Source organism: Phytophthora cinnamomi (genome assembly GCF_018691715.1).
Source record: "Phytophthora cinnamomi strain GKB4 chromosome Unknown Contig10, whole genome shotgun sequence".
Taxonomy (NCBI): Eukaryota; Oomycota; class Peronosporomycetes; order Peronosporales; family Peronosporaceae; genus Phytophthora; species Phytophthora cinnamomi.
The window spans coordinates 817,241-884,437 of NW_027150943.1; the positions used below are offsets into that span (position 1 = coordinate 817,241).

The 67,197-nt window shown below is 57.0% G+C and overlaps 18 protein-coding genes across 19 annotated transcripts; 6 read left to right on the forward strand and 12 right to left on the reverse strand.

The window, feature by feature from the left end:
- Positions 1-4,018: 4,018 nt before the first annotated feature.
- Positions 4,019-4,573, reverse strand: IUM83_05732 (uncharacterized protein; the record flags this gene model as incomplete). Its single annotated transcript, XM_067929887.1, has 1 exon — positions 4,019-4,573. One exon carries the CDS (start codon positions 4,571-4,573, stop codon positions 4,019-4,021), a length of 555 nt encoding a protein of 184 aa, XP_067798120.1.
- A 1,699-nt stretch (positions 4,574-6,272) lies between these two features.
- IUM83_05733 (putative plasma membrane protein) lies at positions 6,273-6,761 on the forward strand (the record flags this gene model as incomplete). The annotated part of the gene is made up of 1 exon (XM_067929888.1): positions 6,273-6,761. The coding sequence occupies one exon, from the start codon at positions 6,273-6,275 to the stop codon at positions 6,759-6,761; it is 489 nt and encodes a 162-aa protein (XP_067798169.1).
- Positions 6,762-7,210: 449 nt separating this feature from the next.
- On the reverse strand, positions 7,211-7,747 carry IUM83_05734 (uncharacterized protein; the record flags this gene model as incomplete). Its single annotated transcript, XM_067929889.1, has 1 exon — positions 7,211-7,747. One exon carries the CDS (start codon positions 7,745-7,747, stop codon positions 7,211-7,213), a length of 537 nt encoding a protein of 178 aa, XP_067798168.1.
- Positions 7,748-10,388: 2,641 nt separating this feature from the next.
- IUM83_05735 (uncharacterized protein) lies at positions 10,389-11,006 on the reverse strand (the record flags this gene model as incomplete). The annotated part of the gene is made up of 1 exon (XM_067929890.1): positions 10,389-11,006. The coding sequence occupies one exon, from the start codon at positions 11,004-11,006 to the stop codon at positions 10,389-10,391; it is 618 nt and encodes a 205-aa protein (XP_067798119.1).
- Positions 11,007-11,764: 758 nt separating this feature from the next.
- IUM83_05736 (uncharacterized protein) lies at positions 11,765-12,505 on the reverse strand (the record flags this gene model as incomplete). The annotated part of the gene is made up of 1 exon (XM_067929891.1): positions 11,765-12,505. One exon carries the CDS (start codon positions 12,503-12,505, stop codon positions 11,765-11,767), a length of 741 nt encoding a protein of 246 aa, XP_067798137.1.
- Positions 12,506-13,554: 1,049 nt separating this feature from the next.
- Positions 13,555-14,127, reverse strand: IUM83_05737 (uncharacterized protein; the record flags this gene model as incomplete). Its single annotated transcript, XM_067929892.1, has 1 exon — positions 13,555-14,127. One exon carries the CDS (start codon positions 14,125-14,127, stop codon positions 13,555-13,557), a length of 573 nt encoding a protein of 190 aa, XP_067798136.1.
- A 1,680-nt stretch (positions 14,128-15,807) lies between these two features.
- On the forward strand, positions 15,808-17,022 carry IUM83_05738 (Sarcosine oxidase; the record flags this gene model as incomplete). Its single annotated transcript, XM_067929893.1, has 1 exon — positions 15,808-17,022. One exon carries the CDS (start codon positions 15,808-15,810, stop codon positions 17,020-17,022), a length of 1,215 nt encoding a protein of 404 aa, XP_067798170.1.
- Positions 17,023-17,838: 816 nt separating this feature from the next.
- On the reverse strand, positions 17,839-18,429 carry IUM83_05739 (uncharacterized protein; the record flags this gene model as incomplete). The annotated part of the gene is made up of 1 exon (XM_067929894.1): positions 17,839-18,429. The coding sequence occupies one exon, from the start codon at positions 18,427-18,429 to the stop codon at positions 17,839-17,841; it is 591 nt and encodes a 196-aa protein (XP_067798122.1).
- Positions 18,430-20,851: 2,422 nt separating this feature from the next.
- On the reverse strand, positions 20,852-21,442 carry IUM83_05740 (uncharacterized protein; the record flags this gene model as incomplete). Its single annotated transcript, XM_067929895.1, has 1 exon — positions 20,852-21,442. One exon carries the CDS (start codon positions 21,440-21,442, stop codon positions 20,852-20,854), a length of 591 nt encoding a protein of 196 aa, XP_067798338.1.
- Positions 21,443-23,035: 1,593 nt separating this feature from the next.
- Positions 23,036-23,626, forward strand: IUM83_05741 (uncharacterized protein; the record flags this gene model as incomplete). Of its 2 annotated transcripts, none has more annotated exons than XM_067929896.1 (1): positions 23,036-23,626. In XM_067929896.1, the coding sequence occupies one exon, from the start codon at positions 23,036-23,038 to the stop codon at positions 23,624-23,626; it is 591 nt and encodes a 196-aa protein (XP_067798340.1). The 2 variants fall into 2 exon arrangements, with proteins under 2 accessions (XP_067798340.1, XP_067798339.1); XM_067929897.1 differs by having other exon boundaries at positions 23,408-23,626.
- Positions 23,627-25,988: 2,362 nt separating this feature from the next.
- IUM83_05742 (uncharacterized protein) lies at positions 25,989-26,567 on the reverse strand (the record flags this gene model as incomplete). The annotated part of the gene is made up of 1 exon (XM_067929898.1): positions 25,989-26,567. The coding sequence occupies one exon, from the start codon at positions 26,565-26,567 to the stop codon at positions 25,989-25,991; it is 579 nt and encodes a 192-aa protein (XP_067798286.1).
- A 2,000-nt stretch (positions 26,568-28,567) lies between these two features.
- On the forward strand, positions 28,568-32,240 carry IUM83_05743 (putative exocyst complex component; the record flags this gene model as incomplete). Its single annotated transcript, XM_067929899.1, has 15 exons — positions 28,568-28,727; positions 28,814-28,941; positions 29,014-29,154; positions 29,232-29,333; positions 29,412-29,528; positions 29,603-29,989; positions 30,065-30,456; positions 30,527-30,596; positions 30,665-30,757; positions 30,838-30,899; positions 30,968-31,088; positions 31,165-31,413; positions 31,495-31,892; positions 31,963-32,115; positions 32,234-32,240. 15 exons carry the CDS (start codon positions 28,568-28,570, stop codon positions 32,238-32,240), a joined length of 2,580 nt encoding a protein of 859 aa, XP_067798288.1.
- Positions 32,241-34,869: 2,629 nt separating this feature from the next.
- IUM83_05744 (STE/STE20/MST protein Kinase) lies at positions 34,870-35,915 on the reverse strand (the record flags this gene model as incomplete). The annotated part of the gene is made up of 2 exons (XM_067929900.1): positions 34,870-34,874; positions 35,102-35,915. The coding sequence occupies 2 exons, from the start codon at positions 35,913-35,915 to the stop codon at positions 34,870-34,872; spliced, it is 819 nt and encodes a 272-aa protein (XP_067798341.1).
- A 307-nt stretch (positions 35,916-36,222) lies between these two features.
- On the forward strand, positions 36,223-38,199 carry IUM83_05745 (hsp70-like protein; the record flags this gene model as incomplete). Its single annotated transcript, XM_067929901.1, has 1 exon — positions 36,223-38,199. One exon carries the CDS (start codon positions 36,223-36,225, stop codon positions 38,197-38,199), a length of 1,977 nt encoding a protein of 658 aa, XP_067798205.1.
- Positions 38,200-38,874: 675 nt separating this feature from the next.
- On the forward strand, positions 38,875-39,765 carry IUM83_05746 (hsp70-like protein; the record flags this gene model as incomplete). The annotated part of the gene is made up of 1 exon (XM_067929902.1): positions 38,875-39,765. One exon carries the CDS (start codon positions 38,875-38,877, stop codon positions 39,763-39,765), a length of 891 nt encoding a protein of 296 aa, XP_067798200.1.
- A 287-nt stretch (positions 39,766-40,052) lies between these two features.
- On the reverse strand, positions 40,053-41,446 carry IUM83_05747 (Syntaxin 6; the record flags this gene model as incomplete). Its single annotated transcript, XM_067929903.1, has 9 exons — positions 40,053-40,129; positions 40,203-40,294; positions 40,379-40,485; positions 40,571-40,666; positions 40,760-40,831; positions 40,917-40,961; positions 41,040-41,143; positions 41,210-41,319; positions 41,385-41,446. 9 exons carry the CDS (start codon positions 41,444-41,446, stop codon positions 40,053-40,055), a joined length of 765 nt encoding a protein of 254 aa, XP_067798201.1.
- A 663-nt stretch (positions 41,447-42,109) lies between these two features.
- IUM83_05748 (heat shock 70 kDa protein) lies at positions 42,110-44,062 on the reverse strand (the record flags this gene model as incomplete). The annotated part of the gene is made up of 1 exon (XM_067929904.1): positions 42,110-44,062. One exon carries the CDS (start codon positions 44,060-44,062, stop codon positions 42,110-42,112), a length of 1,953 nt encoding a protein of 650 aa, XP_067798342.1.
- A 6,063-nt stretch (positions 44,063-50,125) lies between these two features.
- Positions 50,126-52,078, reverse strand: IUM83_05749 (heat shock 70 kDa protein; the record flags this gene model as incomplete). Its single annotated transcript, XM_067929905.1, has 1 exon — positions 50,126-52,078. One exon carries the CDS (start codon positions 52,076-52,078, stop codon positions 50,126-50,128), a length of 1,953 nt encoding a protein of 650 aa, XP_067798343.1.
- Positions 52,079-67,197: the final 15,119 nt, after the last annotated feature.

Genomic DNA, 67,197 nt, shown 5'->3' on the forward strand with positions numbered 1-67,197 from the left:
TCGAGACAAGGTTTCCGCTCGACGAAACTGGGACAGTAGCTATCAATGAGACCGCTACGCTAACCCCAGATACATGACGCCGAAAGTGGAACGCTTGCCGTAGTCTGTGCAGACACATCATCACGGTAGCTGACTCACCGAGGGCTAGGACGGCATCTTCCGGGAGGAGAACGGGCATGTGACTCGTGGCGTTATCGATCGTATCCGGATTGTGAGCTATCAGCCATGCGGTCATTGATTGTCTTCACCTTGGACAGATAAGTGCGCTTGGTACTTGTCTTCGTACGTTTAGCCTGGAGCGATCACGCTACAGCTGTGTGGTATCGGGAAATGAAGCCGAAACCAAAACCCAAAGGCGGGACGAGGGGCGAAGAACACTCGAGGCGCCGGCGCCAACTGGCAAGTCACAACCCATCGCCAGTCATTGGACCAAACTCCCCGATCGCTGATTGGCCTAAATAGGCCAGCGAAGATGACTCGTCGACGGTCCCAAGCGCGGGCGGTTGCAGCTCGCTAAGTACGGTGCAAACCTACTGGCAAGATCCGAACTTATGAGTCGTCGGCGCCGGTTCCCAGTCGTCGGTGGCGTTTCAGTGGCAGTTTGAGTCGTCGGTGACGCCGCCACGTCGCAGAGAAAGCGCCGAAGAGTCGTGAGTTACAACTGGCGGTCCAAAAACAGACGCGTTTATACTTGATATTTGTATTGATCGATAGGAAACTTAAGAGAAGACAAGATAAGCCTTCGGGCACCAATAACAGAACAGCTTTTCCTCCCAACCACACAAGGGCGACACCGGTGCCTGCAGTGAACGACCTGCAGCTCAAGGTTAACCTGGTAGGTAGGATTATGACTGTCGGTGGGCACACCTACTAGTGTAGCGTGTGTTCATCCCTGGCAGGGCCAAGAGCTAGTGGCCGGTGTATTGGTAGCGACGAGTCGTCAGGAACTGGAGGAGCGAGAGCGCACTCCATTTATTTCTTCCCGTCGGAGTATAGCTCCGGCACCCTCGTATCACGCCGTAAAAGGCCGGGACCCTTCCTTCTGAGGGCCTGCGAGGTATATTTTGTGTGTGAGAGCGTGCTAGCCTTTGCTCGTGGCTAGTGACGCTGAGTCTTCCGTCGGTCGACTAGCGGAAGCTCGGTACACAGGGGAAACACCAACCCGGTGCAAGGGAAAGTTCCTGGGCCTTCAGGTTCTAACCCTAACAAGCCCATTGAGTCTTCGGTGACTTGGTGGGTGTTGTTGGTAGGGAAAGTGTGCCAATATATAATTTAGCGCGTGTTCCTACACGACAGCTGCCAGACCCTCCGCATTTCTCTTTTCTCCTGCCGGCATGTTTTGCTTTGGCCGTCGTGAAAGGTCACCCATAAAATGTAATTCCCTCTGTATCACAAACGTGCCGCATCGAGATATTCACTCTCTGTAGACGCATTCGAATGCAGTAGACGCACCATGGCTTCTAAGTTTTGTTTCGAGCATGGTGGCGTTTTTTTTCGTCACTTATCTCCTCTCGGTTGCTGCAATTCTGACCCAGACCAGATAGAATTTTTTGGAGCTGAGATTTGACTAACGCCCCCTGCAACGGGTATTTATCTACTAGCCAATTCTTCAACGTTTCCATAGTACACTAGCCAAGTATCGGTCACCCTTACCTTATCGGCTGATGTAGCTAACGAGTATGCATACTTGTCGAGTATCACACGCAAAACCTTACCTGTCTTATCCCCATCAATGAGTTGTTGGGCGGCGTCAGGTGTCATGCTCTCCACAGATAGGAACGTCGTGAACGAGTTCACCGCCGTTGTCTTGGCCTTCTTGGTGATAGTAGATGCGTGCAATGCAGTCGACATGCCTGGTTGCTTGCTCTTGTCGCTTTTACGACAAAACTGTACGGCCCCTTGGGTTGGAAACTGAAGAATAATTTTGAGACATGTATTTATACAGGCGCGTGTATGATATTAAAAAGTATTCTGTCAAAATTCCAGCCAAATACGGTTGGAATGGAGTGGTTGAAACCAAGTGGATATTTTACTCCATATATAATTTTATTCGAGTCACCACTGAGACGTGGGAACACTTGCTCTTTGTATTGGAGTATTCACAAGGGTCTTTTAGCAGAGGCTGAAGTTGAGGGAAACGGGACTCTGAACACCGGAATAGCTTCGGCAGAATGCCTAGGCAGGGACTTGGAGGCTAGAGGAGGTGACCTGCGTAGCAGGTGGTAATTGCTGGCATGAACGCAGTCCTTCTCCACTCCTTAACCCAGTGTATTAGCTTTAGCTATGTGTGTGTGCCTCGCACGGACGGTTCCTGGAGAGCGATCACGGGCTCCAACCGGACCGCTTCCAGTGTCTTAGCACGCAACACTGCCGCACAGGGCATGTGCAGACATGAATACGAATAATGGTTCCAGCTGAACCCTTCATCGAAAAAATAAGTACAATCCAAGAGCACCTACAGGACACACCTCGCAATTGCGATGCCTAATACAAGATCCTAACTTTCGGTGCTCATATTGATTTGTTTTTCCCTGCTCCATGATCATGACAAGCGCTCGGCATTCATAATAGCCCACACGATCGAGAACTACGCTGAACAGGTTGGGCAGCTCCAAGTTGCGCACCAATTCTCCTCGCAGCAAGCAAGGTAGTGCAGGAAATGACTTATCCGGTTCCGTAAGTTACTGTCAGAGTTTAAATTAACGTCGTATCACGAGATTGGAACAAGGTCATGTGTTGTGCAATATCCGTCTAGCAAGGAGCCGACTCCACGATCTACATAGTTTCGCTTACTCTTTTCACGTTTCTTGCATTGTAGAGTTGCCAGTAGTGCCTTGATAAGATTATTGCGTGAGTGAGAGTGTGCATTGGCACCCCTACTTTGTCGATCGCTGTATCAATCTGATACTGCATTAATATCTCCACAGTCGCGAAACTTACCTTACATGTCGAATTTTTAACTCGAACTTCTTGATCAACCACCTCTTCTTGAATAAACAGATGCATTTTGGTCGCAGTGATCTGGAAGCGTGCAGCTTCATGGAAAGACTTATGATCACACCATGCTTTGAACTCGCGTTGTTTTGGAGCGTATGCGTGGGTCGTATTAGCTGGTCGTGCCTCTCGGCCCCGGCCCAGTGTTGCATGAGCACTCTCTTCTAGCTCTACTTGTAGCCGCGGTAGCTCCAATGCACTCCTCCAGCACAAACAGTGAGTTTTGAATTTATAGCTGCGCCACAGCGTTTTTCTATCTCTGACGATTTGCCGACAGGAAGGGACACCTTCCCTCAACATTAGTACCAATAATAGTAACCCCTACCCCTACGGAGATAACTTCTCACTAGAGAACTTTAGTTTCTGGAGTTGGAGCAACATAAAATCCGGATAATCTAAAGTAATCCCGAAATAAATTACGGATAAAACATGGCAGATACCGATTATCCAATACTAACTCCAGTGGAGCCTATCGGGTGCCCATGTGACTCCAACGACTTTGTTCTGCCACACAGCCAAAATAGCGCCAAAACCGAAATAGCACCGGAAACTACAGTTCTCAGAACCCTGTAACTCCAAGGAGTTTATTTGTATAAATATTGGACTATCTGCCAGTATTTTATCCATAACATATTTCCGGATTTTTATATTATCTGGATTTTATGTAGCTCCAGCTCGAGAACTCATCGTGCAACACTTGGCACGGCAAGGGCAATGTTGCCTAGTTGCATGTACTGTAGCTGAGCGTAAGGGTTGCCCAGAAGAAACCAGGCCCTGGTGATGGCGAACTCAACTGGGAAACCACAGGGTCTTACGAACTGCGAACTGCGATTCTGTGGTCTTCAAAATCAGAGCTTCTTCGACTTCGTACATGGTGTCAAAAGTGTGCCTGCATTTACAAAGTGCGCCGCGCAATGGGAAGTTGCGAGCGTACATCTGAGTTTTGGTATTTATATTTCATATCAAACACAAGCTCATTTCTATCGGCAGCACGTGCAATACGAACGATGCTAGCCGAAGTAGTTTATGCAGCCTCAGTTTCTTCCGGGTCACGGCCGAATAGGAAGCTGTACAGCAGCTGTGGCACGTGGGCCTGTCCCGAGCACACTCCACGGCCATCCACCGACGAGTTGCGCACGGTTAGTGTGAGCAGGTCGTTCAGAAGCTTGGTCAGCTTGCGCAGCGCTCGCTCCTCGCCCAGCAGCCGCAGCGTCAGCGCCTCCGGGTTCGCGCTGCCCAGCACGTAGAGCTCAACAAACTCGGCGCAAAACTGACAGTGTGCATCATTGTGAGCTGACCAGGCTGTGTCGTAGATGTTGCCCCGCAGCAAGCCGAACTCGGCCAGAGTCTTCTCCGTCTTCAGCGCCGCCTTCAGCGGCCTACCGCCGTTAGCCACCGGATCCACGGAGTTCCGGAACACCTCGATTGTATAGCGAGCACTGCAGCGACCTGTCACACGGATGTCCACGATGGTCTTGAGCTCCAGCAGCGCCTGCCGCCGCGCCGACACCCACGCGGGCTCGATGGGCACGGGGATCAGCAGCTGCAGCTTGACTTTATTGGACAGATTCGGCAGCATCGTCCAGGTGTATCGGAGACTTGACAAACAACCGGGCGTGTCACCGCTCGGTTGACGGAGAACTGAAGGTGATCGTGAGTGCTAGGCACATTCGAAAGTGGGCCTATCGCAGGCGCAGGCACACGCGTAGACACGTCTAAACAGGAAAGCTGAAGCGCAAAGAGTCGGACGCTCCGAATACCTGGCCATGTGCATGTACCGGTTTGCACGTCAGGGGTCGTTCAACTCGCGCAAATGCATTGAAGTCAAAGGTTTCCTTCGGTTGCGGGTCGTTTAATAGCGCGGACAGAGGACATTACGATATACTAGTAACTTGGTGGGTCTTGCACTCTAGGTGGCTTCGCTCGATGGGGTGAACAGGAATGCGTGCACGATCTGGGGGACCGAGTTCTGCCCGATGCAGGAGCCGCGGGAGTTGGTGCTCGTGTGCTGCGTGGTCACCTTTAGCAAGGCGTTTGCAAACACCGTCAACGTTTTGGCCATCCGCTTGCTGCCGAGCAAGCCAACCCAAAAACCGTCCGGGTCCGCCCCGAATACGATCAAGTCCAAAATCCCCGCGCAGAATTCGCAGGGCTCGCCGCGGTGAGCAGAGTGTGCGATCTCGTACACTCGGTTGCGGAGGTAAACAAACTCGTTCTGTGCCCTTGTGATTCGGGTAGTTGGTCTCCGTAGGCGCGCGTCGTCCGACCTGGTGGGATCCTCGCTTGCTGAGGCTGCTGTTGCTGCCGACGAGTCTGCAAACACCTCGACGACGAACCGGTCTTTCATTCCTGCGCTGCTAACCTGGACTGCGTCCACCTTCTTCAGTTCCAGTAGCGCGTTTCGCCGAGTCGACACGAGTGATGGCGCGATCGCGACGGGCACCAGGAGCTGAAGCTTCGAGCCCAAGTTGTCGGACAGAGGAGGCAGCATATCGTGAGTGCGAGGTGCGCTTCTAGGGCTCGGCGGGCTGCGATCGGTGTGGCGCTATTGGAAATGGGCAACCAGCAGCGCACGTCCGTTGGTTGGCATGGCACTGCGTCCGCAAAGCCTTCAACTTGCGCCACGCTCATCAAACACTGCTGTTTAGAGTTTGTAGCCGCGCATCCAAACCTAAAGATTAGAGTAGCGTTCCGGTGCATAGCAGTACTCACCGGTATATCGGTACAGTACCGCGTCGACTACACCACGGGATGCGCCGCGCTCGTCTACAGCGCCAGCTGAAGTTTGCAGTTTGCAGGTGCAACGGAGACCGCCACGTTTTTTTTTTATCAAGCAGCAGTTGCGGCCACTGTCCGCGTGAGCTCCACGGTGGACTCCACCGACTTGGCCCCCGCAGGGTCTGCTGCTCGGATTCAAGTCTACATGTATGAGACAGAGGTCCGGCGTCCAACCGCCGCGGCGCGGGGCCGCCCGTCACGGTCGAGCCGCCTATCGAGTCGATACATAGTATCGACCGCGCCTGTGATCAAATTACATGTACGGTACAGTGCAGGGCGCAAATCGCGCAGAAAATGTGACGCGGCCAGCGGTTCTGAAGTTCCCGCGGCCAATCGTGGCGGCTTCGCACGCACGCTGTGCCAGGTGCAAGATTCAGTGCACGGAAACGAATCTGCAGGCTCGCCGTCGTTTCTTGTGGCTTGCAGTTGGTGGCCCCGCCGACATACGGCGAGCGAGCGCCCCATTCTTGAAATCGAGCTCTTGCCAAGAAGCCGCCATCATGCTGCAGTCGCTCTCGATCCGGCCGCTGGTGCCCGTCATGGGCGGCGACCCGTGCAACCACTCGCGCCCCGAGCCCGTCGCCGACATCGTCACCTCGCCCGATAGCCACAAGGGCATCAACGCCACCGTGCACGTGTACCTCCGCCAATCGACCGATCAAGCCCAGCCGCTGCAGGAGCGCACCCCGGACTACTCGTTCCGGTGCACGTTTGCGGAGCTGAAGAAGCTGCGCTCGCAGATGCAGTCCAGCGTGGGTCGCGGCGGCCACTGCGCGCACTGCAAGCGCGTGGCAACCTATATGGCCTACTGCTGGGAGCGTCCGCGTCTGCTGGCGCCGTCGTGGCAGGGCGGCATGACCCTGCAGATGGAGCCGCTGACGTCCTTCCTGAACCAGCTCCTCTGCTTCGCCGCCCAGTTGGGCGCCGAGGACCACCCGGAGTTCGCCGCTATCGTGGCTCGCTTCATGCAGCCGCGCGAGGACGTATAAGTCTCGCCTCGACCTGATATTGGATGACCGATGCACGCCCGGCATTTAGCTGACGCGCCATGTCCACCCAGGCCCAACCGACCGGGGAGCAACGAGTTTGCTCGACCTGAACTGGACCGAGCGTACCCGCCTGCCAAAGCTACAGAGCTTTGAGTAAGGAAATAGGGACGCGGGGCCGATGCTCACTTGCGAGGGTACCCGCCCAGCAGCAAATTTGCTACCCAACGTGGGGTAACAAACTTGCTGCTGGTGAGATTGGGACCTCACGCTGCTTCACGCAGCTCACTTGGGCATTTCCAAAGGACAAAGAGTCCGCGTTGTGCTCATAGTTTGACCAACTCGCTCACGCATGCCCTCGCTCCACGTAACAACACGAGCATGCAGTGATCATTTCATTAGGAATACAGTAAGGTAAGACAAATACACAGAAAAAGAAAATCGTGACGCGCTCAACTATCTGGTGCGCGAGACAGCAGGAATTGGCGCATGACTTGGTGGCTTTGACCTTGTCCCGAGCACCACGGCGTGCTCTCGATGGAAGCAAAGTGCGTCAGCATGGCCAAGACATCGTCCATGAACTGTTGTAGCGACCGCTTGATCTTGTCTCGTCCGCCAAGAACTCGGAACACGCTGCTCCCGAAGCGCTTGTCTCCTCTGTCAATGTAGAGAATCATCTCCTTGCAGAACTCGCAGGACGCGTACGTGTGCGCCAAGTAGGACGCAGTGTACAGCGCTCGGCGAAGGTTGTCAAAGTCCGCGAGATTCTTTTCGACCTGGTAGGTTGGTACTCGAACACCTTCCGAATCACCGTACAGTTTTGAGCGTGCAGCGTCGATATATCTTGGACTGGGAGTAGAAGTGTACACTTCAAGTATGTAGTGTGTTGTGCCTTGGCGACGCGTGGTTGCACCGGACACGAGCACCCGGTCGATTTCGTGAAGCGTGAGCTGGCGGCGTTGGGCGGTTTGGCCGTTCGGCGATGTCATCGAGTGGGTGTGCAGGCAATTCTGAAGTGAGAGCGACCAGGTTAAGAAGAGTCATCAATCAGGAATCCCCGACGCCCGGCCCCGGCTCTCTGGACTCGCCCTCGGTGATTTCTAAACGTTATTTTCATATCCTAGAGAATGGAGTGCTACGACGGCGATCCTACATGGTGGCGCCTTGTAATCTCACTGATTAGATGAGCGTCCGCCGAGAAGCTACGAACACTGGCGCCGAGGCTCGGAGTCCGAGTCTCGGCGCCAGTGTCAGAGGAATCTGTCCTTGCGCGTCCTGCAGGTTTGCCCAAATTCGACGAGTTGAAGTGCTTTCCGGGTCGGATGAGCCTCGTGGTCTGCTTCAAGTACATCCACGAAGCCGCGGCTTGCCGACGCGTGCACAGACCGAGCACCAAGAACACAACGACAACATGCAGGCTCGCTGCATCTTAGTCACCCGATGAAACACTGTATTTTGGCTTGACCCAAGTTGAAGATAATGTACTTTGTCATGGCTACACTCGCTTACCGACAGAACCTTTTTGAGCTCGAGCTCGAACTCGAACTCGAACTCGAACTCGAACTCGAGTTTTCACTCTGCACGTGTGCGCGGGAAGAGGAACTGATCTAGAAGATGCCAGCACTGCATTTTCCCGTAGCAAACGCGCTCGTCTGTCGACGTACGCAGGGGTACAGCCAGACTGAAGATGCCTCTCGTGAACGCGTCCAGAAGCGGTTGGATCTTGTTGTGATCGTGGGGGGCCTCGGCAGCGGTGCTCAACTCCTTCTCGTGTAAGATGCAATGTGCTTTTACCGCTTTGCAGAACGCGCAACTCGACAGTAAATGTGTCACTTGCACCGCACGTCGAAGAGCGGTGCAGAGCGCAGTGAACTCCGTATGCAGCTTCTCAGCCCGATACGCAGGCTCACGTGCTACACTCGTCGAAGTGGTTGGCCGCCCACGTGTTCTCTTCGTGCAAATGGTGACTTCGAAGCACGACGAGTTTTCGCTGCTCGACGACACAGATATTGACTCGACCTTGTGCAAGCCCATCGCCGATGAAGAATGGCGTCTTGAGCTGTCCTTCGCGCTAGCGTGCACTGTCATCGATGTTACACTGAGATCCCGCAGTTTGCCGCTGCCAGAATCGAATTCGTTGTGTGACGATGCCGACCTAGAAGCCGCATGCGTGCTTGCACTCGAACACATGGCGATGAAGAGAGAGGGAGAGGCTGCGCTGGGTTGTGAGCGACCGGAGAGATCCAAAACTGCTCTAATGCCGCCATCAACTCCCAGGACTGTCATCTCTCCTTCCAATCCACTCGATTGCTGGAGGGCTCATATCCAGCATCCAGCGACCTACACTCAACGCCTCCCGCACGTAGTCTACATGGTCTTTCATCGGTTCGCTGACTCATAGGGTGATGCACATGCACCAGGCAGCAGTCATGAGTCATGACCAGCGCGGCGTTGCCGCCGACGGGCAAAGCACCGGTATCAAGTGATAGTTAGCAGCCACAGCAACCGACCACACGCATAATCTGTGCCGCATCAAGAGCGGCACGCATCAAGATACTTTTACTCAAGATTTGAGGGAGGGAGAGTTCGGACGAAGCTCCATCATATTGGTAGAGCCCCGTGCGAAGTCCTTGCCCCAACACTACCGCAGTGGCTGCTCCAACGAGAGTCTTCAGCTCAAAAAGGAACTTGAGGAGCTTCTTCTGGCACGGGAAGGCGTCCGAGTCGATGACGGGGCATGACACTGCAACGTGCAGCAGGGATTCGGACGCGCTGCACCGCTTTCGTTCGCTGTTGCTGCGGCAGCATCCGCGACAGCACCGTGCACGGTAGTATGGCTCCAAGGAGCACGTATCGGGCCACGTCGTACGGCAGGACTCGTAGAGATCGTCGCGGAGTTTGGCGAATTCGGCGAACTGCTTCTTGGTGTGTGCGTCGGGATGGCTGAACAGTAGTTGCGCCTTAGCCAGCCCCGAATCGACGGCCTTGAGACTGGTCGGGATGCGCGCAGAGGTAAACACGTCGATTACATAGCTGTTCTTGCTGCCCGGCACGCGCGCTACTTGCACCCGGGGGATCTACTTGAGCTTGGTGATGATGAGCGTGAATATCTCGGCCATGAGGTTCACACCGGCGAAGCGCGCGAGGCCTCCAGCCACAACGACGGTGTCCTCTAGAGATGGCATTGAAATATCCTTGACGCAGCCCTGTGCAATTTTAACGCCGCTGAATGTGAATGCACAAGTGACACTGCGCAGGATATCAACGCTTGGTGCGAGCTTGCTTGCTCGTGTCGCCCTTATGGGACGAACACGCCAAGGATTTAAAAAAAAATTGTGGTGGTGAATCGGCAAGGCTAACACAAGTGCAGCGCTGTGCGTCCACGTTCAAGTGAGACGGGCACTGCTTTCCAAACTACTAGCGAAACGAAGACCGAACTTGGGATGGAGCCAGGGCAAATTATCTTTGCTTTCTGCAGGCAAAGCTTTACTCGAATAGCTAGCGTCAAGCTCACTACTACGCCAGCGGAGGGGAATTCCGAGTCGCCAGCACTTGCTAGCGCCCGATGGCTTCAATACGAATAGGAGTTTGTGTATTTACTTGCTAATTTCTACTGATAAAACTACGCCCTCATTCGCCGTAGTGCCGCAACTGGAGGAACTGCTCGACGAGAACTGGAATTGACTGGAAGCCGAGGCACCACACATCCTGTGGGCGCGTGTTCACGTCCGACTTGGGGTGCCCCACTGCGTACTCGATGAGGCGGTTGATGAACTGCGAGAGCAGCTGCTTGCGGGTCTCCGGGCCCGTGCACAGCTTGACGAAAGCCGTTGGTCTGCGGTAGCACGCGAACATGAAGACGCGGATGGAGTCACAGTACGGGCACGTGGCCATGAGCTGCTGCTGCGAGGCGGTCGTCACGCGCCCGCGCAGGGCCTCGAACTCGCTGAAGCGGCGCAGTACGCGGAAGTCGGGCGTCTTGTGCTCCGCCGCCTGCGGGGACTGCGGCTGCTCCAGGTTGTTGGTCGGGATGCGGCTCCGCTGGTGGTGCACATACACGTCCAGCACGTAGAACACGACGCCGTCCACCGTTCTGGTGCCGCTGATGTCGACGTGGTCGATGTTCTTGAGGAATGTGAGCGGCTCCGAGTAACACTTGGGCCACACGCGCTTGGGCTGCAGCGCCGGCGCCGACACCTTCAGGAGGAACGGGTCGTCCTCAAAGTGCGCTCCGTTCGCAGCGAGCATGCTTGACTTTTGCTTTCTTCGACCCAGCAAGTTGAATAATGGCGTGTATCGCCCGGGCCGTGGTGCAGGCGGGAACGCCGCGGTACATGTGCATGTAGCGCATTTGCGTCATGCAACGCGAGGTGGTGAACAAGCTGACCAGCCTGTAGATAAGGACGACAGGTCAGTAACTAAGCGCTACAATAAACCGTGTGGGGTCATAAGCGTCCTCGGTTTAGTCACTTTGTGCACTTTGGGGCATTGATGGGTATCGAGGTCCCGTCTCAGAGATGGGTACTGCGATAATGGGGACTCCATTCGTCTCATCAGCCTCTGTCTCTGCAACTCGCATGGTTGTTTAGTTATCGGCGATATCATCGCTGTCTCCACACGAGTTGGTGCATTTGCCACGCCGTGCGCTAAATAATTCGTGACAGGTGACGACCCTGTCGGGTCTGGGGAACACAGCACAGAGCTAGCTTCTTCATGTGCGCCAGTCTTGCCTCGCCTCGCCCAGCAATACCACGGGACTGGATGCCTCCAGCTGCAAAGACCGACTTCAAGATGCCAAGTTGAAGCAGCCCGAGCGCGTCAATGCACCGGCATACTGCCATAGGCCAAACTCCCTGAATCGAATGGGCTAACATTGTGCTTCATAGGGCACTAAACCAATAAATATATGTATATATCTGACCATGGCACACTGCAGGAGGGCTTCGCCCTCCGCTCTCTCTGCAGGCCACCTCCTCTCTGGGAAAAAATAGTCTTTGAATGACGCCTCACTGCAGGTGGTTGACCTCGCCGGCCTTCTTGAGGAAGCGCACGAGGCGGTACGGGATGTGGTCGAACCCGTGGCAGTGCGGGCTGCGCTGGCCGTCGCCTCCCCGGCCGATGGCGAGCGCCACCATGCGGTTCAGGTAGGCCTCCATCATATCCATGCGATGGGCCTTGGTGGCCCAGATCTTCTCCACGAGGCCGGCGGGGCGCTTGCTCGAGTCGCCCACGAACGCCGTGATGTCGTCGCAGTAGATGCAGCCGCGAGCGGGGCGCGGCTGCTGCGCGTGCACCCAAATGTTGTAGCGCAGCTTGACGAACTCGGAGAACTCGCGCTCCACCTGGTAGCCGGCGTCCTGCTGCTGCTGCTGCTGCTGCTGCGACGAAATTGAGGGCAGCTCCGTGACGCTGTGGCGCCTCTGCGGAGAGCCGTCGGCCGCGGCCGAGGAGCGGCGATTGGCCGAGTTGCGCGACGTGGGGATGCGGATCTCCGGGTTCTTGAGGAACACCTGCACCACGTAGCAGAGCCTGCCCTGGCGCTTGACCGTGGCGTTCACCTCGACGTGGTCGACGGCCTTGAGGAAGCCCAGCGCGTCCGCCGCCTTGGCGTAGTGGCACGGCCACATGCGCAGCGGCTGCAGGTCCGGCACGAGCAGCATGCTGTTGGCGCCGGCCTTGCCGGGCGGCGTCGCGGGCCGCGTCTCCTCGTCCGTGGGGCTGCGCGAGCGATACATCATGCGCATCATGGGGCTTTGGGCTGGGGCTGTTGGAGCTGTTGTTGTTGTGCTGAAGTCGGCAGAACTCGTAATGGCTGGGCGGGGCTTGCGGCCGCCCGGAAGGCCTCGGCCTAATCATGAGCTGCCGGGTGCGGCGCTTTTCTATGGATTTATGAATGAGGACGTGCGGGGGAGTCCCACCGAGGAACGACCGTGACGCAGTAAATCAGTACATGGTGTGGTAAAATAGGAGGGTGATACCGAATACTTTACTGGATCACGGTAATTAGTCGGTAGTACCACCATAGAGGGCCAACTGCAAGCGGGACAAAGACGCGGCGAGAGAAAGTTGGCGGGTGATGCGGCGGCGAGCAAGCGAGGCGCGCCGGCCCGGCGCGCTGGCCCGAAGCACTCCATGGCTCGCGCTGCGGGCGCGGCCGATATGCACGTTGGGCATATGGACGAAGCGCTTGTTAAACCGCTGCGGATCTCCGGTGCCCAAAGTGCATGTACGTTTTCGAGTCAGCCTCGGGCCCAAAAGCGTGCGCCAAACGTGGCTATGCGCTGCCGACGTCTTTTCTTCCCACATGGCTTCACTTGGTGTGGCGCACACTACCGCCCCGCCAACTTCAACGCTCGCCGCTCGATCTGCAATTTGCAGCGCAAACGGGGTTCGCTGCAAATGCAGCTTGCAGCTTGCAAGCCAAACGTGCTACGCTGGTCTCGCTGGACCCGCAAGCCAAACGTGCTGCAAGCCAAGCGTGCTACACTGATCTCGCTGGACTTTAACCTGGCATCCTTACCTCTGTGGTAACCACACCAACGCCTGTGCGGTGCCATCCTTGCTAAGACACAATTGGCTGCAACCCACTCAACGATGCTCTTTACAACGTTAAATACTTGGCGTACTTACAATATCATATTCTACAGATAACACCAAGCGAAGTTACCAGCGTCGGGGCTCGCGGGTCTACGGAGGCGTCGGCTGTCTACAGTAGTCCTCGAGGGATATTTTCGCTGTTGCACCAGAGCAGAATCGTATGGTGGGGTCGTGCAGCAGCTCCCTCCACAACCGCCGCTTATGCGTCGTCGCGCAGGAACCGCTCGACTAGGGCAGGGATCGTCATGTAGCCGTCGCACGTGTAGTAGCGCTGACGCTGTTCCTGCTTCCCGCCAATGGCTAGCTCGATGTACTTGTTGATACCTTTTGCCAGCAGCCGACTGCGGATCTTCTTGCCCTTGACGAACAGTTTGATGAACAACCTCGGCTGCGAGAAGCTCGTCACGAGGAAGTCCATGTTCTTGCTGCAGTAGTTGCACGCCGCGCCACCGTCGTGCTGCCGCTGCGCGTAGCTCCACACCTGGTAGCGTAGGTTGGCGAAGTCGTTGAAGCGCTTCTGGATGGTGTAGTCGGGTTCGTCTCGCCGCGCCGCCTCCAGCCGCTTGTTGGTCGGAATCCGGTTCGTGTGGTGCTTCAAATAGACGTCCAAGTAGTAGTAGACTACGCCGCCGATTTCAGCGAAGTTGGTGATTTCGACGTGGTCAATCTTCTCCAGCACGCCGATGGGCTCCACTGCGCTGGACGAGTGATGCGGGGTCAGACACACCGGGGTTAGCGGCGGCGCCCACGCGCGTTCCCAGAAGTGCACCATTATGTGAGACTAATTTGTAGTGGGGGCGACTGCGTTGCGGCAGCGACGTACGCGCCTGGGGATGGCGAATTGAGAACTGAAGCGCGGCTCCGCCCCACGAATGACGGAAGGAAGCGCGGCATGTGGCCTGCCAGGTATTTATGCCCAGCGCTTAATTTTCACGCGTGTGTAGCAGGCACCCCGACCACCCGAGCGCCGCATGTGCAAAGCGGCTGGGTGTCATTGTCGCGTTCTCTGCACGCGGCACCCGGCATCACTACGGGCGAGAATATTCGGGATAGGCGCCTTGAGCTCGGGTCCGGCCATTTCCGCCCAGTTCCCTCGTGTCTCCAAGCGTGGTCGATGGGAATGGCACAGCACCGGCATGATCCGCAGCGGTCGCAATACGCTACTGCAACTCGAGCTGCCTCGAACCTGGACGCACCATACTGCAGGTCAAGCCGCCTAGGCCAGCCGTTTCTTGACGTTACCATCGTTGGCACAACACGACCTAAGACGAGGCGGGCTGGCGCTGCGCCGCACCGCAGCGTCAGCGACACGTTGGCCATTTTGGCCAAGGTATCCGCTAAGCAGGTCACCGGCTGCTGCTGTCAGCATTGCAACAGCCGCGAGACTGAATCCGCGACAATGCGGCAAGATCGCTAGGAGCTTCTTGCCTCGACGCACACAGGCCGAGACAGCCTTCGTCTCCAAAGCCCTTTGCTTTTCCAGGGCCGCGCATTCGTCTTGTCGGCAAACAGTTTTCCTTGGCTGACTCCAAATTTATAAGGCGAGCAACATTTTAGGTGGTCTGCCATGCCATGCTTTTCTCGTTTTTTCGATGTGCTACATTATGTTTTTTTTTTGTCAAATGACAAAAAATCTTTCTAAAAATTTAGAGATGCGACGTCAACCTAAAAGCTATCATTCGGCATAGGTTTTAACAAGGGTTGAAAATTGAACTGTAGTTATGAAGTAGTTCCAGTGCCACTTTTGACATTTAAAAGCACTAGACACGAGTGGTCAGCACACTTTTACTTTAGCCATCTCAAAACTGCAGATTTCGCATAAAACTTATTATATAGAATACGCAAAATGACAGGTAAAAGCTACGTTTGGTTAAAGTCCTCATCCTTAACCTGAATGTAGCCATTTTGCAGGAGCTCCCGCGGGGACTTTGATCGCTATTTCCCCGGTCCGGAAAAGAATTAACAGTTCTTTAATCTGGCGGTAACTTCCGTTTCATTGCTCCAACAGTTGTAGTTGGCATCTAATTCACCGACAACCTCTAACAGCGAGCACATCAATCGAAGCCTAGATGTACTTGCCTGTCTCCACCGCAGTATAACGCACGGAGATCTTCTGGCTGTGTCTCGTAACGCAGGCATTGATGATGTTTTGAATTGGTACCTTCCAGGGAGGTCCTTCCTATAGCTGTACCACAACCAGAAACCAACGAGGTCTGACCTCGGACTCCGAGTCGGAGGTCATCCCATCAGTATTTTCGCGTCAACTGTGCCTGTGTAACTGGTACAGGTCATCCCATCCGGTTTTCCGCGTCAACCTTGCCTGGTTGAAGCATCCGTTCGCCAACTTCAATGCATACATTTCGATAGTGAAGACAACATTACCCCTTTTACCCAGCGCGGGCACGAGCAAGAAGAGGGCGTGCGATTCCTCCATTCTCCATTATTCATCCTGATGGCGACTCCAGTGTACGACGTCGTGGTGGTCGGTGCCGGCCTCATGGGCAGCGCGGCTGCCTACTACGCCGCGAAAGAAGGCAAACGCGTTCTCCTGCTTGAACAATTCGAGCTGCTTCATGGCAACGGCTCGAGCCACGGAACCAGCCGCATCTTCCGAGTGGCCTACCCGAGCGATACCTACACGGAACTCTGCCTGACGTCGCTGGAGTTGTGGCGCGATATCGAGAAAGAGGCCGGCGTGGAGCTCATTCGAATGACCGGCGAGCTGGACTTCGCATTCGAGCGGCTTGACGACCTCGTCCTCCTCGAAAAGACTCTGAAGAAATACAAGGTGCCATTCGAAACGCTGACCGGGGCTCAGGTGAACCAGCGCTTCCCGGGCTTCTCGTTGCCTGACAACAGTCATGCAATGTATAACCCGACGGCGGGGGTGCTGAACCCTACCTTGGCGATGGCCACGATGCAGAAGTTGGCCAAAGGACTGGGGGCAGAAATTAGTGAGCGCAGTCCAGTGAACGGCATCGTCAGCGAGCAGCAGACTGGCGGAGATATACTGGCGATTATCACCTTGGCTGATGGAACAGAAGTCCGCGGCCACCAGTGCATTGTCACGGCTGGCGCGTGGACGAACAAGGTACTGAAGCGCTCCGAAGCAGACAACGTTAAACTGCAGCCGATCGCGACGTTCGGGACGTACTGGAGGTGCAAGCAGGAGCTGTACGCCCCGGACAAGTTCCCCGTGTTTATCAAGTACGGCTACCCCGAGATCTACGGCTTGCCGATGATGAATCCCGAGGAAGGAGTGAAGATATGCCGCCACGACGGCCCTAATGTCAACCCGGACGCCCGTCAGGGCGTGGTTCAGCCTGCAGCCGAGAAAGAGCACCTGCAGAATTTCGTCGCTGAAAATTTTTCGCAGGTTGACTCGAGCGCGCCCAACCAAGTTGACGACTGCATGTACACCATGACGGAGGACGCCAACTTCCTCATTGACTTCCTACCGATCCCGTCGAGTGAAGGACCCACTTTTGCGGTGAAGGAAGTTGTCGTGGGCGCTGGCTTCAGCGGCCACGGGGCCAAGATGACGCCGGTGATCGGGCAAATGCTGGCGGATCTGGCGCTAAAGGGGGTGACGCGTCAGCACCCCAAGGGGTTCCACCTCTCGCGGAAGGTTTCGCCCCTGGAGAACCACTCGTTCCCGAAATTGTAGTGGCCAACATTAGTACGCTGCCCGTGCCGTGCCCACCACGCATTGCTCGGCAACGCGATGTAGCTGCGAAAGTGTCCACAAATTGAGTCGCTTGATGTCATTTGAGTAATGTTTCACCTTACGTGAGACGCGTAAAATCAACATGGAGAAGGTCAACACTCGACAAGATCGATCGGCATGTAAGCTTAGGGCATCTCCACCGCTAGGTCTACATAAGCTTACTAGAGGCTACAGCGACAATTTGACTCGTCGTCTCCACACCGCTGCGAGGATTAAAAGCCGATATGGTCGAGTACATCCTTCAGTATTATGGCATGCCGAAAGGCAAACCTCCTATCGGATAGTAGTGCAGCTGAAAGGCCCTACTCGTTGTACAAACCGCACTGTGAAAGCGCGAATATCTGCCATTCAACAACGCTCCCTCTCTTGCCCGATTAAGCCCTGGACAAATTTGCTCAGGCCTTATTCCAGTAGGGGTTAAAAGGCTTGAGTAGTCCGCGCGGTGCGGAGAACTTCTGAGTAAATATGCTGTTTGACCCTCCGCGGTGGGGATGACAACCCAAAAGGTGGGTATCAAGCAGCACGCTTCACTACAACATCGCTGATCAACCAAAATGAACACGACACATTACCAATCTGAAGTTTGCTTCATTGATATACCGGTGGACTGCTGCTACTTGGCAGACGCCGTACGGATAATTAGATAGCTAAGGTACATGTTCTTGCGCTACTGCTTGAACCCCTAGAAGATAAATACGAGTATGACACGGCGACGAGCTGCCCAATTTTGGCGACAGGGAATCCACCCGAAGCCACCTACGCCTCCTCCTTCCGAAAGAAGCGCTGCACCAGATATGGGATGGCCAGGAAGCCGTCGCACTCGAAGTTGCGCGGCCGCGGCTCCGACTTGCCGGCCAGCGTGAGCCCGATGAACTCGTTGCAGAACGTCGCCATGAGCTTCTTGCGCGCGTCCACGCCGGTGGCGATCTTGACGAGCAAGCGCGGCTGCGACATCGAGTGCACGATGTAGCTCATGAAGGCGTCGCAGTACTTGCACGTGCAGCCTTCCTCGTGCTTGCGCTGCGCGTAGCTCCACACCTGGTGGCGCAGGTCGGCGAAGTCGTTGAAGCGTTTGTGGATGGAGTAGTCGGGCCGGCCGCTCGCCGAGGCCTTGGCCGTCTTGAGCGTCGGGATGCGCGACGTGCTGTGCTCGAGGAACACGTCCAGCACGTAGTACACGACGCCGTCTTGCTCCGTGGTGCGATTGATCTCGACGCGGTCGATCTTGGCCAGGAACGCCAGCGGCTCCGAGGCCTTGGACGAGCGCGTGGGCGTGAGCGTCACGGGCGACAGCGGCTGCAGGTGCGGCACCATGGCGGGCGCGGCGGTGATCGTGGCGGAGGACATTGTCGTGGGCCGAGTACGGGTGTGGTGAAGTGTGGATGTTATGTGGCGCGGCCGACTCACAGTCAGGCACAGGCGAGTGAGTGGCTCGAAGACGGCAAGTTGACAAGTGAGGTTCGCTGTGCGTTGCGCGCGGCTGTCGGTGGTGCGGGTGTCCTCCGCATTCCTGCGACCGAGCAGCCCAGCCCCGTCTCGCGCGCGCCGACTCGGCGAGGGCGGACAACCGTGAGGTTACCCATCACCGGCAGCCAATCCGCTTCAACTTCGCGCGCTCATTGGCGGAGGCCGAGCCCAAGCACCAGAGCACCGCAATCTCGCGCCGCCGGTACCTCCGCGAGATAATCACGACGGGACTGCGCGGCCGGCCAATGGACCTGGGCCGCTGCGCGACGCGCCGAGGGGATTGGCGCCGCGAGCTGTCGGCCGTGACGCCGCGGCCGTGGCAGGTCTCGTTCTGCTTGGCGTCGCGGAGCGGCCCCATCCCTCGCTGTCAACTCGAGGTGTCTCGCTGATCTGAGCCACTGCTCCATCTCAGCGAGAAGGCCAGTCGCTGCTGCTGTTTGTATGTACGCAGAGACTCGGTGGCCAGCGCTCTCAGACGGCCGATGCGATGTGAGGGCGGCGTCAGGATGTCCCATCCAGCGAGGCCCAGCGGGGGCACCCGCAGTCCAGACCAGGCTTGCGCTGCCAAGGATGCGAGGCTGCTTCGTCGACAGTCGAGTTGAGGTGGTGTCACGCGCGCACCACCAGGCTGGTGGCCCATCTCTCAAGTAACATGAGTTCATGTGCGTGCAGTACCAGCTACGTCCGAGTACAGGGTGCTGCTAGGATGGTTCTCTTGGCTGATGCTGCAGTTTTGGGTCGGTAGCCATCGTCGCCTGCACTGCATGCCGCCGCGTTTCGGCGATCCTTCTCGCGCTGGCCGTGTCAGCTCTGCAGGCAGGCAAGCCAGTTAACGCATCCATCGCCCGCGCCTCTTATTTCGCGGGCAGTGGACTCGCGCACTTGCGAGTGCTCCTGATACATGCGCGCTGTGTCAGCCCCGGAGTAGAGACGCTCGTCGACCACCCTCCACAGTGGTGGGATTTGCTCCACTTCGCTCCGACCGCGCTTGTGCAAACGGCGTCACGACCACCGTCTTCTGCTGCAGCAAGATCGACTAGCCCACCAGGCTCACCTGACTCGCAGGCAGCACTGCTGTGTCTGCCGCCCGCGTAGTACTGATACATACAGCGGGTTCGCTCCGTCGTCGAGACGCCGCCACCTATCACGGAGCGGGAGCGCCCCGCTCAGAAGCCGGTGATCTTGGAGGGACTCGAGCTTTTGTATAAACGCGCGCCCGCCTGCGACGCGGCACCATACGGAAACTGAAGATCGCCGACACACCAGGATGTAAGGCTGAACTTCAGCTTTACACCAAATAGTGTTTCGCACGCTATATAGCTGGTAGAGCTGTATCGTTGCCCAACTGGTCTTGTTAAAAGTTTCAGCGAGGACTTGACTTGCAGATGGAACTAGTGTAATCCAGTTTCGCGTAGTTGTGGTAAGGCTTGGTGACGCCGTTCGAGGTCGATCAACAAATAGGAATGCCTCATTCCTTCGTCTTATCGTTCATTATATGCAGTTTATTAAACTTATACTTGTGGGTGAGGCACAAGTCGGCCTCGCATCCACTCCATTTTACTTGTTGGCAACACAAGGTGCGGCTACCTTTTACAGTGCAATCAACGAGCGCTACGTACTCAAGCTTCAATGTGCACGCGAGCGTGGTTCAATAAAACACTCAGATTTTAGATCGTGGTCACATTGTACTTGAGTCTGAATTAGCCACCCACCCCCACAAATAATGGTACCGGTAGGGGTTGTTAATCGTAGCAATCCGGGTCAATTCTTGGCAAATTGCGGTGTCAGTACAGTTTCGTTAGCGTCACCCTCTGGCTTAAAAGACAACGCGACACCAGCACCAACACGTGAGTCTCCACAGTTGTGAAGTGACGGCACTCGACGCGTTAGATCCTATTCCGGAAAATTGCGATGTAATGACCAAGCAACCCTGCCTGCAGCGTTGAAGCGAACTTGGTGACACGAAACCGATTACATGAGTAAATGTACTGTAGGATCGGCCAAAAAACTCATCAGCAGCACAGGATTATCGACGGGCACACCAACCAAACGGTGAATACTCAAAACCACGGATCACTACAATATCACTGATCAACCAAAATGAACACGACACATTACCAATCTGAAGTTTGCTTCATTGATATACCGGTGGACTACTGCTACTTGGCAGACGCCGTACGGATAATTAGATAGCTAAGGTACATGTTCTTGCGCTACTGTTTGAACCCCTAGAAAATAAATACGAGTATGGCACGGCGACGAGCTGCCCAATTTTGGCGACAGGGAATCCACCCGAAGCCACCTACGCCTCCTCCTTCCGAAAGAAGCGCTGCACCAGATATGGGATGGCCAGGAAGCCGTCGCACTCGAAGTTGCGCGGCCGCAGCTCCGACTTGCCGGCCAGCGTGAGCCCGATGAACTCGTTGCAGAACGTCGCCATGAGCTTCTTGCGCGCGTCCACGCCGGTGGCGATCTTGACGAGCAAGCGCGGCTGCGACATCGAGTGCACGATGTAGCTCATGAAGGCGTCGCAGTACTTGCACGTGCAGCCTTCCTCGTGCTTGCGCTGCGCGTAGCTCCACACCTGGTGGCGCAGGTCGGCGAAGTCGTTGAAGCGTTTGTGGATGGAGTAGTCGGGCCGGCCGCTCGCCGAGGCCTTGGCCGTCTTGAGCGTCGGGATGCGCGACGTGCTGTGCTCGAGGAACACGTCCAGCACGTAGTACACGACGCCGTCTTGCTCCGTGGTGCGATTGATCTCGACGCGGTCGATCTTGGCCAGGAACGCCAGCGGCTCCGAGGCCTTGGACGAGCGCGTGGGCGTGAGCGTCACGGGCGACAGCGGCTGCAGGTGCGGCACCATGGCGGGCGCGGCGGTGATCGTGGCGGAGGACATTGTCGTGGGCCGAGTACGGGTGTGGTGAAGTGTGGATGTTATGTGGCGCGGCCGACTCACAGTCAGGCACAGGCGAGTGAGTGGCTCGAAGACGGCAAGTTGACAAGTGAGCTACTATTTTTGTACATATTCATCAGGTGGCAGCGTCCTACTCTGCGTGGCGTGCGAAACACTATTTGGTGTAAAGCTGAAGTTCAGCCTTACATCCTGGTGTGTCGGCGATCTTCAGTTTCCGTATGGTGCCGCGTCGCAGGCGGGCGCGCGTTTATACAAAAGCTCGAGTCCCTCCAAGATCACCGGCTTCTGAGCGGGGCGCTCCCGCTCCGTGATAGGTGGCGGCGTCTCGACGACGGAGCGAACCCGCTGTATGTATCAGTACTACGCGGGCGGCAGACACAGCAGTGCTGCCTGCGAGTCAGGTGAGCCTGGTGGGCTAGTCGATCTTGCTGCAGCAGAAGACGGTGGTCGTGACGCCGTTTGCACAAGCGCGGTCGGAGCGAAGTGGAGCAAATCCCACCACTGTGGAGGGTGGTCGACGAGCGTCTCTACTCCGGGGCTGACACAGCGCGCATGTATCAGGAGCACTCGCAAGTGCGCGAGTCCACTGCCCGCGAAATAAGAGGCGCGGGCGATGGATGCGTTAACTGGCTTGCCTGCCTGCAGAGCTGACACGGCCAGCGCGAGAAGGATCGCCGAAACGCGGCGGCATGCAGTGCAGGCGACGATGGCTACCGACCCAAAACTGCAGCATCAGCCAAGAGAACCATCCTAGCAGCACCCTGTACTCGGACGTAGCTGGTACTGCACGCACATGAACTCATGTTACTTGAGAGATGGGCCACCAGCCTGGTGGTGCGCGCGTGGCACCACCTCAACTCGACTGTCGACGAAGCAGCCTCGCATCCTTGGCAGCGCAAGCCTGGTCTGGACTGCGGGTGCCCCCGCTGGGCCTCGCTGGATGGGACATCCTGAAGCCGCCCTCACATCGCATCGGCCGTCTGAGAGCGCTGGCCACCGAGTCTCTGCGTACATACAAACAGCAGCAGCGGCTGGCCTTCTCGCTGAGATGGAGCAGTGGCTCAGATCAGCGAGACACCTCGAGTTGACAGCGAGGGACGGGGCCGCTCCGCGACGCCAAGCAGAACGAGACCTGCCACGGCCGCGGCGTCACGGCCGACAGCTCGCGGCGCCAATCCCCTCGGCGCGTCGCGCAGCGGCCCAGGTCCATTGGCCGGCCGCGTAGTCCGGTCGTGATTATCTCGCGGAGGTACCGGCGGCGCGAGATTGCGGTGCTCTGGTGCTTGGGCTCGGCCTCCGCCAATGAGCGCGCGAAGTTGAAGCGGATTGGCTGCCGGTGATGGGTAACCTCACGGTTGTCCGCCCTCGCCGAGTCGGCGCGCGCGAGACGGGGCTGGGCTGCTCGGTCGCAGGAATGCGGAGGACACCCGCACCACCGACAGCCGCGCGCAACGCACAGCGAACCTCACTTGTCAACTTGCCGTCTTCGAGCCACTCACTCGCCTGTGCCTGACTGTGAGTCGGCCGCGCCACATAACATCCACACTTCACCACACCCGTACTCGGCCCACGACAATGTCCTCCGCCACGATCACCGCCGCGCCCGCCATGGTGCCGCACCTGCAGCCGCTGTCGCCCGTGACGCTCACGCCCACGCGCTCGTCCAAGGCCTCGGAGCCGCTGGCGTTCCTGGCCAAGATCGACCGCGTCGAGATCAATCGCACCACGGAGCAAGACGGCGTCGTGTACTACGTGCTGGACGTGTTCCTCGAGCACAGCACGTCGCGCATCCCGACGCTCAAGACGGCCAAGGCCTCGGCGAGCGGCCGGCCCGACTACTCCATCCACAAACGCTTCAACGACTTCGCCGACCTGCGCCACCAGGTGTGGAGCTACGCGCAGCGCAAGCACGAGGAAGGCTGCACGTGCAAGTACTGCGACGCCTTCATGAGCTACATCGTGCACTCGATGTCGCAGCCGCGCTTGCTCGTCAAGATCGCCACCGGCGTGGACGCGCGCAAGAAGCTCATGGCGACGTTCTGCAACGAGTTCATCGGGCTCACGCTGGCCGGCAAGTCGGAGCCGCGGCCGCGCAACTTCGAGTGCGACGGCTTCCTGGCCATCCCATATCTGGTGCAGCGCTTCTTTCGGAAGGAGGAGGCGTAGGTGGCTTCGGGTGGATTCCCTGTCGCCAAAATTGGGCAGCTCGTCGCCGTGCCATACTCGTATTTATTTTCTAGGGGTTCAAACAGTAGCGCAAGAACATGTACCTTAGCTATCTAATTATCCGTACGGCGTCTGCCAAGTAGCAGTAGTCCACCGGTATATCAATGAAGCAAACTTCAGATTGGTAATGTGTCGTGTTCATTTTGGTTGATCAGCGATGTTGTAGTGAAGCGTGGTGCTTGATACCCACCTTTTGATTGGTATGATCGTCAATAGAACATGTTAGTTATCGATTTTTGATGTTGTTGATTTTTAGTCGATCCTACTGTTCGAATCGTATCCGAGTGAACACGTTAGTTTCAACCCGTCTGTAGAGTCTGCACTGTAGACTGGGTTTGTTTATCCATTGCATGGACTACGATCCAGCGTGTCGAGTACCATAGTTTGTAAACAGCAGGGAGGGGTGCGCGTTGACTCATTCAAACTGTCGCTGACGAAGGTGTGATTTATACCGTCGGTTCCCTATAGCATAGAAGAGCAAATACAATGTATAACTACAAATATACTACTGTACTGTACAAGGTCTTGCAGCTGGTGCTAAGACGGTTCGTGGCATGAAAGTCCGTGTCGTGGTTACGCTTGTTCACGTATATATTTGGTTACGAGTGATGCTGTATTTTAAAGGTGCAAGGCTCTGAAATGATCGCTAATACAGAAGATCAATTCGATCTGATCGAAGTACATTATTATTTACGGATGCTGGTGCTATCTGCTCGATGCGATGCACTTAAGTAGCAGTGGGGCTGACTAAAGATCCCAACTATCGGTACCAGGCCAACGGAATATTGGATCCTAAAATTGCGAGACGTCACATTCTTCTGCCAAGTCTTCCTGCGACAGAAGCCAGTTTGGTTCGCGATTCTTAGCAGGACAACCTCGTCTTGCCTGGATAAGCCATTTGAGGCTGTTGAAAAGCCTGTAAAAGGCGGCTGGCATTTGCGTGAGATAGTGTCGCAGTGAAGGTACAGTAGGTCATCTAGGGAGTTGGTCGGCACCTCGGCAAATATCGCATCTTTGGTGATAAAGTATAGATCCTCCCGAGACCATGCCAAATCGCATGGGGTACCTATAAACCTGCAAAAGACTAGGTAATTCGGTATAACTTAACCTATGGTTTTTCGTGTGCAAATCACTCGCTCAAGCGAGGCAATGCAATTATTCGAATATCAAGCTTTTCACGAATTCCTGCATTTGTGCGCTCCCACGACAACTATGACGCGCTTACGCTCGCTACCCTTCGATCTTATCCAAGTACATCGACTCGAGCATGCACTTGTTCGATCGGGAGTGAGATCAATACGTAGAGGCGCGGGTTCTGAGCTACGTATGAGGGGGCTTACTGCTATGCTCGGTGTGGTAATGCACTGACACGGTATTGAGTGGTTCGAAGCATGTAAATATGAACTGCTAGCATGCAAGAACACGTCTCGGCATCTGTCCAGTCATCAGCGTAGCGGTCGAGATCATTAACTGTGGTTCGTCAGGCTGCAGACAGCCCTGGATAAACTTACACTGGTAATTTGACTTTGTCTTGTATGTGTGCATGGAAAAGTCTACGTAAGTCGGCATAACACACAGCTACACGCTGAAAAAGCCGTTATTTGCTGGGAGATCGATTTAATCACGATATGCTTGCTGTCTCGAGAAAGATGTGCCTCCTCAGAGAACCAACACTTATTCCCGCAGTTAGGGATATTTCACCATCTATCGGGTATCCCGGTGGGTTTATACCCGGTCCCAGTAAAAGACCCAGTCTTTGACCAGAAAATGCCGAACATGGAAAGTGTTCTAGTAGCCGCTTATCATTTGCAGGGCCCAAATAAGGGTCACTTCAATCCACAGGGCCAAACAAAACATATGGAGAACGCTAGCAGCGACAAAGTACTCTCCGCCCTATGGGAACCGAATGAAAAACGTCTCAGCCGCACGAACTAAAGGACGGTGTCTCCTTCGCAAGTCGCGATGTCATTGCCTTCAAGAACGCGCTCGCATTCTGGACTCGTGTGAGGTGGCGTCGCCTGGCATCGTCGACGTGTATATTTGAGGATAGATAATAACACGTATCACCATCAGTGTTACGACCAGTGAAGCCCTATCATGTCGTGAAAACGTGTGGTAGCTGTATTGAGTCTACTACGTTAAACTACTAAGCCACGAGTTTGCCGTCGAACTCATGTACTCTTCGATGCGTGCTTGTGGTTGCTCGTCCAGAAAATAAATATGAATAGATATGTGGCACGGTCTGCTCCTTCACCGCGTGCCAAACACGTAGCGCAACCTTCGATCGATTGCAGGACAGAGCTTACGCCTCTTCCTTCCGGAAAAAGCGCTCCATCACGTACGGGATGGCCTGGAAGCCGTCACAGCCGATGTTGCGCGGCCGGGACTCCGTCTTGCCGCCGACGGCCATACTGAGGAACTCGTTGCAAAACGTCGCCATGAGCTTCTTGCGCGCGTCCACGCCGGTGGCGATCTTGACGAACAAGCGCGGCTGCGACATCGAGTGCACGATGTAACCCATGAAGGCGTCGCAGTACTTGCAGGCATACCCATCTTGGTGCTTGCGCTGCGCGTACGCCCACACCTGGTAGCGCAGGTTGGCAAAGTCATTGAAACGGCGCTCCAACTGGTAGTCAGGCCGGCCGCTCGCCGAGGCCTTGGCCGTCTTGTTGGTCGGGATGCGCGATGTGCTGTGCTCGAGGAAGACGTCCAGCACGTAGTACACTACACCGCCGCGCACGGTGGTGCGGTTGATCTCAACGTGGTCGATCTTTTCCAAGACCGAGAGCGGCGCAGACGCCCTGGAGGCCCGAATCGGCGTGAGCGTCACGGGCGACAAGGACTGCAGGTGCGGCAACGTGGTGGTGGAACCGGTCGACATGGTCAGTGGAGTGAGGGCTGGCGAGGTGGGCTTGATTTGAACGTTCGGGAGGAGTTGGTTGACTTGAGTGCTTGGGCTCCGACTGAGACTGGTGCGAGTCGAAGGCGGAAAGTTGACAAGTGAGCCAACTGGACGACGAGTTTCATCTCGCCAGCGGCTGTCGGCGGTGAGGGTCAGCAAGGGTGGACGAACACACCCTGTCCTCCCTGCATAACCGCGATGATCACGGTGATCGGACGGGGTGTGGAGAGAGTGGCGCTGCCCTTTCCCCCGCGCGGGCCCCGCATGCGACGCCCCAAGCAGAAGTGCGGGGCGCAACGTCGTGGTAGTCGCCACCATCTTGGCGTGGGTTTCTTATGCGGTTCTGGTGAGCGATGCGACGAACAACTCGCTTGGCCCGAAGGCTGCATACATGCTGTACCACGATGCACGCTGAGGCTCGAGTATCGTTTCACCTTTCGCTGCCGACTTCGATGTTAGGCAGCAGTTTATTTCGCGGACCCATTAGCGAGGGACCTACCTTTTCGCATGATTCGAATTGTCGCTGGTTCTGCAAAATTGTCAGTTATCATGGCTTTCGACCCACACTCGCGGGCTTTTCCTCACTGCTTTTCGGGGATCTGCACTGCAGATTCTGCAGAAGTACATGTAGAGCGTGCTCGTCGACGAGGATCCTACCATGCCCGGCTCAGAGGCCTCCGCGTTGCGCGGGCGAGACCTTTGCAGTTCGCCACCCACGTGGGCGAATAGCAGGAGTTTGCGCCAGTCTAACCGATGATCCAAAAACAAATAGGTTTACGTGCATGCTATTTCACACTGAGAGAAATGGGCGTGCCAGAACTAGGCTGCTGAGCCCTGCTTCTTGTGGGTCACACAGCTTTTATCGACGCGCCTGCAGCCTGATAAATCTTACGAGGAATCATCGCCACAAATTTGTTCGTCGCCACAAATTTGTTCTTCACGCGGACTCATACGAGGAAGTTCACCTAGGCCACGACGACAGGCCTGTTTCTCGTTTTGGCACTTGCGAGTTGAGTGCGAGAACGAAGATGGAAAGCCGCGCAGATTTGCGCTAGGTGGCCGCCGAGTGGTTATAATTCGGCAGATCTCACCGCACGCGCACTTGATGTTGTAGTTGAACTGCTCGAACACAAAACTAGCCAGAATGGCGCCAATGTTGCTGTATTTTCCACCGCTCCGCCCGCGAGGAGCACGCAAGCTTGCCGCTGGGTTTCAGGTTGGAATCACGGCCCCCGCAAACGTGATCGAGCTCGCCCATTCCTTGGCGGATGAAATTCAAGCGCTTTGCCTTTCTTCTAGCGCAAACTCTCTTCATATGGCGGAGGCCGTCACCTTCGCATATTGCACAGCGAGCAAAAGTTTTCAGCGAAGGTGTACTCACGCCTCGCAGCCTCCAAGTCTGCCGTTACCACATCCGGTGACTGCCAGTCTCGTTCGAGCAAGCGAGGCGAAACGAGAGGAACTGAACACCATCATAAGCCACTTCGCGGTGTCGTGCCTGTCAGGGCCGAAGCTCCGAGGAGATTCCAACTCGGCGGTCTCTGCTGTGCCGAGCGCAGCTCGCAAGCAAGATCAAGACAGGATCCCCCGCTTTGAGCAACTTATGGCGCTCTTGGAGCGAGTCTGAAGCTCAAGGGGGCCTGCTACACAGACAAGCAGGTGACCCCTCGCCGCCACACTCGGGCGCTTGAAGATAAGAGACCATGCCGCACTCGCTGCAAAACGACAGCGCTTGCTCACAACAATGCAGCTGCTATTATACTAGGCTGGGCCAGCCTCTCGTGCTGGTACGCACTCAGCATCCGCACGCCAGGCCGCAGTGCAGACTGCAACTCAGCAAGAATGATACATACATACGGTCGCACACGTTTCGGAGGTCGTCACGTCGTGTGCGTAAATGATAGCGACGTTTGGTGTTTCGCACACTAGGATCTTGAACAGGCACATCATTCATATCTGTGCGACCACTTCGCCGAGTAATGGAGACCGCCGCCAAGCCTGCGGCCGGCGCGCCGTCCCGCGGGTGGCAGAGCAAGAACGAGTGGGTCGTGCTCGTGGAGAACATCGCGCAGTCCCGCGCACGGCTGGCGTCCGGCATCCAGCTCGCGATCGAGAAGCAATGGGGCAACAACTTCGCCGGTGCGGGAAATAGTAATTTTCATATGAATCTGTGTATTATAGTAGTATTATAGTATCGCTTTACTAATATAGTACCATATGAACAGCGAGCCTGCAGGAGTATGCGGCGGCGAAGGAGAACGAGATCCGCAACGTGTGCAGCTCCAACTACCAGGAGTTCGTGGACTCGATCGAGGAGATCGTCCGCATGAAGGCGGACGTCTCCAAGCTGCAGGTGATGGACCCATATTACTAATTTCGTAAAATAGTAGTACGATTTTGAATTAGCATTAATTCTCTGGTGCAGCACGATATTAATCGCTTCCAGAGCGAGCTCGCTGGTGCCACATCGGGAGTTCTGTCGATCCACGACTCGGTGGCGGCGTGCTACACCATTCAAAAACACATTGACGAGTCTATCGAGAAGTTGCAGCAGTGCCAACGCATTGTTAGCTGTCATTCTTCACTTATTGTTGTGTTAGGAAGTTATCGTGGATTCTGAACAATTTCACTCGTACTGGGTAGGTGGCGCTCGCAGCAGCCATCGAAGCCTACATCCAGCAAGGCAAGCTATTCCACGCACTCAAGATGCTGGAAGAGCTTCGAGTCGAAATCGCTGCATTCCGGGTATAAAAGTTCCTTGTAACTGATATCTTCCGCGTTGGTTCCCTTTCATACTGAAATCGACATGCGAGTGTGTTTTAGGGTCGGCTGTTTCCGCAGCGCATGAGTGACTGGATGCATGTTGCCATGAGGACGATCAAGGACGAGGCCAAGCGAAGCGCGTCTGTGTGGCTAGAAGATATTCGAGCGGCGTCCTCGGTTCGTGTGGTTTCATGGATCAGCGCTGAAAAATGGCTAAGATAATTATGATACCTATTGTCCTGATACAACAGTCTATCGGTGAAGCGGCTATTCATCGTTTGGAGAATCAAATAAGCGAGCAGTACTACGAACAAGATATCCTAGAAAAGTGTGGGCATGTTCCTCCAGTCGCTGTTCCCGGTAGGTCATCTAGCAGCGGAAATGCCCCAATTAGTCCTCGAGCGTCGCTGAGCCCCTCAAGCTCTGGGAGGTCGCTAGTAGGCGAAGATGCTTTCAAGTTACCATCGATCAGGGTATTCAACTCGGACGCTGATACACTGCGTGAGAGAAGCAATATCCACGCCAATTACATGAAGGAAGCGCTAGCCCAGCTGTCCCCAATGCTGAGGATCTTGCACGTGTTTCGCGTGATGAGTCAAGTCCCTGAGCTTGCTGCGTTCTACAACGCGAATCGCTTGGTACAATTCTGGCAATAAGGGAGGGATCCCGTCATGGTGGCGATTTGGCTAACGTATTTTTTTGTATTCATGTAGCCGCAACTCCAGCTGACGTCGTTTCTGAGGGGCGCAGTGACTACGATCACACCGGAAAAGTTTGTTGCGCAGCATGAAGAGCTTTTCAAGAAGTTCACGGGAACATTTTGTCTGGAGCATTTGCTTTGGCGCTACTCTGATGCAGCCTTGCTGTCAAAGAAGGAAATTAACGGGATATTCCATCTTGTAGTACAGAGTTTGTGTGGCATCGTGTCCACCTCTGTATTGAGTATCAACGTACCGGCTACGATTCTCGATATTAAGCTCAGGGCGATTGTATGTGCTCGAACATTGAGTGATGAAGTTCACGAGTACAACTCCACGCTTATGTTCGACACGTTTCGCCGCTTGGGTACGCACTTTCGAAGTACGATCATGGAAAGCACAAAGAAGTACGTACACAATCCCATATTTTGCTAAAAAGATTTAGACGAACAAACTGATATTTGTTTACTGGAACAGACAGCTCCGCGAGTTCATGGCGAATGATACGTTCGAGCGTGTCCAAGTTTCTCCCGAAAAGCTGCGGACGGTATGCGCTACTGTCGGTGTATTTCTCTGCGCTAGACCTGGCTGAAAGGCGTGATCTCTGTGTTACAGACACTTCAATGTTGTGGCTTGGAAAACGAGGAAGGTCGCATGCTGAAGAATGTGGATCTGGCGGCGGATCGTGTGGTGCTGCCGTTCACAGATGTACGTTAGCGGAAGTCAAAAGCTCGGCAATCTCATTCAACACTTATTCAGCTGGTCTCTGTTATTGGTTGAGTGACCAGGTCGTTGTAAAGAGCTGTACATGCATCGATGCATTGGTGCAGATGATGTTTGACTACGAACGGTATGAAGGCATTTTTTTTCGAATGGGAAATGCCTTGTAAATAAATAACCGCATCGATGCGATTTCAGGTATTTGAACATCGATGACTGGGGCGAATGGGTCCGAAATGATACCATCGAGGCTCTTGGTTTTCTCAACGATACATTAAACGAAGTCATCGATCAACATACAGACCTCCAAGTGTCGACGGTAATGTTGAGAAGGATCCAGTGCCTTCAATTGGAACTATTGGCGAACTGTCGCTAATTTATTTCGTCGATTACAGGCAGTTATGATGGGCACGAACGCGTCGTTTCTGGCTTGCGCATGTGACCGCTTCGAAGAGCTTGTCAAGGTTCAAACTGAAGCCTGGGAAGCGCGGACATATGGATACAGTGTAAGCAATACACTTCGAGGAGCCAATATGCAGCTGGTGAAGCCTTGCTCCAGCCGACTGCTACTGAGCAAGGCTGCTGCAAAGAAGAAATTTGACAGTACGACAACAAGAGCCCAAGATATGGTTTGTGAGCTGATGGTACGAATGTGTCTAGTATACTTTTCGCTTTGGTTGTGCAGCGTGCTGAACGTGACTACCCGACTTCATGCCATTTCGCAGTTGAAAAAAATTGACGAGCTCCTCTCGAGTTTCTACTACCTTAACTGGACCCCGAGCACCGTTCTGACGCAGCCAGACCCGTCCATGTGGGACCTCATCAACTACCTCAAAGTTACGTTCGCGCAGTTGGAGCAGCTGCCTCCAGCCGTCCAAGAAGCAGTACACTTTGCATCCTGCAGCTACCTCGCCAAGTCTCTGGAGCAGATACTAAGTGGCCCCACGGTGAAAAAGCTGAATATGGAGGGCATCGCCAACTTTAAGCGCAACCTGGACGTATTGTTGGATTTTATCGAGTCGGTTCCAATTGCTCAACTGAAGGACTGCTTTGTTCCAGTTACGCACCTAGTTGATCTCTTCGTTTCGGGGGCAGTTGAAGTTTTCCTGGACCCGCATCAACGGTACGTCTCTGAATTGCAAACGTGTTTGTATTGTAACCCATGCTGACTTGAGCGTCCTCCATGTGCTCAGAGAAACCCGGGGCAAGTATTCCCACTTATCCTCCGACACAGTGTCAGCTGTGCTGGCCAAAATGAAGGATGGTAAGAGTTCATCAAAGGCGTGGGGTGCCACATTTGTTCACGCGCCCAGGAAGAGCATATTTGGCGCCAAAACTGCTCGAAAGTAAGCCCGCGACGGCCTACTTGTGAAGAACTGCAGCTGATGGGAGATAAGCGGATAATGAGAGCAATAATGCATGGTTGTAGATAACGTGCTACTATTTGTGGTTGTTAACGTGCAGTAGGTAAGGGTGTCGACTCCGTTACTTGCTCGAGCCAGCCTAGATCGAATGCTCCTGGTTGCGGTGGGGTCTGGCTTCGATCACCAAGAAGAGCCAGGATATTGCCAATAGCTGGCTGCCGTTCCCCAAGTTTTGCAATGTTGCGGTGGATCTTTGCAGATGCAAGATCGTCACCTGTGCGTTGACTGCTGCTGGCTAAGCGCACAGCACCTTGGAGCAGATTCATGTCGGCCATTGTAGCGCCGGTGTCCTCGCTTTGGTTAGATCGATCCGACTCGGCCTCGTTCTGCCGTTGATGAATACAATCAAGTCGGTTGAACACGTTTCGGGTAAATCCGCAGTTTGATGAACCTTGATTCCCTGTGTCATCGCCTCGGCTGCCACTGGTGCCTCCAAATCGAGCCTTCAGCCGTTCCAATTTGTCTTGAGTAGTTTGTTCACGATCGAGAAGTCGGCAAAAGTCCTCAAACGTCAGCGCAGCACTCACCCAACTCCTCATTTTCTCCAAAGATGCTGGCATCGTCATCTCCGGTTTCTTGTCGTGTTTCACTTCGTTGAGACGGTCATTTGCCCACATGCACTCATCGGTTCTTTTGGAATGGCGTGCGATTAGCTGCAGCATAGACTGCTGGAACTCGCCAAACACACGACGTAGCGCATTCTCCTGTCGCTGCGTCTCAACGGTTGTGACTTCGCTGTTCTCCAAATCGGACCAAAGTCGGTCAACACGCCTGCGAAGTGCCGTCTTTAACGAGACATTCCCACCGTCGGACTCCGGCCCAAATCCTGAACTCTTGTCGATCTTGGTCAGTGACTGACGCACTCGCTCCTGCAGCGCAGTTACGTTACGCTTGGAAGCTGGTTCCTCATTTCTGGCTGAGAACGCTGCTGCTACATTTTTCTCCTCCAGCTCGAGTAAATACGTAGGCGCGGTTGGGGAACTACCCAAACTTGCTCGTCGCCACGACAGCAACACGCAGAGAAAAGTTACGAGTTGGCGCATTAAGTTTCCGGCATTTTCTTGTGATGTTCGTGCCATGCCTGTGCATGAGAAGAGATTCGGCGCCATCACAGTTGCAAGAGCTTGGAGGGTCATCTGGTTGAGTGATCGATACGTGTTCACCTCCAGTATGTGCTCGAGAAGCCAGTGGAAGACAGCATTCTCTCGTGGACCCAGCTTTCGCAATGTCCGAGTGATCTGAGCGTCCACGAGATCAATATTATCTGGTGTTACAATCTGTTGTCCGTCGTCGTCCTCCTCGTTACGAGCTGCATTCGCCAATTTCGTGACGGCTAACAAATCCTGTACGTCCAATGCATCCAGAAGGAGGACTGGTAACTCACGAAACCAGAGTTTAAGAAGACTTGCGTAAACGTGCGGGTCGCCAATTTGTGAAGGCTCAAAGGAGCCACGGTTAATGGCAGCTTTGGAGCGCTGCACCTCCTCCTGAACCGGTGAGACTCGATAGATAAACTTGGACCGCAGTCCACCATGCCGAATGAGTTCTCGTCGTAGCATACGCAGAAGAGCCGGTACTTGGTCTTCTACTTGCGTACTTTGCGGCGTTGTCGACCGACACCGCATGTGTGATAACGCGATTCCAAATTGTTGGTGCAGCGCGGCCCACTCGGCAGACATTGGCACTCCCTCGTATTGAGCTTGAATGGAATTGTATTTGACACACAAATCATGAGACGCTCGGAATGGGTCACCAACAAAGATTTTACCGCTGGAGCGGGTAAAACCCTTGTCATTGCGGGATGGAGTGGTCACTGCCGAATTAGCTGAAGGGAGCGCTGCCTCTACGGATCGCCAGTCGAAACTTTGGCGTGTTGCAGTGCGGATCGACGTATCTACTGCTTGTTGATCGCTGTACGTGTGCATTGCAGCCACAAGACTTCGTGACGATGAAGATGAAAACGACGAGAGGAGTCGGTTCACACGAGCACTTGTGACGGTATCAATGCTTGCAAGAGGATCATCCTGGCGTGACGAGACCGATAGCCACGACGACGAAACGGACGGTGACGGAGGTGGTGACAACGACGCCTTTGGACGAAGCAGTATCACTGGTGAGGACGGCTTTGGAGCCTTGATACTGTGCGCGCTGGATGCAGCAGGTTGCGAGTTTAAAGCTCCACCACTGGATGTCCTTGATGTATCGTTCATCTTGACAAAACGGGTTGATGAATCACGATTCGCGTTTCCGCGTACGACAGGAGACTTTGCCGATGATGGTAACAGTTTGAACTCAGTCGGTGGTTGGCGAAAGCTTGTCGTATTCGTCGTGTTTTGCACTTGCTGGGGTGTGCCTTGTATATGGGGTCCTGTTTCGATCCCTCGCGGTGTGTTGTCCTCCTGGCGGGTCGGGAGGCAAATTTTATCAGGCACTACAGCATCAGCGGATAAATTCAATAGGTCATCAGCACCGGTAGAGGCATTGAGCTGTGATTTCTGAGCTCTGTCATTGGTAGATGTTGATAATGAACCACCCGACTTTCGAAATTCAAAAGTTTCACCCAGCAGACCAGTCGAAACTTCTACTTCACCCTCGGCATCACTTCGTGAAGAAACCGATGCTTCGCTCAATGCATTTTCATTATCGTCTCCACCAATCTCTTCAGCAATCTCGTCTTCAAGCTCTTGCTCAATCGTGGGAACTGTAGCTGTAGGGGTCGCTGCAGCGGCTGCAGAGGTACCATCAGCCTTTACTCCACCGTGTTGAACGGAGGCTCCATTTTTCGCCTGTTCAGTCACATATCCCTCCCTTTCACCATTTGCAAAGACGTATTCGATATGTGCTTCGCGGCGAATGAACTCGTGCTGCATGCACTCAAGTGCCGTCGGACGCTCGGCCGGGTCCTTGCGTAGACAAAAACGCAAGAAATCCAAGAAGGCGGCCGACCATTTTTCCGGGTGCGCTACTTGGGGTGGTGGGTTGCGCGGAATTTGAATGAGCACTCTCATCGGGTGCTCATCGAAGAGTGGCGGCTTCTGGTCGGCCAATTCGATTGCCGTGATCCCCAGCGACCAAATGTCGGCCTTGAAGTCGTAGTCACAGTCCTGAATGAGCTCGGGACTCATCCAGTACGGAGTGCCGACAAATGATCCTCGACGAGATAGTGTATCTCGCAGTTGGGCCGACACACCGAAGTCAGCGATCTTGACTTGCCCCGAGTCGGTGAGTAGGATGTTGCCCCCTTTCACGTCTCGATGTATCTTGCGACGAGAGTGCAAGTACGCGAGACCGCTAAGAGCTCCTCGCATGATGACGGAGATCTCGCGCTCACTCAAAGCGCGAACTCGACGGACGTCTCCCACCGACCCACCGGCGCAGTGCTCCATTGCTACCCACAGCGCGCCGTCCTTGTAGTACGCCCCATGAAATGCCACGACGTTCGGGTGGTCACATTCGCGCAAGAATTGAATCTCGCGACGCACGCTTTCAATATCTTCGCCTCGTTCGCCAGCCTCGAGGGCTACAGGGATCACTTTCAGCGCTGCAAGGCGCGATCGGTCGTTCTTGTAGCACGCCCGGAACACGCGACCGAAAGCACCGGCACCTTCCTTGCGCTGCAGCTCGAAAACCTCTTCCGGATCCACCTCCTCGAGCCCTAAAGTCTTGAGAACCGGCAGCTCGGCGCTCGTGACGGCGTACGACGCACGGCGAGGTTTTGACATCGGTGAATTCGAGAGAAAAGGGGCTAAGAGAGTTGAAGAACGTCTAGATGCGAGAAGCCTGGGACGCGTCGCGAGCAGCTTCGGATCCAACCGCCAAGCACAGAGAGTCACGCTTGAGCCTATTCCGGTTGGGTGTGGAATTGTACGACATGAAGGGAGTCTGGGACGAGATCGCTAATTTGCGAGTTCTCGAAGTTAGATGTGAACGTGGGTCACGACAGGCTGCGACTCGCTCGGCTTGTTGAGCGTAGTCGTCATATCTGAATTTGAGTAGAAGGTACCAGCAAGAATCAAGAAGACGGCTACGATGTCCGCGCCAGCAGTGACTGGACAAAGTGTTGGCATTGATCTGGGCACGACCTACTCGTGCGTTGGCGTGTGGCAGAATGACCGCGTGGAGATCATCGCCAATGACCAGGGCAACCGCACTACCCCGTCCTATGTGGCCTTCACGAGCTCGGAGCGTCTGATCGGCGACGCCGCCAAGAACCAGGTGGCTATGAACGCCCACAACACGGTGTTCGATGTCAAGCGTTTGATCGGCCGCAAGTTTACCGACGCAGAAGTGCAGTCGGACATCAAGCACTGGCCGTTCAAAGTGGTTCGCGGACCCGAGAACAAACCTCAAGTGGTGGTGCGGTTCAAGGGCGAAACCAAAACGTTCCAGCCCGAGGAGATCTCGTCCATGGTGCTTGTCAAGATGCGAGAGATCGCCGAGGCTTACATCGGTAAGCAAGTGAAGAATGCCGTGGTGACGGTCCCAGCGTATTTCAACGATTCGCAGCGCCAAGCCACGAAGGACGCCGGGGCTATCGCTGGGCTGAACGTGCTGCGTATCATCAATGAGCCGACCGCTGCTGCCATTGCGTACGGGCTGGACAAGAAGGGCGGTGAGCACAACGTGCTGATCTTTGATCTGGGAGGCGGGACGTTTGATGTCTCGCTGCTTACGATTGAAGAAGGCATCTTCGAGGTGAAGGCGACGGCGGGCGATACTCATCTGGGTGGCGAAGACTTTGATAATCGTCTTGTAGAGTTCTTCGTCACCGAGTTCAAGCGCAAATACCACAAGGATCTGACAGTGAACTCACGTGCGATGCGTCGTCTCCGTACAGCGTCCGAGCGCGCGAAGCGTACTCTGTCCACTTCGGCGCAAGCGTACCTGGAGATCGATTCGCTGTTAGACGGCATCGATTTCAACTCGACCATTACTCGTGCTCGATTTGAGGATCTCTGCAACGAGTTCTTTCGCAAGACTATGAATCCTGTGGCGCAGGTTCTGCGCGACTCCAAGCTGTCGAAGAACCAGGTGAACGAGGTGGTCTTGGTCGGAGGGTCGACTCGCATCCCGAAGGTGCAGCAGTTGTTGATGGACTTCTTCAATGGCAAGGAGCTGTTCAAGTCGATCAATCCTGATGAAGCAGTCGCCTACGGTGCCACCGTGCAAGCCGCCATCCTGAGTGGCAACGACTCGTCGTCCAAGTTGCAGGATCTGCTACTACTGGACGTGGCTCCGTTATCGCTAGGCCTGGAGACCGCCGGCGGTGTCATGACGAAGCTCATCCCGCGTAACACCACCATTCCTTCCAAGAAAACGCAGTCGTTCTCGACGTACGCCGACAACCAGTCTGGAGTGTTGATTCAGGTGTTTGAGGGCGAGCGCACGATGACCCGTGACAATCATCTTCTGGGCAAGTTTAATCTGGACGGCATCCCGCCCATGCCTCGTGGTGTGCCGCAGATTGACGTGACGTTCGACATCGATGTCAACGGCATCCTGAACGTGTCGGCCGTGGAGAAGTCGACGGGCAAGGAGAACAAGATCACGATCACGAATGACAAGGGCCGACTGTCGCAGGCTGACATCGATCGCATGGTCGCCGACGCGGAGAAGTACAAGGACCAGGACGAGCGCAACAAGCTCCGCATCGAGTCGAAGAACGCGCTGGAGAACTACGCGTTCTCTCTGCGCAGCTCGATGCGCGAGGAGAAGCTGGCGGCCAAACTTAGTGAGGAAGACAAGAAGGCTATGGAGGACAAGGTCGCAGAGACTCTGCACTGGCTGGACGCCAACCAGGCCGCTGAGAAGGAGGAGTTCGACGCGAAGCAGCAGGAGCTGGAAAGCGTGGCTAACCCGATCCTGCAGAAGGTTTACGCTGCGGAAACTGGGGCTGGAGCTGAAATGGGCGGCATGAGTGCTGCTGCTGCTGGCGCTGGGCCGCATGCTGCACCCAGCGCTGGGGACGCGGAAGATGAAGGTCCGAAGATCGAGGAAGTGGACTAAGCTTTTAAGCCCCGCGGAACGTGGGCGACGGTGATCCTCCCACCACTCGAAAAGTGGTTTTGATTTGATTTGACATGTTGTGTTTCGGCAAAAGGGTAGGCAAGCGATGGAGCCGATCTTAATCGAAAGCGATCTTTTCGTGATCTTCCATGCTTATCCTTATCGTACATGCTTGATTGATCTTTGAGGTCTCCGCATTGCATTAACTATTATCCAGGACTCTCATTGCGTTGCACTGCAACTTGCAGGTGCATACGCTCGGGGCAGGCTTGGACCACCCGTTGTCTCGGCGCTGGAACTCCAGTGAAAGTGCTGGCCGCGACAACTTCAACTTCCAGTTCAGAGCTGCGACTAAGCTTTTGCACGCCGGAAACGGCTTGACCCGGTCGAGTCACGAGCTCTCCTTGCCCTCGAGGCTCTGGAGGCTCTGGGCGTGAAGCGGACGGAGCCCATGAGATGGAACACCGGAGGATTCGCGGGCCGTTATCACTGGTCGTGCCGCGACCCGTCCGTTGGCTAGTATGGGGCTTTGTATGGGACCCATAGCCGGGCCGCCGATTCAGTCTGTACCAACACCAACCACTCGAAAACCAGACTCAGATCGCAACGAACCAACGACCAGCAACGCGATCGCACGGCGCCTCCCGGCCATTAGCCAAACGAGTCCCGCGCAACATGGTGGACGAGGACGCGGCGCGCTCGCTGGAGCAGGAGGCCATCGCGCTCGTGAGCCTCAGCAACCCCAAGCAGTTCTGCGCGCAGCAGCAACAGGGCGGAGGCGAGCAGCAGCAGGAGCAGCAGGTGGCGCTGGAGCTGTTCGTGGACGCTCGAGCCTCGGACGCCACGTCGGCGGCCGTCAAGCTGGAGGCTGAGGCGTCTGCCTCCGCCGCCGAGCAGCAGCAGCAGCAGCAGCAGCAGGACGACGCGTCCGCCGAGCTGCTGGACGGCAACATCTCCATGAAGTCGCTGCTCGTGACGCTCAAGAAGCGCAAGCTGCAGCACCCGCAGGCCTCGGGATCCGATAACGGATCGGAGACCGCCCCCGACGACGCCAAGCTGCCGAGCTTCCGCACCGTCTTCCAGCCGCAGCCGCAGCAGCAGCAGGACGCGGCTGCGGTTGCGGCCGCCACTGATGCGGAGCCCGTGCCGCCCGAGCTCAAGTGCAAGTACCGCACGGGCAAGTGCCACAACGTGCGCGCGCTCAAGTCGTGCGGGGACTACCACAACCTGTGCAACTACCACCGCCTGCGCGCCAACGCCAACCAGCGCAAGCTGGACCGCAAGAAGAAGGAGCAGCGGCTGCAGCAGCAGCAGCTCACGGCCGGCGCGTCCTCGCCGCGGGCGGCCACGCAGCAGCCGATCCCGGCCTCGTCACATGCGGCCGCGGCGGCGCTCGCGTCGCTCGTGGCCGCGCAGCCGCAGCACCACTTCGACGTGCTGCAGCAGCAGAGACCGCTCTTCGCCGCCGGCGTGACCGTGCAGGAGGTGGGCAAGGCCAATAGGAATAGAAGCACCAGCGCCGCCAGCTGCGTGCGCCCCAAGCAGGAAGACGCCTGCAGTTATTAGACTCTCCCCCCATGGAGCAGTAGCGGCATTTTGCGAGCCGAGCCACGCGCTCGGGCACCACCTGCTTCCATAGACACCACATAAACCGATAAACACAGCCCCAAACGACCCCGCGACCGCCACGTTCGGCTCGCGAGTTACCCCCACGCATCTTGAGTGCTACAGTACATGGTTATTGGAGTGGTGGCACGGGCTACCAATTAGTCTAGCGGTGCGAACGTTGGCTCTGACGCGCTTCATATTGAATCACGTTCGGCGATTCGGGGAGACAGGAAAGTAGTACCGCGTTATGTGTATATGACCAGGAAGATCATCACGACCAGCACTGCCACCAGGAACAGAATGAGTCCGAGCTGGCACTTGTCTAGGACACAAGCAAAGGATGAGGGAGTTAGCGCGGTTTGAAGAGAGCAATGGCAGAGTTAATGCTTTCGTACCTTTCGTCTTCAGCAGTTTGCTCAAGCGGCCCATGACAAAGTTCATCCGCTCTTGTGCCTCCTCCACATCGTCTGTCAAGTCATCGAGCATCCTGTCGGTATAAGGCGACAGCGTGGCTTGGTTAGAACAGAGAGATAACCCGCTTCGCATCCCAACTCGATCTGCCGGCACGCACTTGTTCTGCTTGTTGACTTCATTGGAAATCTCCACCGTCACTCCGTGCAAGCGCGTGATATCAGTCTCGAGTCCGGCCAAACTCCTGTCCTGCTCCTGCATAATTTGCTGGTCGAGTTCGCCAACAAATACACCCCAACGACTGCTGTTAACTTACGTATCTCCATTTCCCAAACAGCAACGGCATCTTCACCTGCTGCCGCTGCGTTTCATCCTGCAGGAACCGTTCGTTCCGGTCTTGACCGCCGTTCACTCGGAAAGACGTCGACGACTTTGCTGGTTGCATCAACTACGAAACCCCGCCAGCACAGTCCACATGAGCAACAGCCGCGTGTCAGCTTCTCTCCATTCTCTCGTCTCACTCATGCGGCGACCTCCCCACCTTGCGTTCTTCCTTGCGGATCCGAGCCTTGACCGCATCCGTCGAAATCTCTGCCGAAACCGCTTGCAGCTCCTGCAGGTCGTCGCCAAACACACCAGCAGCCAGTTAGTTGCCACCTTGTCCCCCTCAAAGCACCGCTTCCTCCACGCGCTCCCACCTTCCTAGTGGTCGCGACGAAAGCTTTCCGACTGGCGATCTCCGCCTGCCACCAGCCAGTGCACAACACACCGTGAGCACCCGCCCAACCTGCTCTACTGCCAATGAGAACTCTCTCCAGTACCGCGTCGATGTGCTCAAACTTGGCTCGGTTGGCCTCCACCATGACGATGGTCTCCTCCAGGAACTTGACCGACTTGTCCGCCGCGGCCACGGCGCCCTCGATCTCTGCGCAATGGCCACCGTCAGTACTGGGAGGCAGATAAAAACCGGTGCAATCATTGCAGCACGCACGGTGCGTCAGCGCCGGCAGCTCCTTGGCGGCGGGCGAGTCCTTGGCCTCCAGCACGGCGCGCCACTTGGCGTGCTTCTGGTTCACGGCCGACACTTTGCTCTCCAGCTCACTGGGCACGCACAAGGAGAAGAGGCGTCAGCTTGGCGTAGGCGGGCAGAGCGCGGGAGAACGCACTCCTTGAACACGTAGAACGGGTCGCCGCTGGCCGCCGCCATGGACGACTCCTTCTTGATCATCGCGGATGGAGCTCTTCCCGTCCTCTGGGATCTGCGGGGTGCGGTGCCCTTTTGACTGGCAGTAGATCGTACTTAAGAGGGGAAATCAGATGAAAAATAAAATAAACGCGATGGATTTTTCACGCGATCTCCAAAAAACAGTTTTGGGGGAGTTTTAGGCGGAACCTAATAAGTAACAAGGCAACCGCGAATACTTACATGATGAGCTATAACAAACCATGTAAGTCACCTAACTTGCTAATCAGAATTTATGAGGTAAGAGTCTGGGGCAGGCATGAAAACATGGGTCTGGGCGACAGATTACAATTAACCGCAGAGTTTCGTCGTATCTGAATCCAATCGGGTTAATTGACACAATGTTATGGATGGTCACGAGTACAAGACAGCCTGGAGGATTGAAGTGTGGGGATGGCACAACGAAAAGTAATATGGTTTTACGGATACACTGAAGAAGGGATCGATCGATTGTTGAAGTGAAATAGCTAGTCGTTGGCCCAATACCAAACCATAGCATACTTTTGCGGAGCAAACCTTGGTGAACCAATAACTCAGCGAAAAGCAAATAAATTTATGCCAGGCAAAGCTATCCAACTACCATTTTACGTGCAAAATGCATCATGCTCGCCGTCAGCTCAGCTCGACGTAGTGCACTAATCTACTCACTTAGTCGACCTCCTCGATCTTCGGGCCCTGGTCCGCGCTGCCCGTCGACGAGGCAGCCGCGGCAGTACCGGAGCCAGGCATACCCGATTCGGCGCCACCGGAAGCGGCGTACACCTTCTGCAGCACCGGGTTGGCCACGGCCTCGAGCTCGTTCTGCTTGGACTCGTACTCCTCCTTCTCCGACGACTGGTGCGCGTCCAGCCACTGAATCGTCTCCGTCACCTTGTCGTCCACCACCTTCTTGTCGGCCACCGGGATCTTCTCCTTCAGCTTCTCGTCGTTCAGGCTGTTGCGCAGACTGTAGGCGTAGTTCTCCAGCGCGTTCTTGGCCTCAATGCGCACCTTGTTGGCCTCGTCCTCCGACTTGTACTTCTCGGCCTCCGCCACCATGCGGTCGATCTCGGCCTGAGAGAGGCGGCCCTTGTCGTTCGTGATCGTGATCTTGTTCTCCTTTCCCGTCGACTTCTCCACGGCCGACACGTTCAGGATGCCGTTCGCGTCAATGTCGAAGGTCACGTCGATCTGCGGCACGCCGCGAGGCATGGGCGGGATGCCGTCCAGGTTGAACTTGCCCAGTAGGTTGTTGTCACGGGTCATGGAGCGCTCGCCCTCGAACACCTGGATGAGCACACCAGGCTGGTTGTCGGCGTACGTGGAGAACGTCTGCGACTTCTTGGTCGGCACCGTCGTGTTACGGGCGATCAGAGTGGTCATGACACCACCGGCCGTCTCCAGACCCAGCGACAGAGGCGTCACGTCCAGCAGCAGCAAGTCCTGCAGCTTGTCCGACGAGTCGTTGCCGCTCAGGATGGCCGCCTGCACCGTGGCGCCGTACGCGACGGCCTCGTCCGGGTTGATCGACTTGTTGGGCTCCTTGCCGTTGAAGAAGTCCGACAGCAGCTGCTGCACCTTGGGGATACGCGTCGATCCGCCCACGAGCACCACCTCATGCACCTGACTCTTGGATAGCTTGGCGTCACGCAGCACCTTCTCCACAGGCTCCATGGTCTTGCGGAAGTAATCTCCGCACAGATCCTCGAACCGCGCGCGCGTGATGGTCGAGTTGAAGTCCACGCCGTCGTACAGCGAGTCGATCTCGATGTACGCCTGTGCTGACGACGACAGCGTACGCTTGGCGCGCTCGCACGCCGTGCGCAGCCGCCGCAGCGCGCGCTGGTTCTGCGTCAGATCCTTGCGGTGCTTACGCTTGAACTCCTGCACAAAGTACTCGACCAGGCGGTTGTCGAAGTCCTCGCCGCCCAAATGCGTGTCGCCGGCGGTGGCCTTCACCTCGAAGATGCCCTCCTCGATGCTCAAGAGCGACACATCGAAGGTGCCTCCGCCCAGGTCAAAGATCAGCACGTTGCGCTCGCCGCCCTTCTTGTCCAGGCCGTAGGCGATGGCAGCGGCCGTGGGTTCGTTGATGATACGCAGGACGTTCAGACCGGCAATGGCGCCGGCGTCCTTGGTCGCCTGACGCTGCGAGTCGTTGAAGTAGGCGGGTACCGTGATCACGGCGTTCTTGACCTCCTTGCCGATGAAAGCCTCGGCCACCTCGCGCATCTTGATCAGCACCATGGACGAGATCTCCTCGGGCTGGAACGTCTTGGTCTCGCCCTTGAACTGCACCGTGATCTGCGGCTTGTCACCGGGACCCGACGTCAGCTTGAACGGCCAGTGCTTGATGTCGGCCTGCACCACCGGATCGGAGAACTTGCGGCCGATGAGGCGCTTGGCGTCGAACACCGTGTTGTGTGCATTCATGGCCACCTGGTTCTTGGCGGCGTCGCCGATCAGGCGTTCCGAGTCCGTGAAGGCCACGTACGACGGGGTGGTGCGGTTGCCCTGGTCGTTGGCGATGATCTCCACGCGATCGTTCTGCCAGACACCAACGCACGAGTAGGTCGTGCCGAGGTCGATGCCGACGGAGTATCCGGACGTCGTTTGAGCCATCTTGCCTTGATGTGTTGCTGGTCTTGTAGACTTGATCTCTCGCTCACGGACTTTGCTCCGAAGCTAGTTGTTGTTGTTGTTGTTGTTGAAGAGGTTGCTGTCGTTGAAGACTTGCTCTCGACAAAGCAAATTCAAAAGTGAGCTGGCTGGCGTACATGTTACAGTATCTGTGACGCGCGCATCCCTGAGCAAGTCACTGACATCCGTCCTGTCTCACCTTCGAGATGATTCGAGAACAGAATAATACCGGTACCCGACAGCGGTAAGACAGCTCGATGGGTTTTTCTAAGCCGTGGTCACATTTCTAGATGAGACAGGAAGGCTAGAAAAGTAATTATTATCCGTGTTTGACCGGTTTGGCTTGCTTTTCAAAATATGTGAACCGATCCACACCCACCAGAAGTACCGGGATCATTCCCGTCGTGTGCGGGACTTTCCACAGAGGCCGGAGATAGGCAATACTGTATCTTGGGCGAGTGGTCCGCCCTGCCAACCCGCACCCCGGTGTAGGATAGTTGGGTGGGCCGGAGGCCCCGAGCGCCGAAAATGCCCCATAGTGTAATGAAGGGTATCGAAATCCGGTTCCGAAATGGGTCGGATAGCCACAGGCATCCCCACCAGAGCAAGCCTCATGCCAGGTGTGTGGGTTCCGGTGGCTTAAATCTCTATGAAGGTAACTCGACTGCTTAAAACACTTTGCAGTTACCCGATGCCCGATTCATCGGAAGCCATGCCAGCCTCGCAGAACTCACTTGTCAATGTCCCAACACCTGCGTACATATTCAAATCAAGTTTTGCTAGAGGTGCAGTCGAACAGCTTATCTAGAGTCTCCGAATATCATGGCGTTGCCATTTGACAAAGGCGTGCTTCACCCAAAGAAGCTCTGACATCTAAAAATATCTTTCCGGCTTTTGATCATATCCCAACTTTGCCTTCAACCAGATGCATTGGAGGTTTCGCCCGTCCTGCATCTTTTGAATAGGTGACCAGCCCGCTATCCCTACTCCAAACCCGATGAAACGATATTTTCAAACTAACATTCATACCGCTCGATTGAGGATCCATCTCGGATAGCCTTCAGCAGCGAGAGTATCCATGGTACAATGCTGAACATCCGTCACGCAGCGTTCTCACACGGCAGTCCAATCGACGAAACATCAGTTGGAGTTAGTAGGGTTTGATCTTATCCCATATTGCCATGACATACTTCGGTGACTAGCCATCAGTTTTGGTCAACATAAATCGAGTCTCAACGTTGTCGTCAGCGCTGGTCCATCCGGTATACGTAGCCTCGAACCTTACCAGTATAAGCACCGGAGGGTCTTTCATAGTGGGTGAGAGTCGTTCTTCTGGTTGAGAAGGTGACGAGCGGCTGTGCTGTATGAGTGCGGTGGACACTTGACAGTCTTCATCCCGCTCACTTTCATTTTTCCGCGGTCTCTGGTACAGCGGCTCTCAACGTCTAGTCCAAGTTCAAGTCCACGTTCAGTCTCAGTGTTTTTGTCAAGCATGAACCTCACCAAGATCATCGCTCACCTTGCAATCATTGCCGCTGTTATGGGATCGCTCGCCGAAGCTGGCAACATTAACCAGCATGCCTCGCAATCCGGCGTCTCCACCGACGACGCTTTCACCAAGTCGGATAGCGCAACCCCGGTTCCTGCGACCCCGGTCGTCACTCCTGTCCCGACGACTGCTGGTCCCATCGCGCCCGACGCACACTCGGCAACACCGTTTGCAACTCCTGCGCCTGAGGCTGCAACACCAGCTCCGACCCCGTGTCTCACTTCCACTCCGGCGACGAACTCAGCCGAAACAGCGGCGACACCGTGCCCCACAAAGTCATCCGAAAAGAAATCTGAAAAAAACGGCACCCCTAGTGGCACCGCAGAAACTAACTCCATCTATGCACCAGCCCCAGCTACTAAGAGTGATCACGCGGAAGAACGCACCACGACCGGTGACGAAGTATCTGCAACCGCAGCCACGTCGGGAGGAGCCCATGGAGAAACTAGTAGCGTCGGTGCAAGCGCTGGAGTCGGCGGTGGAGTGAACGGCGGAGCTAACGGTGGAGTAGGCGCCGGTGCCGGTGTCGGTGGCGGAGCCACTGGCGGTGTTGGCGCTAGCGCTGGCGTCGGCGGTCGTGTCGGCGGCGGAGCCACTGGCGGCGTCGGTGCAAGCGCTGGCGTCGGCGGTGGAGTGACCGGCGGAGCTAACGGTGGAGTAGGCGCCGGTGCCGGTGTCGGAGCCACTGGCGGTGTTGGCGCTAGCGCTGGCGTCGGCGGTGGAGTGAACGGCGGAGCTAACGGTGGAGTAGGCGCCGGTGCCGGTGTCGGAGCCACTGGCGGTGTTGGCGCTAGCGCTGGCGTCGGCGGTCGTGTCGGCGGCGGAGCCACTGGCGGCGTCGGTGCAAGCGCTGGCGTCGGCGGTGGAGTGACCGGCGGAGCTAACGGTGGAGTAGGCGCCGGTGCCGGTGTCGGTGGCGGAGCCACTGGCGGTGTTGGCGCTAGCGCTGGCGTCGGCGGTCGTGTCGGCGGCGGAGCCACTGGTGGCGTCGGTGCAAGCGCTGGCGTCGGCGGTGGAGTGAACGGCGGAGCTAACGGTGGAGTAGGCGCCGGTGCCGGTGTCGGTGGCGGAGCCACTGGCGGTGTTGGCGCTAGCGCTGGCGTCGGCGGTCGTGTCGGCGGCGGAGCCACTGGCGGTGTTGGCGCTAGCGCTGGCGTCGGCGGTCGTGTCGGCGGCGGAGCCACTGGCGGCGTCGGTGCAAGCGCTGGCGTCGGCGGTGGAGTGAACGGCGGAGCTAACGGTGGAGTAGGCGCCGGTGCCGGTGTCGGTGGCGGAGCCACTGGCGGTGTTGGCGCTAGTGCTGGCGTCGGCGGTCGTGTCGGCGGCGGAGCCACTGGTGGCGTCGGTGCAAGCGCTGGCGTCGGCGGTGGAGTGAACGGCGGAGCTAACGGTGGAGTAGGCGCCGGTGCCGGTGTCGGTGGCGGAGCCACTGGCGGTGTTGGCGCTAGCGCTGGCGTCGGCGGTCGTGTCGGCGGTCGTGTCGGCGGCGGAGCCATTGGCGGCGTCGGTGCAAGCGCTGGAGTCGGCGGTGGAGTGAACGGCGGAGCTAACGGTGGAGTAGGCGCCGGTGCCGGTGTCGGTGGCGGAGCCACTGGCGGTGTTGGCGCTAGCGCTGGCGTCGGCGGTCGTGTCGGCGGCGGAGCCACTGGTGGCGTCGGTGCAAGCGCTGGCGTCGGCGGTGGAGTGAACGGCGGAGCTAACGGTGGAGTAGGCGCCGGTGCCGGTGTCGGTGGCGGAGCCACTGGCGGCGTCGGTGCAAGCGCTGGCGTCGGCGGTGGAGTGAACGGCGGAGCTAACGGTGGAGTAGGCGCCGGTGCCGGTGTCGGTGGCGGAGCCACTGGCGGTGTTGGCGCTAGCGCTGGCGTCGGCGGTCGTGTCGGCGGCGGAGCCACTGGCGGCGTCGGTGCAAGCGCTGGCGTCGGCGGTGGAGTGAACGGCGGAGCTAACGGTGGAGTAGGCGCCGGTGCCGGTGTCGGTGGCGGAGCCACTGGCGGTGTTGGTGCTAGCGCTGGCGTCGGCGGTCGTGTCGGCGGCGGAGCCACTGGTGGCGTCGGTGCAAGCGCTGGCGTCGGCGGTGGAGTGAACGGCGGAGCTAACGGTGGAGTAGGCGCCGGTGCCGGTGTCGGTGGCGGAGCCACTGGCGGTGTTGGCGCTAGCGCTGGCGTCGGCGGTCGTGTCGGCGGCGGAGCCACTGGTGGCGTCGGTGCAAGCGCTGGCGTCGGCGGTGGAGTGACCGGCGGAGCTAACGGTGGAGTAGGCGCCGGTGCCGGTGTCGGTGGCGGAGCCACTGGCGGTGTTGGCGCTAGCGCTGGCGTCGGCGGTCGTGTCGGCGGCGGAGCCACTGGCGGCGTCGGTGCAAGCGCTGGCGTCGGCGGTGGAGTGACCGGCGGAGCTAACGGTGGAGTAGGCGCCGGTGCCGGTGTCGGTGGCGGAGCCACTGGCGGTGTTGGCGCTAGCGCTGGCGTCGGCGGTCGTGTCGGCGGCGGAGCCACTGGTGGCGTCGGTGCAAGCGCTGGAGTCGGCGGTGGAGTGACCGGCGGAGCTAACGGTGGAGTAGGCGCCGGTGCCGGTGTCGGTGGCGGAGCCACTGGCGGTGTTGGCGCTAGCGCTGGCGTCGGCGGTCGTGTCGGCGGCGGAGCCACTGGCGGCGTCGGTGCAAGCGCTGGCGTCGGCGGTGGAGTGACCGGCGGAGCTAACGGTGGAGTAGGCGCCGGTGCCGGTGTCGGTGGCGGAGCCACTGGCGGTGTTGGTGCTAGCGCTGGCGTCGGCGGTCGTGTCGGCGGCGGAGCCACTGGTGGCGTCGGTGCAAGCGCTGGCGTCGGCGGTGGAGTGAACGGCGGAGCTAACGGTGGAGTAGGCGCCGGTGCTGGAGTTGGTGGTCATGTAGATGGTGGTGCCGCTGGTGGAGTCGGTGCAAGTGTCCATGCTACGCGCTTCCTTCGGAAGTAATTGTGTGGGTGTGTTATTCCCATCGGTAGTTTGTTGTTTTGATATTGATGGTGCTTGAAAAAGAAATACAGTGTTTTGCATCATATATTGTCTGCTCAACGGCGAGGAGAAGGTTTTACATGTCACCTAAGCGATAACTTGTTCTATAAGTTAATTGTGAAACGCAATGGTTGCTCCGAGGCTTATTCACCTAAGTGAGAACTTGTCCTATAAGTTAATTGTGAAACGCAATGGTTGCGTCGATGCCTATTAGTGTCCAGTGCTGGTAGGTAGGTAGGCGACAAATGCCAAGTCTAACTTACCTTAACGTTGCTACGGTCAATGTGGCGGTGCTGCCTGGACCCCACCGCGAGCTGTGGCGATCAGAGCAAATGGTTACAGCGAGTAGACTTCGAGCTGGGAGCGAAAGTTTAGAAAAGTCAAAGGCTGTAAATGTACATGTAGTATTCATATGTTTCTGAGTGTCTGTGAAAGCTAAATCTTATTTTAATGTTCGCCTTGACTCAGTGCTGGGGTAAACAAAAAGTCGTACACAAGTTGGATAACCAGCGCCTGGCCTGGGCAATTCTCTCGGCTTCGAAGGGATGAACACTGGGCGGTGAGACCAGCTACGTCTTTCACGAACTTGGTAAGTCGGCGTGCTACTCGCTCGTTACCCAGGAATCGAAGTAGAAATCCATCGGGATTCACTCCAAACACCAGCAAATCTGCCATCTTCAAACAGAAGTTGCAATGGCGGGTCGGGTGAGCCCACCGTACAAGACTAAACACTTTCTCGTGCAGGTGGGCAAAGTCGTGCAGATCTCTCTTGGCTCGGAATATAGGTCTTGATAAGACTGTCGTGAACGGCGGATCCCTTGCTGTCGGTGCTTCTAACTGTAGAAATTCTCGAGTTGGTGGCAGTGGCAAATTCGCTGCGCTGGGAGGTCGACACCTCGACTGCGTAGCGCGCTTTGTGGCCTCTTTCTGGGGAGTGCGAAACGTGAATAGAGCAAACCTCTTTGAGTTCTTGCAACGCAATACTTGAAGTTGATGCACTGGAGGGTTTCAACACCGCAGATCGCAATGGCTGGAGTATCTGCTTGCCGTGAACTGGCATCATAGCTTATTTCTAGGCGAGTGTGCTCCAATTCACAAATGAGCAGCCAGATATGCTACCACTACGTCCGTCCAGCCGTTAATGAGCGTACATTGTCGGGTTAGGCTGGACGCCCTAGCCATCCAATCGGACAATGTGCCCATGCATACACAGGTAGGCATCCTATCGACCTCGATTGGACGAGTTTTGCGTCGCAGAATCGCACAGTGTTCATGAGTATGCATGCACCTGTGCTCTGCCGTTTTGCACCTACAGAATCGCAATCGACATTGGAGATCTGATCAACATGGATCGCCGTGCCTGTAACTTTGCGGCGAAAACATCGTAGCAATTTCAACGAAAAGCAAATAAATGTATGCCAGGCAAAGCTATCCAACTACCATTTTACGTGCAAAATGCATCATGCTCGCCGTCAGCTCAGCTCGACGTAGTGCACTAATCTACTCACTTAGTCGACCTCCTCGATCTTCGGGCCCTGGTCCGCGCTGCCCGTCGACGAGGCAGCCGCGGCAGTACCGGAGCCAGGCATACCCGATTCGGCGCCACTTGAAGCGGCGTACACCTTCTGCAGCACCGGGTTGGCCACGGCCTCGAGCTCGTTCTGCTTGGACTCGTACTCCTCCTTCTCCGACGACTGGTGCGCGTCCAGCCACTGAATCGTCTCCGTCACCTTGTCGTCCACCACCTTCTTGTTGGCCACCGGGATCTTCTCCTTCAGCTTCTCGTCGTTCAGGCTGTTGCGCAGACTGTAGGCGTAGTTCTCCAGCGCGTTCTTGGCCTCAATGCGCACCTTGTTGGCCTCGTCCTCCGACTTGTACTTCTCGGCCTCCGCCACCATGCGGTCGATCTCGGCCTGAGAGAGGCGGCCCTTGTCGTTCGTGATCGTGATCTTGTTCTCCTTTCCCGTCGACTTCTCCACGGCCGACACGTTCAGGATGCCGTTCGCGTCAATGTCGAAGGTCACGTCGATCTGCGGCACGCCGCGAGGCATGGGCGGGATGCCGTCCAGGTTGAACTTGCCCAGTAGGTTGTTGTCACGGGTCATGGAGCGCTCGCCCTCGAACACCTGGATGAGCACACCAGGCTGGTTGTCGGCGTACGTGGAGAACGTCTGCGACTTCTTGGTCGGCACCGTCGTGTTACGGGCGATCAGAGTGGTCATGACACCACCGGCCGTCTCCAGACCCAGCGACAGAGGCGTCACGTCCAGCAGCAGCAAGTCCTGCAGCTTGTCCGACGAGTCGTTGCCGCTCAGGATGGCCGCCTGCACCGTGGCGCCGTACGCGACGGCCTCGTCCGGGTTGATCGACTTGTTGGGCTCCTTGCCGTTGAAGAAGTCCGACAGCAGCTGCTGCACCTTGGGGATACGCGTCGATCCGCCCACGAGCACCACCTCATGCACCTGACTCTTGGATAGCTTGGCGTCACGCAGCACCTTCTCCACAGGCTCCATGGTCTTGCGGAAGTAATCTCCGCACAGATCCTCGAACCGCGCGCGCGTGATGGTCGAGTTGAAGTCCACGCCGTCGTACAGCGAGTCGATCTCGATGTACGCCTGTGCTGACGACGACAGCGTACGCTTGGCGCGCTCGCACGCCGTGCGCAGCCGCCGCAGCGCGCGCTGGTTCTGCGTCAGATCCTTGCGGTATTTACGCTTGAACTCCTGCACAAAGTACTCGACCAGGCGGTTGTCGAAGTCCTCGCCGCCCAAATGCGTGTCGCCAGCGATGGCCTTCACCTCGAAGATGCCCTCCTCGATGCTCAAGAGCGACACATCGAAGGTGCCTCCGCCCAGGTCAAAGATCAGCACGTTGCGCTCGCCGCCCTTCTTGTCCAGGCCGTAGGCGATGGCAGCGGCCGTGGGTTCGTTGATGATACGCAGGACGTTCAGACCGGCAATGGCGCCGGCGTCCTTGGTCGCCTGACGCTGCGAGTCGTTGAAGTAGGCGGGTACCGTGATCACGGCGTTCTTGACCTCCTTGCCGATGAAAGCCTCGGCCACCTCGCGCATCTTGATCAGCACCATGGACGAGATCTCCTCGGGCTGGAACGTCTTGGTCTCGCCCTTGAACTGCACCGTGATCTGCGGCTTGTCACCGGGACCCGACGTCAGCTTGAACGGCCAATGCTTGATGTCGGCCTGCACCACCGGATCGGAGAACTTGCGGCCGATGAGGCGCTTGGCGTCGAACACCGTGTTGTGTGCATTCATGGCCACCTGGTTCTTGGCGGCGTCGCCGATCAGGCGTTCCGAGTCCGTGAAGGCCACGTACGACGGGGTGGTGCGGTTGCCCTGGTCGTTGGCGATGATCTCCACGCGATCGTTCTGCCAGACACCAACGCACGAGTAGGTCGTGCCGAGGTCGATGCCGACGGAGTATCCGGACGTCGTTTGAGCCATCTTGCCTTGATGTGTTGCTGGTCTTGTAGACTTGATCTCTCGCTCACGGACTTTGCTCCGAAGCTAGTTGTTGTTGCTGTTGTTGAAGAGGTTGCTGTCGTTGAAGACTTGCTCTCGACAAAGCAAATTCAAAAGTGAGCTGGCTGGCGTACATGTTACAGTATCTGTGACGCGCGCATCCCTGAGCAAGTCACTGACATCCGTCCTGTCTCACCTTCGAGATGATTCGAGAACAGAATAATACCGGTACCCGACAGCGGTAAGACAGCTCGATGGGTTTTTCTAAGCCGTGGTCACATTTCTAGATGAGACAGGAAGGCTAGAAAAGTAATTATTATAAGTATTTGTTAGTCAAACTAGTTTGGCAACTGATCCATGAATCTTACTACACACGCTTTGCTAGAAAACAAAACTTATCGATATTTATAGGCACTGTATTAATCCAATTATATTGGCGAAAAGACATATATTATCTGATAGAGACCCTTGTCTTTTTCGACCTATAGCCCACGGCACTAAAGGGTAAGCGCCATATTTATGCCAAGCGGGTAAAACGACTCTACGGGGAGCCCTCCATTTATCAAAACAAGCATTTGACGGTAACACCCAAGTGTTCGAAACAGTGGTTAGGATAGCAATATCAAATCTATAATTAACCTTTTTTTAAAAGTCTTAAAAGACATTTTTGTATGAAGTAACATATTCCGCAAGAGCTTACTTTCCAAACAATGAAAGCATATGCAATATACACGCAATAATACCTTTGAGCATCCAAAAATAAGATTGTAACAAAAATACATAGATAGTTATTGACACTAATTGATACAAATACTGTTTGCAGCATCCAGTATTGGAACTCTGACGTGTATATTCCGTTGCTGTTTTTCAAGAAGAGGTACATTGCAGTCATTTAGTCCAACTACCGACCACAATATACCCGATCCTCTGACGCTAACAGATCATCGGAGAGGTTATTAAGAAGGTCTAATACTCCGCTAGATGCCATAGTATATTTCCCTGTTGATACCGAAGAAGCTGGATGTCGTCGTTCTGTTTTTTTTTGCCATTCGTTACAGTAACACTACCGAACTCACATGATCGGATGCAGATCGCCAGACTCTATACAGTGCGCGTCAAAACTATAGGATCACCCCTGTGCTCCCTCATAACTCAATCAATTTTTATCATTTTGAGGTGGGGGTTCGACAGTAGTTGTGAAAGACGCTGAGAAAGACCTGCTATGCGCTAACACTCGCGTTTTTGCACTTTAACGGGTGGCTCATATACAAGAAATTGGTTGTGCAAGGTCGACACAAATTAGGACCACCCCCATCACAATACAAAATCCAATATTAACCGAAACCCCGTATGACTAGAGATTTGTAGTGGGCATGCCCACATGCATGCCCACTACAAACGCCGGCATGCCCACTACAAATTTCTAGTCATACGGGTTTCGGTTAATATTGGATTTTGTATTGGGATGGGGGTGGTCCTAATTTGTGTCGACCTTGCACAACCAATTTCTTGTATACTTAAAGTGCAAAACCGCGAGTGTTAGCGCATAGCAGGTCTTTCTCAGCGTCTTTCACAACTACTGTCGAACCCCCACCTCAAAATGATAAAAAAATGTAGCTTTCTCCAACCGCACTTCCGTTCCCATTGCACGTCCACCGTGCCCTCTCCGTTCTCCCAGCAGAGTTGACCGTCAACACCTAGGTCAGCGAGTAGGGGCCGACTGCCAGCAAGCGCGAGCCGTAGTAGTCAACCAGACAGCTACTGGCCCATCGACCAGACGCCCTCGAGATAGGGACGGCAAGGAGGGAGCGTTTTCGGCACCTGGGCTCCGGTATCCACAGGCTGCCCCCAGCAGGTCCAGTCCGGATATACAACATGCACATGGGAGGAAGAGGTCCGTCACCACGTGCCGTTGCGGCTCGCTCGGGGCTCTTCCCACTCGGCCAAGGTGCTCCTCATCTCCAAGCGTTCCTCGTGCCCCCGTGGTCTCTCCCCACGGTCCCGCCACCCTATTCGACTAACATACGCTCCTTGTGCGCTGCCCGCCACTATCGCCTACCTCACTGTTACTCCGTGCGCTAGCCGACCTTCCCCGCGGTCGCAGTACCAGACGCTGGAACCCGTGCTCTTGCGGCGCAACTCTGTATTAGCTGAGACTAGTTACAAGCCTGTAACCAAATCGCAACTGAGGGCCGAGCTGCAGCCGCAGCTCGGTGCCCCCACTTAAACTACCCCCGTCGACCTACCTACTCCTACCTACGGCGCCTTCCTACTCCTATGATCTGGACCTCTCCCTCCCGGGGTCTCATCCCCGCTCTCGTCGCTTGCTGGCCGCTCGCTGCGGTCGTCGATGTCGCCTCGCCTTCGTCGATACTCGCTCTCCGTCGCCGTCCGCCGTTCACCTCTCCTCGCGATCTTCTGCCGTCGCCGTGCTTCAACTTGGACCTCCTTGCTGTGGTTCAAGCCAGCTGGCTCGCTCCAGTCACCGTCCGCCGCCCCTGCCACTCATGTGGTCACCGTCCGTGCCGCCGCTCGCCATGTTACTCGATCGTCAAGTCGATCACCGCTGGTGTCGACTCAGACTGCTCACGTTGGCCGCCGTCACCCGAATGACGCGACTCCTGCCTACACGCCATCCCCGCCGACAAGATCGTCCGCGATCTTGCCTGCGTCGTCCAATGCTTCAAACTCTGCATGTGATAACCACCGCTGCTCCGTGGGTCCGCCCGGTGTGCTGCCGAACTCGACTTCGTGCTCCACTTCATAACGACCCGCACGGTTTCGTGATCGCCGTCGTGCTCGCTCGACGATATGGCCTGCTGTCCGCACCTGGAGGAGGGCGGGCATTGGCTCTGGTCGCCTCGGCTTGCCCCGTCCTCGAAGCATCTCAGCCACGGCCCCAGTCGCGGCCGCCGCCGTCCCGCTCTCCGCTGGTGAATCACGAGTTTCGGGCGCTCGCCCGTGTCTTCGCTTGCTGCCGCTGGTGTCTTGCCTAACGTCGCTGACCCCCAGGCCGCCACCATCGTCTCGAATCGCTCTCTCCAGCGTGGAGGGCGTCCGCACTGCAACGAACTCCACCAACACCGTCTGTACCCATTTCCTCGGCTGTTGCCGTCGCCGACTTGTCACGATGAGCCTGCCGCCGTGTCGCCCGAGCTTCCCGCTCAGCGTCTGAATCTCGACGTCGTTCTTTTGCTCGTTCTTGGTCGTCGCGCCTTGCATCTTCTACCACCACCTTCCGCTTCCGCGATCGTCCGCGTTGTGTCGTTTGAGGTCGAGTGCTTGCGGCCGCCAGCCCTGCGGTAGTCTGCCCTGCTCCGGCTGCAGCTATTCCAGGCCGCTGACCAGTGGCTGTCCCATAGCCTGTCGCTAACGGCCTCCGGTACCCTGAACCATGGGCGTCTGCACTCGCGCCCGCCGTTTCACCTGCATCGCGCTCACCGGTTCCCAACGCTGCTCGCCCTGACCCGCGCCCGCGATCTCCGTCTTCGCGCCGCTGCTCCTGGCCCCTGAGGCCTGCGTCTGCTGGTGCCGTTGCTGCTGACTGCACCATCTCTGCCGTCTGATCCCTCCCTGTCAATGCCGTGGTGCTGGGACCAACGCCCGCGTCCTCGTCCTCGTCCGCGAGCTCAGCGATGATCCGCTCCGCCACCGCCCCCAAGGAGTGGCTCGGGCAATGACTCGAGACCAAGAAGCTGCTGTGCACAAGGAGGTTCTCGCCCGTGTCCTCTCGCAGCACTTCCCAGTTGTCATAGCCCGCATCTTGTACCAACCTCGCCGGCCCGACCCATTGATGTGCGAGCTTGGTGATTCCTTTGCCACGCGGCGGTTTTAGGACCCAGACCAAGTCGCCGACGCTGAATACTGTCGTTCGCCTCACCTGCCGATTGTAGTACTTCTCTCTGCGCTGCTGATCTCGCTCGAGCGCCGCGCGTGCTGCCGCCAACGCCCGCGCCATGTTGTCGACCAGCTCCTTGTGGTAGTCTGCAAAGGGCCCCATCTGTGTGACTTCGCTCGTCCTCAACAGCTCGTTCGGCGCCCGCAAGCGCCGCCCCATCATCAACTCGTTCGGACTGTAGCCCAACGCCGAGTGCTTCGCACCATTATACGCATACGCAGCGCATGGCAGCCACGTATCCCAGTCATCTTGCGCCTCTGACACGTAGATTGCGACCATGTCCTTCCAGGTGCGGTGGAACCGCTCTACCAGGCCTAACAGAGCAGGGCGGTAGGGGACCGGTGTCATCTGTTTGGCTTGCAGCGCGTCCACCAGCGCCTCCACCACCTTGCCATTGAGTTCCGGGGCCCCGTCCATCACGATCTCTCTCATCGGGCCGTGCACCAGCACCAACTTCTCTGCAATGAACTTTGCAATGTCCTTCGCCGTGTGGTGCGGAGTTGCCGCCACCACAGCGTATCGGGTAGCGTAGTCGACAGCCGCCACCACGTACCGATTCCCATTTTCCGTCACTGGCAAGGGGCCTGCCACGTCCAGTGCCCATCTGTCGCCGGGACAGCCAACACCTTGGCTCCTCAGAGGCGGGATCACCTCCTTGGCCTTCCTCGACCCACAATCGCGGCAGGACTGCACCCACTTGCGCACGTCCGTGCTCATGTCCGGCCACCAGTAACCCACTGCCAGCCTCGCGTACGTCTGCGGCGTACGGAGGTGGCACGCGTAGACAGAATCATGGCTCTCGCGCAACGCCTTCGCGCGCAACACCACGGGCAGCACTACCCGGTCGCCGCCGTCCTCCATCTGTATGCACACCAGCCCATGCACCACCGTGATCGCCCGGGCCCCATGTCTGCCTTTCTTCAATAACTTCTGCACGGTCTTGTCGCGCGACTGCTCCGCGCGGATCTCTGCGTTTGTCAGCTGCCCTTCGCCTCCGGCCGCGGACTGCTCCTCGTCCGGCTCTTCTTCGTCTCCAACTACCCTTCCTTCGCGACGAGCTACCACTGCATGCACCGGCGCCCTTGACAGCGCGTCTGCTACGACGTTGCTTGCGCCGGGCCTGTAGACCACTGCGAAGTCGTACTCCTTTAGTTGTAGCGCCCATCTGTGCAACCTTCCCGTCAGTTCCTTCGATGTCATGAGCCACTTGAGGGCTGCATGATCCGTAACAAGCTCGAACCTTCGCCCATAAAAATAAGGACGAAACAACTTCACCGCCCAGATGACGGCTGCGCACTCCAAATCCGTGATGCTATACCTCGACACCACCTCGAAGTTGATCCTCGAGGCGTAGGCGATAGGCTGTTCGCCCTGCCCCTGATCCTGCGTGAGAGTCGCGCCCAGGCCGACCTTTGAAGCGTCCGTGACCAGTCGGAACGGCTTCGAGAAGTCGGGATAGGCCAGTAGCGGCCTCTCCGTCAACGCACTCTTCAAGTTCTCGAATGCTTCCTGCTGCGGCTCTTCCCAGCTCCACTCGACGCCTTTCCTCAGCAACCTTGTCATCGGTGCCGCTCTACTTGCAAACTCAGGCACGAAGCGCCTGTAATAGCCCGCCATGTGCACGAACCTCTTGACTTCGGTCGCGTCCTTGGGAACGGGGAACTCTCTGACGCTCTCCACGAGGCCCTTCATTGGTCGCACGCCGTCCGCGTCGAGCTCGTGCCCGAGGTACTCTAGCTTCTCCGCCGCAAACGTGTACTTCCGTGCCTTCAGCGACAGCCCCGCCTGGGCCAACCGCTCCAGCACCGCCGACAGTTCTACTACATGCTTTGATACGCTGCCCTTGGTGAAGACAATAACGTCGTCGAGGTACACCAAGCAGCTCTGCCAGGTGAGGCCGCGCAATACCGCGTCCATCATTCGCTGGAACGTCCCGGGTGCGTTCGCTAGCCCGAACGGCATCCGGACGAACCTGAACAACCCTTTCCTCGTGACGAAAGCCGTCTTGTCTCGATCCTTCCTCGCCACTGGCACCTGCCAGTACCCAGCGTGCAGGTCTAGGCTAGTGAACCGCCTCGCGCCGTGCAGGTTGTCGAGGGTGTCATCTATCCTAGGGAGGGGGTAGACATCCCGTTTCGTAATTGCATTGAGTAGACGATAGTCAATGCAAAACCTCACCGAGCCGTCTTTCTTCTTGACCAACACCACGGGGAATCCCCACGCACCATTCCCCTCTTCAATCACCCCGTCTTTCAGCATTGAGTCCACTTCGCCGTCGATGACGCGCTGCTCTTCATGCGCGTGCCTTCGTGGGCGCACCTTGACCGGTGCCTCCGCCCCCGTGTGGATCTCATGTTCCACGCCCAATGTTGTCATGGGCGGGCAGCCTTCTCTCGGCTCCAACAGCGTCGGGTAACGACGCAACAGCGTCAGCAGTAGTTGCTTGTCTTCTTCTGCCATGCCGCCGATATCCAGATCCTGCTCGTTGCTGAGCGGCTCCTCGCTCCGGTCCGGCTCGTTCAACCATCGCCGCACCGCACTCCTGGTGAGCATGCCGCTCACTTCCAGCACTTCCATGTCCTCGGACGTCGGCGTCCACGTGCCGAGCGCCTCCCTCACCGGCAATTTGGTGGTGGACCCCACCAAACCCATCACCGGAACCACGATCTTGCTGTCGTGTACCGTAGTCAGCGTGGGCGCCAGCATCAAATGGGGTTCGGCTCGCTGCGCGGGCATGAACAGACCCGTCGTGTCTTCCGGCGCCGCCACCGCCAACTCCACCCTCCTGCACGTACTCGTCGTTACCTTCGCGCCCTTCACCAACCGGACTCGTACCGTGTGCTCGTCCAGCTGCCCGTGCTTCTGGCAGCTGAACGGCACGATCTTCTTATCGTCGCCGTTGTACCATTTCATCTCGCACGACGTGAAGTCGATCTTCACGCCGTTGCGCAGCATCCAATCTTCACCGAGGAGGAACTCGTCGGCAGCCCCTTCCACCACCAACGCGTCGACCTCCATTTCCTGGTCGTACTGCGTCAGGAACTTGAACCTGCGCACGCCCAGCACGCGCGCTACCGCCCCCGTAAAGCCTTCGACGTAGTCAACTGGCGGACGCACTTGTTGCAACACGCCCTCCTCTTTCCACGCCTCACTGGCGACGCTATACTGCGCACCCGTGTCTAGCTTGATACTCTTCCACCCCGTCCTGGCCTTCACTATCGCCGTTGGTAGGGCGTCCACCGCCGGGGCATGCACTGCCCGCAGTCGTCCGACTCTCATAGGGTAGTCACCTCCGCTAATCTTCTTCACGCTCGGGCCTTGGTACACGCTGCCACTGCAGTATTCGTACCGCTTCTCGTGCCCTCGCCGGCCACGCGGCTTGGCCACCATCTCTGTCGACTGTGGAGCCACAAATCCCACAGCTTCAGCTTCCTCACGCGTCAGGGCCCGCGCTGATGTGTCCCTGTCGCGCCGCCACATCTCGTCGAACACGAAGTACGCCTCACTGGGGCACTCTCGAGCCGCTAGCCACGCGAGCAGCTCGCGTTTCGCCTTCGTCCGGGCCTTCGTCACCATCTTCTCATATCGTCGCCGCGTCCGAGAAGCATGCAGGGCCGTGGTTGCCGCCTTCGCGCTCCCGTCACCCTCGCCGTGTACCGCGGCCTCGCCAAGACGAGCTCTCAACTGATGCTCCGTTCGCTGCATAGCCTTGAGCGCACCGGTCATGTACGCCCTCCACTCCGCCGCTGGCCTGTATTGCTCCTTGGCTAGGGCATCGTTGCGTCCGTCTGTGATCATCTCGGCCGTGTTCGCGTTCCCCGTGTCCTTGCTCACCGCGTTCCCGTCCGAGGCTTCGGTCGGCAACCGTTTGCCATTCGCCGCTCCACTGCCGCCAGCGCTGACGACCGCGTGTTCTCGATTGGCTCTTCGCTCACGCCGAGCCTTCGTCCTCTCCACCCGCTTCTGCCGTCGGCGCCGCTGCTGGTCAGCCTCGTGCGTCTGTACCGCCTCGTCTTGTAATGTGCTCGCCCCTGCCAGCAGCACGCGTCTCCTCTCGACGTCCTTCGCCTGCATCTCCTTTTCCAGCGCCGCTTGGACCTTGCTCGGCGTTGCGCTGCTTCCTGCGACTCCGCTGTCACCTTGCGTGCTTACCCACGTATCCCACTGCTTCGTCACCGCCGCGGTCACATCCTTCTCGTGCGTCCCGCCGGTCACCCCGCCGTCGTACTGGCTGCTCTCGGCGTTTGCCATCTTCGTCTCCGGCTGGTCATTCTCTTCTTCCGTTGCCGGCGTCTCCGTCGTTGCGCCACGGCACTCCGTCGCCTGTGCTGCGGGCCTGGCCGGTTCGCCGGGTCCGTCGTCGCCATCCCCAGTCCGAGGCCAACCCGCCGTCGCGTTGGTGGCTCGCAGCCGAGTAGTAGCTGCTGCGCCATCCCCAGACTGAAGACCCACTGCCGCTTCCGTTGTCACCTCGTGCGCAGTTTCCGCCGCACCATCCCCACTCTCAAACGTCACTCTCCGCTGCTGGCCGCCGTACCGCTGCTCCGCCGGCCGCCGGTCTTCCTCGTCTTCCCGATCCCGGTTTAGCGAGGCGTAGGGTCGGGTCCCCTACGCTCGCTGCTCGTTTCCCTGGTCGTCACTTCGCGCCTGGGCAGATCCCGCTGCCGTCGGGGTGCCACTCGCCGCCAGGTCCGCCGCCTTCAAGCCACAGTCCCGGGCAAAGTGCCCTGGCTTACCACAGTAGAAGCAGAAGTCGGCCCCTCCTGCCCCGCGCCGCCTTCTCTCACTCAGGTATCTCTCGTGATTGCGCAGGCGGCCTTCGCGCGTGGCGAGCGCAGGGTTATTGTAGCCGTCGCCCTGCCCCGCCGTGCCGCCGTACACGCCCTCGATCTTCAGCGTCTTGGCCGGACGCTTCCCATCGTATTCCGTTGCTTTCTGCCGCTTGTACCGCCCACCAGTCTGATCCGGTCCGTTGCTGGGCGTTTGAAATTTCAAACTGCTAGACGTGGTCTGATTGGTGTCGGTGGGTACCAGTTGAAACCCTGGTGGGATCGCCTTCCACCATTCGCCCGCACTGGCTTTCCCTCCGTCCACTGGTCTCCCTTCAATATCGAACCGAGGCTGTTTCGGTGCCGTGCCCCACGCCGGGCCATATCCGGTCACCACATTCCCCAAGTTCCCGTCGAGCCCGGACTGTTCCTTGTCGTGCACACTTGGTGTGGTCGCCGCCAAGGGGCCGCGCCCTGCCGTGGCCTCCCTCGCGTCCCACGCTGCGATGGCCGCCGCCAGTCCGACTCCATAGCCTTCTCCATACTCCCCCACCTGCGGGGTCGCCACGTTCAAGGCTTCGTCGAGCGTCCGGGGCCGATGGCCGCGCACGTGTGTCGCCCCCGCCACGCTGCTCATGCCTTTGAGGAACGCGCTTACCTTCCAGTCGTCGCCGATCTCCCCTCGTTCCGCGATTTCGCGCAGGGACTGCGCGTAGTCCACCAAGCGCTCTCCACGCATCTGTCGCCGCGCATTCAGCAGATCAACCACCTCCGGGCCGGACCTCTGCGTCATATACTTCGTCCTGAGCATCCCCGCCAAGGTGTTGATCGTCTCCTCCTCCGGGGGCACCGACTCCATGACCGTCGCGAACCAGCGCTTCGCCTCGCCGTCGAGGTTCAGAGCCACCTCGTGGTACAGCTGCGCGTCCGTCCACTGCACGCCCATGGCCACCGCCTGCCGGCGCACCTCGGCCCTCACCGTCTTCAGCCACATTGTCACGGGCATGGTGTCGTCCAAACCCTTGAACTTGGTCAGCTTCAGGGACTTCGGACGCTCGCGGACCACGATCTGCTGCGGCGTCACTCCTGCCGTGCCGCCCATCGCTGTCGCTTCCACCGCCCGTCGTGCAGGTGGTGCCCAACCTGATCCAGCTCCACCGTTGCCGTACGTCGTCCTAGTTGGCCCACCGGCCGCTTCGCCAGTTGCGCCAGACGGCGCGTCCCCACCGTCACCCCCCGTCTGGGCGCCGCCTTGACCGCTCGTGGGGCGTCCATCGTGACCACCGCCGGCTTGATCGCCGCCCCGGTTACCAGACGCTCGTCCTCCGTCGTTGCCGCTTGCCGCGCCGACGTCGCTAGGCCCCGCTCCGTCCCCGATCGTCACGCTCGTGCCGCTGGCAGCCCCAATCGGCGTGTTGCCGGAGGCGCCGCGGATTTCCTCCGTCTCCAACGTCACGGTGCCGCCGTCGTCCGCGTCCACAGTGATCGTAGCCTGCTGCTTCGCCCGCTCTGACGAGCGTCGCTCGGCACGCTGGTCGCGCGCAACCACTCCCACGTTCGTAGTCATCTCTTCCGTTCTCTTCCGTTAACCTTAAATCATACAACACGTTCACACTTAGCTACCCGTTTCCGTCCTCCTTACGTACTCCGGTTCGCCTGCGGGGTTAAGCCTCTGACGCCAAGCCCGCAACAACTAGTCCCCATAGTTGTGCCCGGAAGGCGCCTGTCATGACCACCATGTAGCTTTCTCCAACCGCACTTCCGTTCCCATTGCACGTCCACCGTGCCCTCTCCGTTCTCCCAGCAGAGTTGACCGTCAACACCTAGGTCAGCGAGTAGGGGCCGACTGCCAGCAAGCGCGAGCCGTAGTAGTCAACCAGACAGCTACTAGCCCATCGACCAGACGCCCTCGAGATAGGGACGGCAAGGAGGAAGCGTTTTCGGCACCTGGGCTCCGGTATCCACAGGCTGCCCCCAGCAGGTCCAGTCCGGATATACAACATGCACATGGGAGGAAGAGGTCCGTCACCACGTGCCGTTGCGGCTCGCTCGGGGCTCTTCCCACTCGGCCAAGGTGCTCCTCATCTCCAAGCGTTCCTCGTGCCCCCGTGGTCTCTCCCCACGGTCCCGCCACCCTATTCGACTAACATACGCTCCTTGTGCGCTGCCCGCCACTATCGCCTACCTCACTGTTACTCCGTGCGCTAGCCGACCTTCCCCGCGGTCGCAGTACCAGACGCTGGAACCCGTGCTCTTGCGGCGCAACTCTGTATTAGCTGAGACTAGTTACAAGCCTGTAACCAAATCGCAACTGAGGGCCGAGCTGCAGCCGCAGCTCGGTGCCCCCACTTAAACTACCCCCCGTCGACCTACCTACTCCTACCTACGGCGCTTTCCTACTCCTATGATCTGGACCTCTCCCTCCCGGGGTCTCATCCCCGCTCTCGTCGCTTGCTGGCCGCTCGCTGCGGTCGTCGATGTCGCCTCGCCTTCGTCGATACTCGCTCTCCGTCGCCGTCCGCCGTTCACCTCTCCTCGCGATCTTCTGCCGTCGCCGTGCTTCAACTTGGACCTCCTTGCTGTGGTTCAAGCCAGCTGGCTCGCTCCAGTCACCGTCCGCCGCCCCTGCCACTCATGTGGTCACCGTCCGTGCCGCCGCTCGCCATGTTACTCGATCGTCAAGTCGATCACCGCTGGTGTCGACTCAGACTGCTCACGTTGGCCGCCGTCACCCGAATGACGCGACTCCTGCCTACAAAATGATTGAGTTATGAGGGAGCACAGGGGTGATCCTATAGTTTTGACGCGCACTGTATAGAGTCTGGCGATCTGCATCCGATCATGTGAGTTCGGTAGTGTTACTGTAACGAATGGCAAAAAACAAACAGAACGACGACATCCAGCTTCTTCGGTATCAACAGGGAAATATACTATGGCATCTAGCGGAGTATTAGACCTTCTTAATAACCTCTCCGATGATCTGTTAGCGTCAGAGGATCGGGTATATTGTGGTCGGTAGTTGGACTAAATGACTGCAATGTACCTCTTCTTGAAAAACAGCAACGGAATATACACGTCAGAGTTCCAATACTGGATGCTGCAAACAGTATTTGTATCAATTAGTGTCAATAACTATCTATGTATTTTTGTTACAATCTTATTTTTGGATGCTCAAAGGTATTATTGCGTGTATATTGCATATGCTTTCATTGTTTGGAAAGTAAGCTCTTGCGGAATATGTTACTTCATACAAAAATGTCTTTTAAGACTTTTAAAAAAAGGTTAATTATAGATTTGATATTGCTATCCTAACCACTGTTTCGAACACTTGGGTGTTACCGTCAAATGCTTGTTTTGATAAATGGAGGGCTCCCCGTAGAGTCGTTTTACCCGCTTGGCATAAATATGGCGCTTACCCTTTAGTGCCGTGGGCTATAGGTCGAAAAAGACAAGGGTCTCTATCAGATAATATATGCCTTTTCGCCAATATAATTGGATTACTACAGTGGACGCCTACCAAAAATAGGGAAATCACCCAACATAGATGCAGCAGATATGACAGGACATAACGAGACATAAATCTCGTGAGACGTAAAAATCGTCTCAATAAACAGCCCTACCCCTATGTTTATTTCGTGTAGCCATCTTAAAAGTTATTGTTGAAATTTGTATAGAATATGCAGACCATCACTCTGCAGATGTCGCTGCCATATATCATGGACATAACTCATTTCGTGCGCACCAGCTTCAACCTCTCACTTTCGAAAAATCGCGGCCAAGTGGCAAGTGCTTGGAAGCGCTGCGTGCAGCAACAAAGAAGGCGTACGCAATACCTTGACTAGCGAGCAAGTCGAGTCTATTCTAACTTCTCTAACGTGCACAGCAACCATGGTTCATCTCGTCCACTCCGCCGTGCACTGGAGCTCGCGCTGTATCGTGGACACGTCGAGCGGCGACGAGAACGTGTCGCCCAACTTGCAACGAGGCGGCGTCCAAGCGCCGGCTAAGAGCGCCAAGTCTTCTTCGCCCGCCAACTCCACGGGGACCACGACGCCACCGTGGATGTCGCCACAGCACGGTCTTCGCGTGCCGAGGGAGACGTCGAACCCTCCGCCGACGAAGCCTTCGAAGGCTGGTGCGGCAGCGCCCACGCTGACCACAACGGATCCTCTCCCGCCTGAAACCCCGCCGACCACTTGGAACCCACGCAGTCCGACGACGTCGTCTCCCGTCCTGCTCGAAGACCCGCCTGCTTCACGCCCACGATCTCCGTCGCCGGTCCTGCCTGAAGCAGCGGCTGCTCGACGTTCACGAACTCCGTCTCCACCATCTCGGCGGCGCCGCTTCGCGAGCGCCAGAGTTCGCGGAGGGAGCGTCGAGCGGTCGTCGCTCCATATCAACGTCGTTCTGGCCAGCATCAAGAGGCCACGTTGCCGACGGTGTCCCCCCAGGCTGTCATGCGTGCAACCCGTGGGTCGCGTGTTCGTGTCAGGCTACGTGCTGCCCAACCTCATGCTCTTCACCGCCAGCAGCAAGGTCGCTTCGTTCCTGCGCGGTGGCCATTTGCGGTGGCGCACCTTCGCGAGCAGTTTAACCCAACAGGGATAATCTTTCCTGCGGTTCCTCATTTTGGTTGGTGCGACTGTGTGGACCCGTGCCGAGTTGGGCGCTGCCGCAACTCGCTGATGCAGCTATACTGCAATATTAATTGCTGCCCGTACGGCGGCAACTGTGGCAACGGCCTGGCCGAGTCGTCGAAGGTCGCGTTGGCGAGGAACGCGGCGACCCGCGAATTGGCCGTGGTGGCGCAGGAGTTCATTGATGCGGGTGAGGTACTGGGTGAGTACTTGGGCGAGATCGAACACGTGAGCGTCTCTCACGCGACTCGGCCCGCCAACGAGGGCTACTGCCTGATCATGACACAACGCCCCGAGAGGCCCAACCACCCAGTCCGCGTTGCCATCAACGCTCGGCAAATGGGTGGCTTGATGCGCTTCGTCAACCACTCGTGCGCACCGGTGGCTCAGTTTCTGGAAGTGGCGAATGGACGCCGGACGACTGTCGTGATTGCCACGACGCACGCCGTGTACGAGGGCGACGAGATCACCGTCGACTACGGGCCCGACCTTTGGTTCGTGTGTCGCTGCGGTTACCCCAATTGCCGCCATCGCGACATCCAAGATCAACAAGACCCGTAGGCGTGACGCGCACGTGGAGGACAGGTTGCAGTCATGAGGAAGATAGTGGGAGCTTTGCTGCATTGGTAAGCATGGAATTTGTATGCTGTATTCACGTTAATTTGATCCTGCTGTTGAAGCTAACTGCGTTGAAGTTACCTCGAGTGTTAGAGCTTTGCCAGCTATGTTGACGTGTCAGCGGAGATTGCCGCTACGTTGGCGCCAAAATGAACAAGCCTCTGCATACTCTATTCGAATCTACTGCAAGCGCACTCGGTTTGCGCGCGAACTCGGCCTGCAGGTTAGACCTCACGACTATCAGTTCCGAGGCGAAAACTTCAAGCTAGCTGAGTTGTGCCGGCCTCGTTCAAACCTCGCCCGACCGAGCGGATGCCAAGCTCTACTAACCTTCATTCTTGCTTTTACCAAGCCGTCACAAGTCACCTCCTCCGTACCACCAAGACGGCTCTCCTCCTTCATCATCCCTGGTACGCTGATTTGCTGGCTAGTGCTACCGTCACCGATCACTGCAACTTACGTGTTCATGCTTTTTGTTCAGATGGCGAAGCTGACCGGAAGTACTAACTACAAGCTGTCTGAAGTGCGCCGCCTCCTGACGCTCGTCGAGCACTACCTGCCCCTCGGTAAGGACGAATGGGAGCGACTGGCAATCGCTTACAACTCCAACCGAGGGCGTGGCGTCGCAGAGCGAGACCATGAGAGCCTCCGCCGAAAGTTCAAGATGCTCTTCGGAGCACGCAAACCCACCGGTGTGGGCGACATGCCGCCGCACGTGAAGCAAGCGAAGCTGCTAAAGCAGTCCATCGACGCCAAGGCCAGGGTGGTCGACATGGACGACGGCGCCGACGTCGACAATGAAGTCGAGGAGGAGGGCGAGGAGGAGGAGTATCAAGCCGATTTGTGCTTCGACCTCGAGGGCGACGAGGGGCTCGGTGACAACCCGCGCGTGGGCGGCGATGCGGACACGAGCGAGAGAGTCTCCACCAGCGACTCCGTGCATTCTGGCGAGACGCAGACATCGGTCGGGGACAACACCAACATGGCCAGCGGCGTCTTCTCGGACTTGCTGCACACATCCGGTGTGTGCGAGGGGTTGGAGGCTTTCGCTACGCCGCGACCGTCTCCGCTGGCTGCGCAGTTGACGCAGAGAAAGTTGCGATCTTCTACAACAAAGAAGACGGGTCAAGGCCCGAGTGCGGCGGGACCGGCTGTCTCTGCTGCGTTCACAGCAACCGC